We start from the raw sequence: 70,783 nt of genomic DNA on the forward strand, positions 1-70,783 counted from the left end.
TAAAAAAAGAAAATTAATGGAACTCACTATCAACAAATTAAAAAAATGGATATAAAAGAGGCCGACAATGTATCTGTCGATAGCGAGACGGCTATGGTGACTTTATCAATCTTAAGGTTTGTTGGCTTATTCTTCCAAATGTGCTCATATGGGTAAGGTGTGTGTACGTGTATTTATAGTGATGGGTATGTGCATTGTGAGCGTCTCCGCTTGTAAATATGTTTTAAATGTATCTTTATCTTCACTATTATAAAAATTGAAGATGTTTTTGCTGATATTTTGGTACGTCAACTGTATTTGAGTTGATTTTTTAAGTTTGTTCAATTTTGAAAATACATATCCGTGTTTTAAGATTGTTGGAGTTGGATTTTAAGATTGTTTCCTTTTGGAAGTATAAAAGGAGAAATCTTTTAAAAAAACTTGTATGCTAACTTGAGATGAAATATAGACTCCTAATCGTAGCTCATAATTTTCTTAAAAAAAATCCAAGCGAATTCCCACAGTGAATTTTACCCTAGCTAAACCGTGCAACAATAATAAAATTAAAAGAGCATTTACCCGTTGCAACGCACGGGCATTTTTTATAGTATAGTTAAAAAAAGAAAATTAATGGTAAACTCATTGTCAATAAATTAAATAAATGGATATTGAATATAACAAAATAAAAATTCGGGATGCCGAATGTTAAAACTAGAGCATCACCAACCGTGCTTTGCTTCTTTCATAGTCCTGATTTTTTTGGGATTTTAGCTGAAAAAACTGCTCCAACAATTCCTTTCTCTTTCTTACGAGAATTGACATTCCCTTCTCTATAAGTCACGAATCATTATCGCTCCCAATGTTCCGTCTAAAGAGCAGGACCACCGCCCGAGAAATGGGGCGAGCGGAAAGGTGATTCTGGATGAGCGATCACGGAGTAAGATGGTATGAAATAAGGTTTGGGTGAAGGGAGGTCCATCTTTTTATTTTAGTGAGTTAAATTTAGTCTATTTGTTGGAAGTATATTTTTAACCTTGAATACTTATTAGAAAATCTCGAAAAGAAAGATTTAGGGAAGAGATTATTAGGCACATGCTCTAAGGCATCACCAACATAACACAAGGAACATAAATCACTCTCCACAACCTCCTATGTGTGCTTCTTCCCACGTGTATTGTTCTCTCCACATTTTGCACGTGCTATTGGGAGCCGACACCCTCCCCAACTAGTGGAGAGCGACTAGGACTGAAAAGATATTTCATGGGAAGTTAATTAGGGAAACTGTAGAAGTCAATTTTTTTTCTTATGAAAAACATAAAATTTAGGCATTAGAAGCTATATTGGGCATAAGTTGGTGAAGCTCTATGGGATGTACACCGAATTTCTCCTTTTTTTCCTTAAAAAAATCAATCTAACCTATGAGCAACTAATCAATCTCACTTGTACTCTCTCAATCCAAAAGCCTAAGGGCATATTACTTTTTAAATGGGATTAATGAAAAATTAACTCATTTTGCATATAACAAACACTAAGGATTACTCCTATGTATGCATATAACCAATGTGATGTGACCATAGCTACTATAGATACAACCGTCGTTCATATCAAGATCAAGCCGTCCAAGTTCTGCAATCCAGTTCGGCCACCTGCTACAGTGTCGACTTCAAACGGCCGCCAATTATGCATGCGAGCTCCATTTTGGGTCCATAAGTACTTGATGGAAAGCTCTCGGAGTCATCTTTCCAATGGATCCAGCTTCATCGCCAAATTCCATCCCAATCGGTCGAAATCACAAAAAGAAGGTGCTGTGTCACCTATAATGGGCCTATGGGCTTGTAACTTCGTCTGGGACCCCGACCCAAGTGGGGCCCATGTGGGGTGCGCCCCAACTAGGTGGAGCACGATCCTAGGGTTCCCTTAGGTCGTCCTCCCACCTCCTTAAATAGTTAGGTACCCCTTTAGAGTTTATTGGGTTTTGATTAATTGTAAGTTTAGCCATTGCTACTTCGCTTGCAGCGCGCGTGTCGGCTAGACCGTCCGTCTGCTTGTTCGGAACCCCACTTTAACGTGTATCAATTCATCTTTGTGCGTCTTGTCTATCTAGCAATTCAGTTGCTTTCTATCTTGTTCTTGCTTGTTCTCGATTGCCTGCAGGAATAGGGTTGATCTGCATCGACAAGATCAACAATCCACGGAGAAGTGTATCGATCGCTAAGGCGCAACAGAATGTCTTGTACGGTTGTAGTCGGATCGTCAACGTTTCTTCTGTTTTGTACGGTTGTAGTCGGATCGTCAACGTTTCTCCCAAATCGTAGTTACCATCAACTCACCGAAAGATCGGGCCAACAACAGCCTTGAGTGTCGAGTGGAACTCAGGGTTCATCACAATGAGTATTAAGATAATTGCTTGGGTTCCAATAATTCAGCACTACAAAATAATAAGACAACATCTTTATTTAAGTCTAGGATACATGAAGGCTATAAATATGCACATCTCATTAGAAAAAAATATGCTTAAAACTTTTGGAACAAAATAATAAGACAACATCTTCATTTAAATCTAGGTTACATGGAGGCTATAGATATGCACATCTCGTTAGGAAAAATATGTTTAAGACTTTTGGACGGAAGGGTACAAATTGCATCTTGTTTCACTGTGAATGAAGACTCATGCTTTTATTTTTCCTCTTCTATTGCTGTTCAGGTAAGATTTTTCTACGCTATTAGATCTACAAAGATATAAAGGCACAAGACATTAGGCGTTAGAGGTGAGATTAACTAATTTTTTTAGGGAAAAATGGTAAAAACTAAAATCCCGTGTGGATAATAAATTATAATGTCCAAAAACAAAATGAACGGTCATCAAACATCGAACTATGTGTGATCCGGCGAACGAAATCATCATAGTACTAGTTTATTAGAAAATAGAAAGAGTAATTTTCTCTTCAGCAATGCTGCTCAAACAATAATATCAACCATCAAATTTAAGTAGATGGAAGTTATAGAATTTCTAGATATACTCACAGCATGATACATAGTGTTAGACTGTTAGTAAGATAAAATTACTTCATCCGTTTTACAATGTAAGGCTTTCTAGCATTACCCATATTCATTTAGATGTTAATGGATCTAGACATATGTGTTTAGATTCATTAACATTTATATATATGTAGCAATGCTAGAAAGTCTTATATTGTGAAATGGAGGGAGTAGCATGTATAGACTTTTCCTTTTCTCTTTTGCGGGGATAGCTAGAAAGGGTAATTTGATGCACGCCACAGCGGTAAAATGGGGGGAAACAACCGCAGCAAATTCGTTCGGCATGTAAAAGCCTCAAATTCTAGTATTCTACAAGCAAAACATCCACGAAAATAACTCCCCCACATTCCAAAACCAACCACCTGCTAGGGCCCACCTGTCAGCCACCCTACCACCCCGCCCACTGCTCCCGAAATCCGCGCGCCAAAAGACTCCACATACGAAGCGGCTTCCCGCTTCACTCCCCTTCCCAAAAACTCATCCAAAACTTCTAATCCCCCCCCCCCCCCCCCCCCCCCCCCCCCCCAAATCTCATCTCATCTCATCCCCCTCCCCTCCCTCTCCGTGCGCCGCCACCACCACCGCCACCGCCGCCGCCGCAGGAGCAACCCCGAGGAGACGGAGGAGGGAGGAGGCAGCCGACGCCGCCGCGATGTTCTACTCGCACACGATCCTTGCGCGGAAGAGCCCACTGGGCACGGTGTGGATCGCCGCCCACCTCGAGCGCAAGATCAAGAAGCCGCAGATCGACGGCATCGACATCCCCTCCTACGCCGGTAAGCCCTCCCCTCCCCTCTCTCCCAAAGACGCGCTCTTTCTTTTCCCCTTTGTTGTTGCTGCGCGGGTAGAAAGGCGGCGCCTTTCAGCGGCAGCGGGGGTAGAAAGGATAAGCTTTTTTTTCTTTGGTTCCTCCGTGCAACTGGGATTTGTTCCGGAGTTGTGAGTGAAAAATGTTTTGGGGTTAGCAATGGGGTCAAGTGATGGTACAGAGATTTGGATCCCAATCTGCATTCTGCAATTTGGGACAGGAAGGAAGAAGGTTTGGATAGTTTTTTTTAGAGCATTTTGCTAGGGGTTCGCAGTATTTATCTGGTTATCAGTTAGAATTTCGTGTAAATGATTGTTCTAGTGGCATGATTATTCATTAATGACAAAAGATACAACAAAATTTGGTCTTTTAGTTATGGGAGGTTGTGGTGGGGTGTGCACCGGAGACTTTTGGGTGGATTTTTGCGGGCCCTATTTGGATGCTAAACATTTCAAGAATGACAGCATTTGCATATCCAGAAGGAAGAAAAAAAAAGAACGACCAAACCCAATTTTTTACCTCCCAGTACAGTATAATCACTTGCGGTGGAACACTGCCTACTTGAGCCACTCTATTTGAAGAGTAATTCATATATGTTTGTTCTACTTATATGAATTACACAAATAAGTTTATATGTTATCCAGTCAAATCATAGAACATTGACAAATAAACTGGCTTGTTGTGCTTGCATTGTTCTTTTAGTACATTATGTAACAGTTTTTACTTTATTCTGTGATTAACTTTACATATTTAACCTTGCAAACTCAAGAACAAAGTAGATAAGCCTTATGTTTAGGAAGCTTACTGATGGAATTTTATTAGAACAAAACATGTTTTTTGACTGGAAGTAAAACAACTGGATTAATATTGCATATTTGGGCATAGATGTCTATACTCTATGGGAAGTTTTTTTTATTCTCTTTGGGAGGAAAGTGTGACAATTTTTTTTATTTCAACTTCGAACTGTGCTTTGCAAGTGCTTTGCAAGAACTTGTATTATAATGGCATGCTGAATAGGTCACATTTTTCTGCAGGTCGCTTACCCTTGGCAATTAGTTTGTGTTTGCTTAGTGAGGTCATGTGTCGCCCTTAGGTGTTGTGCATGTGAGCGTGTTCTTGGGTGTGTTTGTCAGTTTAACCTCCTCTTTTTCTATCTATTTTCTTCTTAAAGAAATGAAGTTCAGTCCTCCCGCATTTTTGAGAAAAATAGGTTACATATTTTCCTTAGTTAAGTATTGAACAATTTTCTCATATACATTGAATTTTCCCTATGCTTTACTATGCAACCTAATGCCATGTCTTCTAATGCATGAGTTTTGTTTTTTCAGAATTTATCATGTTCCCTGAAGTTCCAATTGCTCTGAGGTTGTCAGGGCATCTTCTTCTAGGTCTAGTTCGCATTTATTCATGGAAGGTAAACTACCTCTTCCATGACTGTAACCGGATGCTAAGCACAATCAGAACCGCCTTCGCTTCTGTACAAGTAGATCTGCCCCTTCACGCGGATCATGCGCCTTTTGACACCATCACATTGCCTGATACATTCCGTCTTGATGACATAAACCTAGATGATGCAATTCGTCTGATAGAGTGAGTACTTTTCTTCTCATATATTTTCTCCGTGTCATACAACCTCAACTAATATTATTGTGTTAACTTTCTGACAGTACGCCAGATAATCATCGGAAGAGTCTGGACCAGATCACCCTGGCTGGTATACGAAGTTCAATTAGTCAATATATGTATTATTATCATTCCAATGCGGATGCTTAATGATTTCATTTTGGTGCTGCAGAAGGAGACTATCTGATGATTGATCTTGATGAGGTATTCCTCACTGACTTGCGCTTTTTGCAGGCTTGTTTAGTTTGCATGTTTTTTAATATTTGTGCTTATAAATTGTGTAGGATGCTAGAGTAGAGCTATCAGCTCCTGGACAATCTTCACACATGGGACCTGAACCAACTGACGAAGAGTACGTGTCATGTTTTTTTTCCTTCTAATTTCTATTTTGGTGGACTCATGTCCGCTTTGCTTATCAGGAGATTGCCTCCATTTCACATCGATTTCGGGCCAAGTGACAATATGGATGAGGAAATTTCCGTAGATCCTTCCCAAGGCAACAACTCGGAGGCAGTGAACACCAGTAACATAAATCAGGCAGATAAAGCACCAGATTTACCTGAAATAATGCGTGAAGCACCATTTGAGGGCCCTGAACTTAACTTGCCAGATATTGATGAGGTAAACAATGATCCCATGGATGTGACTGAGGAATCTTCACCATTTGTGTCCAAGAATATCACCCCTCCGGCACTGGAACGAACTATATCCCCTGGTCAAGGTGGATTATCTGGGACATCCATCCCCAATGCACGAGGAAGTACAAGCACCACATATGACAATATAGAAGATGTTATACCAATGGATATTGGTTAGTATTTTGCTTGTTGACTCATCTTGTTCTTTCCAGTTTTGTTTTCTGCCTTCATTTTTTCATAAGACCTAATAGAAATAAGACTACATTGCAATTCCACCAGCATTACTTATGTGGGATGCTAGAATGTTGTGTAAAATGTACTTTCCCTTGATGTTAAACATGTCTTCTCATCCAAGTTCTTTTCCTTCTGTGATTTTAGGAATGCCTGATTTTAGGATTGAACCATCTCCACCTCGAGTACAAGATGAGATGAATGCACAACCAGTACAAGGTGAGATGAACGCACAACCAGTACAAGATGAGATGAACGCACAACCAGTACAAGATGAGATGAATGCACACCCAGCACAAGATAAGAGGAGAATTAGATATGACAATGAAATAGTGTTCTCCAATGCGTAAGTTCGACTTTACAAATTATCTTCTTAAGCAAAGTTCATTGGTGGAAATAACCTCAAATTAAATATTATATGTTTACCAGGACTTCAATGAATTTTTGAAATTCATATTGTACTATGTCTTGCCTGGGCGTTTTGTTTAAAATCTACCAAATGACATCTTCATTTCTACCATGTCCTGTCTCCTCTGATCCTATTACTCTGTCCCCTCACCTACACCACCCTTCGAATATTGTTTTTCTAAACAGCTTATCTATAAATAGAATAATTCTATGTGTGCTGTTATCAACCGGTAATTAACTCGTCTAATAATTTTGATATATTTGTATGGGATTTGTTCTGTTCAAAAATACAAGTCAGGCTATGAACTTTTTACCATCGTAGTGCTAGGTGTGATGGGGATTAATTGCAACAACAGTATGATATCTGGTGGTACTATACTGTATTAGTTACAAATGATAAGACCTCATACTCTTGCACAGTTATATGAAGAGACAAATTGATGGCGGTGAACTACATCGTCTGGTCAGCAAGAGGAGGAAACTGCCTCAAGCAGCGGTGGATGTGTGGAAATTCAACAGGATTCGCCAAAAGGATGGTTTCTTGCTTGATCCTTTGGTCCATGGTAAGCTACCATACTCTCTGATTCCACTAGTGATGGTCCTTTCACTTCTGAAACAATGTCAGCTCAAATTTGCTCTTCCTTTCAGGGATGTGCGCTACCCTACGTCAAACCTACGAGAGAACCTTCCCCCATGTGATTGACCCTGAAGCTGAGTCAGGATCTGTCGAGCATACTCCTGGGGTAGCTAATGACAGTATTCAGGATACACATGATCATCAACTCTCCCCGAAGTCTCCTGGAAACACAGATGCACAACCTGAACATCAGTTCAATCAACAAGCTCCAAGAAATTCAGATGGACAACCTGAACCTGAGCTTAACCCAAAGTCTCCTGTAAATGCAGAGGCACAACCTGAATCTCAGATTAATCCACAATCTCCAAGGAATGCGGATGGACAGCCTGAACCTGAGCTCAACCCAAAGTCTCCAGGCGAAGCAGGCACGTCACACTTTGATGATATGCCTGAGATCCCTCGATTCTCGCCACAAAATATTCCATCTCCAATAAGAGACGACAATTCTCCTTTCAAAACTCCTGGTGCTGGTGGAACTCCGAAATCAAGACTTGGAGAAACTCCTGCCTCTGGGACACCAGCAGATATGAGTTACATGTCACCTGGACAAGACTCTGATCCTCAAGTTTCTCCTTTTCCATTTAATGATGAACTTGATGGAGATTTGCCTGAGATTCCTAGCCTCATGAGTACTCCTGGAGTAATATCTACCGCAGGTACTGGCACCACAGGATTGGGAAGCATGTCTGCTAGGACAAGGTATGGGATAAGTTCCAATAGACGATTTCATTATATGTTACCATTTGAGTGTGAATTCTGACATGTTTCATACTGCATTGTAGGGCTGTGGCACAGTACTTCAAAGATCAAATGGCTTCGGCTACATCAGATGACCAACCTGGTAAATTTATCTTGAACAGAATCTTGGAAGGGAGACACAGGAAACAAGCTGCACGCATGTTTTTTGAAACACTGGTACCATTTAAACTGCAAGTTACATTTCCCTTTTGGACATAATTTGTATAGTCACTTTCCACACTATGTCTTGACATATCGTATGTTTGTTCTTTCTGTAGGTTCTAAAGAGTTATGATTATATTGATGTTGAACAAGAAGCAGCCTATGGTGATATAGCAGTTTCAGTTAAACCCTCACTCTCAGGAGCCAAATTTTGACCAATTCAGTTGCTTAGAACCACATATAATCTCATTTGATCCGCGGGAAGGAGCTTTGGTGGGATTTGCAGAAATGGCCTGAACAATGGATTCTTATATGCGACATGGCTGGCTAATCTACTGCAATTTGCTGGACTCCAATTACTAGAACAAGTAGGCACTCCATGCCATTTAGGTTTATGTTGCAGAATACTGTAGTTGTAAAGCTGTAGCATTAGTAGTTGTCGAAAGCCAATACATCTTGTCCAGTTAGGACTTCAGATGGTAGTCCTTGCCTATGCTTTCTTGGCAGAAAGCAAAGTGAACAAGGAATCAGATGAAGATAAGAATTTTTCTTACTTTTGCTGTTTAATTACATGGTAGTGATATGTTAAATACAAGTCGAAAAATGTTGGATGACTAGCATAAGACAATTTTATAAATGTCAGTGTACATAGTCTGATATCTTCAGTGTGCCAGAGCGCAGAGTCTGTTCAGAAAATTTTCATGCAATATGTGCTCTGCAATGCACCATTATTTGTTGTATTTGTCTGAAGTTTACCTTGCATGATTTTATTACTTCAATGAGATCCAAAATTAACTGTCCTTCAATGGCAAGGATCACCCTTGCCCATTATCAATCATACAATGGAACCAAACATACATTTTTCTTTCCATTTTCATCATTTGTTTTAATTTTTACTTGGTAATAAATTTTAAAATTAAAATGAAGGTTTTGAGAAGTTTACTCCTTTTGGGTTTACCCCAGTGCAAACTTAAGGTCAAGCCAAATGGCCCCTTAATAACCTTATATTATACGTGTCATTAATTTGCTTCAGAGGTTAAAGATAGATCTGATTATGAGACTACATGTTAATTAAACACTCTATCTTTAGCTTCAGTATTATTTTGATATGAATATAGAATAAACATATTTATTATTCTTAATTGAATATATTCATATGTTCTTCCTCCACATACATATGGCATTTCTAGCTCAACAAATTTTATATTTGTGATTTCTTAGTATCTATTCAATCTCCTTTTTAATGATATATATGATCTTCCAACAAATCCATGATTTACTGATCTATGTTCATTTTGTATCAAGATTTTATCAATTGAGCATGCACACACACATGGATGGTGGGACCTATTCCTTTGCACAACTCAAAGGAAGACATTAGTCCTAATAAATCGTTTGTCATCCTCCACTTAATGACTAACCAGTTGCCTATGAAAGATATGAATGTTTATTGAGTATTCATTAACACCACAAGTATCATATACTTGCATGCAAGCTTAAGTGCAAAGATCCAATATAAATAATAGGTGAACAACATGTATCTAGAACATGCACAATAAATGTATAAGATTTGCTCTCCCTAAATATATTCATACAAAGAAATATATAAGAGAGGCAAGTGTATGCACAAGTAGAGAAGAACCAATGGGGTTTATCCTATACACATGGAGAAGGTATGTAGCAATGATAAAGACAAACATAAACACATACATTTATGATCTCCATGTTCTTAATGTAAAGAACACTAAATAAGAAAATGCTCAAGTAAACATTAGTCTCGCACTTATATAACAATAACATGGAAATCATATATATATGAATCTATCAAAAAGTATGAGATAAGAAGTGATACATATCACTTTATCTCCATGCATTTCATCCTTGTCATGATTAAGATCTACCACCAAAGAATGCATATCTACCACATCTCATCATCGGGGAAAAACTTCTCATCATTTTCACTTTCATATACAAATAAGACTTATTGTTTTTATTTCCATATCACAATGAGACTAAAAAAAACTCATAGGAACATTAGTCTCTATCGGTGATATGGGCCCGGGGGTACCCAGACTATGAAGAAGGGCTTGCCCTTGGTGGCCACTCGCCTTCCCCCAAGGGGGTTCGGCCCGAGGCAAGGCGGCGGCCGTTCCTCACACACCCCGGGGTCGGGTCACCCCGACCCCCACTGCGCGGCGCCACGTGTGCCGCGCCAGACGGGCGCTCCTAGTGCCCACCTAACCGCACTTAAGGCGGTCTGAGCGAGCGCTCCGTGCGCAGCATTTATTGCGGCGTGGTGTGTCAGGTCGGTCTGTGACCGATGATTGACATGGCCGGGGTAGTGCGCCTGCGCGCTGGTTGCATGTCAGGCGTCCTGCCGCCTGACACCCCCCGTCACGTCGCAATTGTGAGAGGCAGATCAGCCTCTCACGTCTACCGGAGACGGTTTGCCTAACCCGTTTAGGGCAGGGTTCCCATCTCCCGGTACAAATGAGGACCCAAAAGTCCTCACTCTTTAAATGCCGAATGACGGCTGCGTCTCCTGTGTCAGGCGAGAGGATTTGATGGGCCCCGCACTGCAGCAAGGCATGCGAGTGGCTTTCAAGGCAAGCAACGAGACATGTGCTTAGTATGATTATCCTCCCCAGCTAGGCTCGGTGGTGGAGGAGTACACCCTCCGACAGTCTCATATAAATAGATTCGTCATTAATCACCAAAGTCCAAAACCAAACTAAAGCACTTGAACTTACATCTATGCTTTCCACGATAGTGAGCAGTTGCAGCAGCATGGCAATGGCGTACAAGCGAAGTGGGAGAGCTCCAATGCAGCAGCACCGACGTTGGAGGCGCTCGAGATAGAACGGACATGATGCGGCGAAACTAGACCTCCCTGCTATGATGCTTTTGATTTGTAGGCTGCTCAAGTTTGTTGTGGCTGCACTATGGTAGGAGAGGAGAGCAGAGAGCATCTCAGCATGCATGAGCAAAAGAAAAAGACAGCTGTGACGTTCGTATAAATAGAGGAGGAAAGGAGAGGTGAACACCTAGCCGGGAGTTGCACAGACAGTGAAAAATGGAGCTAAATGATGATAGTGATGTAGTTGTTTATATTGGATGGAGGAAACGAATCATGATGTGGATGGGGTGCAGGTGCTTACCTGCCATCGAAGAGAAGAGGAAGCAACAATGTTCTGGCAACGAGCAGGAAGGAAAAGAAGGCAGGAATGACTTGCGCTTCCGGAAACGACGACGGTGCTGGAAACAGGACGACCATGACATGGCGATGAAACTCAACCTCTTAGTAGCAGAGCAGCAGTGGGAAATAGCGTCTCGACCTGTGCAAACACCAAATGGTGAACAAGGAGGAGGAAATAATGAAGAACTAGAATGTGGTGCATGTGCTTACTGCGACAGAGGAGTGGTGGCACGATGGTCGCGCAATGGTGCTTTAATGTCCCAAGACGACGATGGGACTGGAAATGGAATGGTGACAATGTTGCGATGAAGCTCACCTAACAGCGGCGGCTTTGATTTGTATGGCGCTCAGGATTGCCAAGCGTAAGCATGTTGGTAGGAGATCGAAGTAGAGAGGCGACGACAATAGCACATGAAAGAGCAGTGGGGATTCACCACCGATGATGACGTTGAGGTGGTGGCTGTCTTGGAAACAAGACAACGATGATGTGGTTTGTGATCAAGACCGAGAAATGGCTGCATGATGCTCGTGCGATGATGGTACAAATTCATGAGACGGTGGTGCTGGCGGATGGCAGCTGCAGTCAGAGGAGATGGAAGTGGAGACGCCGACACAGGAGTTGTCGACACCAAGGAGCAGTGGCGGCTTGACGGAAGATGGCACTAGATCTAGGGAAGATGAAGCCGGCCTCAACCATGGTGCTCACAGGCAGTGGGTGAAGCTCCTATGGATGGCGAGATGGCTCGAGCTCTTGGACATAGTAGAGGTGGCACTCTCAACAAGGTTGCAGGAGAAAATGATGATCGGCCTGTGCCCTCTCAGGCTGCGACGGCGGTGCTGGCTCAATCTCCACTCTCCAGGGTAGCGCCTCGTGCTCTCCAAGCGATGATGAGCAGTGGCAGTAACGACATGGGCGATGGTGTGATCGTCGAACAAAAGGGAGATGAAGGAGGTGTGTAGCAGGTATTTATAGAGGAGAAGAGGAGAGATGAACAACCAGGAGATGGAGAGGTGGCGGCAGAAATTAGAGAAATGGTTTTGGCAAATTGAAGAGCATTCAATTTTTTGCATTGAAGAGGAGAAATTGATGGCGAAGCTAGTGATTTGTAGAGAATTGTAAGAGGAGGCTGCTTGAGCAGGAGCACAGTGTGCTTGACTTGTGTGTCAAGGTGTAGAGGTGGCTGGAAAATTGAAAAATGGATCCATCTCATCAATTTTATTCAATTTTTATCATTTAAAAGAGATATATTGATTAGAGAGAGGAAGGGATTAATTAATGGGAGGGAGGAATTGGAAGAGACGGCACTGCTTAATGGATGAGCATGACGTGGGTTTTTGAGGGAGGAGGAAGGTGAGTAGCCTGGAGATGAAAACTCACTTTTTTTTAAGATAATGGAAGCTTTATTAAGACTCAGTCAAATTTACCAAGATGATACATTCCAACTGAGTCCACCCCTGGCCTCTGCATAAAATGCACACAGCCAATAAAAGAACAAAATTAAACCCTCATCATGAAACATAGATATTAGTGACTATCAATCCATAGATTAGATCGCCACCCATGCTCCTGGGTAAAAACATCCCGTGCCACCTGGTCCAAATGTTGAGATACCACCGCAATAGTATCCCGCAATCCCGGTTTGTGGAGGATAGCCCAGGTACGTAGCCACCGGGTAACTAGAGTAATAACCTGTAAAGGAGAAGACACTAACTTGTTATAAAAAATAACCCCGTTTCTGCTTAGGCAAATGGACCAACAAAGAGCTGCTGCACCCATCAAAAACAGATTTCTCATTTCTTTAGGAACACATAAAAGCCAACGCCCAAACATATGAGTAACATTTCGAGGAGGTTGAAAGTTAGAGGCCATATGAATAACGGACCATACCAAACGAGATAGATGACATTGGAAGAACAAATGTTGAATGGTTTCATCCTTATGACAAAAGCAACATTTTTTACTACCTTTCCAATTTCGCTTAGCTAGATTATCCTTGGTTAGAATTACTCCCCGTCATAAGTACCAAAGGAAAACTTTTACTTTTAACGGTACTTTAATCTTCCAAATACGTCTATTAATATTCGGGACGCCCGTATGAACAAGAGCTATGTAATGTGAATTGACCGAGAAGACCCCATTGGGGGTGAGATTCCAGTGAAATTCATCTTGCTCTTGTGTCAACACCAAATCAGCTATGCGAGGCAATAAATTATGCCAAGCAGCTAGTTTTGCTCCAATTAAATCTCGTCTCCACGAAAAGCTTGGAGGGTTTGTTTGAAAGATTTGTGATATTGTCGATTGTTTATGCCTAACTATGTTATAGAGACACGGATATTGATCTCTCAACGAGGCATTACCCAACCACTTATCTTCCCAAAACCTTATTTGAGAGCCGTCCCTAATACGAAAAGACCCAAACCGAAAAAATCTTGTTTGGCCTTCATAAGACTAGCCCAAAAATGTGAGTCTCCTGCTTTCCAGTAAGACTGAGATAAAGGTTGTGATCCCAAATATTTATTACGTATCAACTGTTGCCACATTCCGTCTGTGGTAAGCAACTTGAATAGCCACTTAGCAGTTAGAAAAATTGATTCAGCTCATCAAGGTGATTTGATTTTTGGTATTGGTGGAGAAAGAATTGATGGGGGAGAGAAAGTGGTTAGTCAGGGGAATTGGAGGAGAAAACGTCTGGCTAGGCACTTAAGTAGAGTTTGAAGAAGCAGAAATGACGTAGCCATGCGGGGGTAGACGGTGGCACGGGGGAACATGTCGGCTTGGGTTGGACCCAAGTGCTGGACGAGGTGGAGAGGAGCAGTACACTAGGCTTCAGCCCATGCACGGATAGAGAACGAGGGAGAGAGACACACACAGAGAAAGAGAAGCAAGGATATTAGGAGGCAACGGGCGGAGCCGGAAAGAAAAGGAAAAAGAAAGGAAGATGTGATGAAGGAAGTAAGAAAGGATTTTTCTATTGAGAATTAGGATTTTTCTAACAAACTTAAAATTTGGAGAATTTTTTGGATTTACGATTCTTAGGATTTGGGTGAATTCATGAAATAGAGCTCCACTTCCAAAACTCGAATAAAAACCAAATAACTTCAATTAACAAACGATAAAATAAAAAGGTAATGTAATTAATTAATTTAGTCAAATTAATTAATTATGTGAATTTTCGTTAAGCTATTTTAGATGAATATAAAATAGTGAAAGAAGTAAAGTTTCTTGCAAAGTTACAGCGGCCACGTCATCCACAAATCACTGTCCGTCCGATTTCCATCCACACGATATAAGCCGTCAAATCCTTATATCGGTGAAATATCTTTTTGGTCTTTCGAGAAACCTATTTCACAATGAGGTCCTCCTATGTCCTTACGGTTTTAAAGAAAAAAAAAGCATGTGATCCCTTCTCTCGTCTTCTCGTCGTCACACCACTGCCACGGCTCCTCTCATCGACGTCCCAATTCACCACCCCCGGTCTGCCTCACCTCTTTTCCCGCACCGACGCATCCTCCTCCTCCCTCTTCCCCACCACCAGCGCCTCCCCTCCCTTTCCCCTACTATCGCCTCTTCTTGCTCACCCCGCCACCTCCTCCCATCTCCACCTCCTCCTCCTATAGTCCCCGCCACTAACGCCGCTACATCCTCTTCGCCCCTACTCTCCACCCCAATCCCTTGTCGCCACGGTTGCTTCATCTCAATCGCCCAACTGTCACCTCCCGCATGGTTCCATAATACGAAGGCTTCAGTTGTATTTGAGGAAGCAGCAGTAGCAGCAGACCTCCCTCACTGTGTTAGCTAAGTGCCCCCCCCCCCCCCCACACACACCCACACACAATGACCGGCATCATAGGTAGTCACTCACACACAGATCAACATCATCAAGCTAATTAACCCATTGTATATGTAGTTTTGTCCACCATCATCACATATTTGGATGCTTCATTCAGATCTTATTATTATGTTTTGCATCAGCAGGCACTACATGGTAATAAGATCATCAACAACGGTAACGGTGGCGGGGGTAGACGGAGTATCATGGAGAAATAGGTGCTCTATACTGATCAGCGAACAGTGCAAACCATGGTGAAGTAGTAAACTTTGCAGATTGCTTTCTGAGTTTGCCCATGAGTATAGATGTGAGTGTTAGACCACTGATTTATGAATGAAAAAGGCAATCCTAACTGATCTGTAGGAACTATATGGGAAGACTATTCCTTGCAAATTCAACAACTAAACGCAGGGCTAAGTCACACTCAATTATATATAATGGATGTGTGTGATCAAGTAGGCAGTTGAATTATTTCTTGTGATCATTTATGGTCAATTTTGCTTGGACATATGTACTAGAAACTGTTCAATTAGAATCAAAGTTACAAATTCATGCATTGCAAAGATTTGTGGTTTCTATGGTATGTGCTGAAAGAAGTCTTTGCTTTTCACGCATTGTGAAAATTTGAATTCATTAGTTCCTGAGGTTGACACAGTGGATTATGTTAATTAGTTTGAAAGTGTTTAACTGTCATAATAATTGGAGTTGTGAATCCTTTGTGACTGCTCTACTATCAAATGTTGAGACTAGACACTGCATTGTACTAAATTCTTCGTTTGTTATTCCATGATCAACAGATGGGAGGAAGCATCAAGTTGTACTGGAGATTTTTGAGCAGCTAGGAGTATTTACCTTCATAAATATGCATATTCAGAATTTCTAAACTCGTGCTCTAAAGAAGCATATTTTATTTGGCTATCAATTATTTGGTGTATTGTATTATATATAGTTAACAAAGTTTTTAGCCATAATGATCATGACAATCATCAAATTCTATTCTTTCAAAAACTGAAACTTCCTACAACAGTTGATCCACTGTTTTTGTTTACACCTCTTAATGCTCTTTTTGCTGCTATAATAGATAATAGAAGAGATTGTGGAGTAGCAGATACTAACCACTCCATGAGAAATCTCAAAATTAACTTCCAATCATATGAACTTTGAAAACCAAAAGCAAGGTGTTGAACATAGTATTTGAACCTTAGTTGGAAATATTGAGATTTATAGTTCTAATGAGTAATTGTTAGCCAAGTTTTGTGAGTTTGCAAAAAAAAAAGGGCAATATATATATATATGGACATTTTACATAGGCATCCAAAGTTGTGCAACGCATGACTAAATAGCTAGTAAACATGAATGTGAATTTTCAAAATTAGACAAATTTAAGAAAGTGGCACTTGGCCAATAATTATTACAAAGTTTTAGATATCTAAACCAATATAAAAGGAACTGGTTTTGAAATTGTGCAATAACTAAGGGTTGATATATCTAATCTTAAATATTGCTACCAATAATATGGGTAGGACTTGTATTTTGATATTTACCCCCAAATCTCTCCTAAGCATTTAACCTGTCCATTTATTATCTTTTCTTTAAATTATCATTTCAATATTTATTCTCTTTCATATGAATTAAGTCAGATTGTTCACTTCCATCTTCAAGACAAGCATACCACCTACTTAATACCCACAAGTATCACTCACCTACCATGTGACATGGAGGAGGTTCCGACATGGGTTACTAACGTGTGGGCCCATGATGGTGAGCCCCACCTATTATGGACCCACGTCCCTTTGATTTTACGTCAGAGGAGCTGCATCCATGTGACATTCAGCTGAACATCTTTTCAGTCATAATAAATAAAGTAGTAAAAGCCATTGATATGTGGGCCTCACTTTTCTTTGGACTCACATATCAATGACTTTAAATACTCCCTACCTAACATCGTGTTGTCTTTTCTTGATATACGTGTAACACATTTACGTATGTTGTTGGTTTACTTTTGTGTCTTTTCTTGATATACGTGTAACACATTTACGTATGTTGTTGGTTTACTTTTGTATTTTTACTATAAGTTCCATGAACAAAACGGCTTATTGAGAATTGGTAAAATAGTTCATTTGTATATTAGATATTAGTCGAGAAAGATATTCATACCATCGATCTCTGAAATCGATCCACGACTCAATGCCATGGTGAAATCGTTCACAGTCACAAATTCGTACTCAGCGTGCAAGTTCCTCGCCTACAAGGCTAACAATCGATCAGTTGGTCCCTTTGGCACTTTGTGCCTCAGCAAGAAAATTCCACGTCACCACTACATTCAATTCAAAACGTAACGCTTCCTTCCAAACAACTCACGCTCGAACGGGGGAGCAACTTTGCAAGGATGTACGTCCCAAATTTCAGTATTCCCTTCAACAGTTCTCTCTTCCTTCCCAGAATCACAAATAGCCCCCTAAACGGCGTGAAACTGAATACCTCTTTTATCAAAGGACGTAAACGCAAAAGGTGCAGTTCATTCGGTGCAGATACAATACAAGTAGGCGGTGGGGGTCACTCGCAGGACACTCGCACCCGCGTGACCGCATCACTAGAGATGGCCATGTCGATGTCATCCTCCTCGCCGCCGTCGCCGCCGCTGCCACCGCCGGCGGCGGCGTCGGACGTCGCCGGGACGGACATTCTGCTGTCCCTGCTGCCGGAGATCCTGGACGACATCCTGACGCGGCTGCTGCTGAAGGAGGTGGTCCGCACGTGCTGCCTGTCGCGCGGGTGGGCGCGGCGGTGGGAGTCGGCGTCGGGCCTCGACGTCCGGTTCCGCGGGTTCTACTCCGCCGGCGCCGTTGCCGGCGTGCTCGCCCGGTGCGCCGCGCCCGTGGCGAGCTTCGACATCGAGGTCCGCCCGCGGCTCCGCCCGCGCGCCGCCTACTGGCTCCGCGCGCTGGCGGAGAAGCGCGGCCGCTCGCTCCAGCTCGCCTTCGGCTCCTCCCGCACCGACGAGCCCGGCGTCTTCCCCGGCGTCGGCCGCGCCATCTACGCCCGCGCCGAGCTCTCCAACCTCTACCTCCGCTACTGCGAGCTCCCGCGCCCACCGCCGCCGCAGCCGGGCCAGGGGTCGTTGTTCGCCGGGTTCCCGCGCCTCACCAGGCTGGCGCTCAACAGCGTCAAGCTCCCGTTCGCCGGCGCCGGCGCGCCCGACCTCGCCGACCTGCTCCTGGTGGACGTGATCACCGGCGTCGTCGCCGGGGGCGAGAAGAAGGTGGAGGAGGAGGAGCCGGAGGCGTGGGCGATCCGGGCGCCCAAGCTCCACTCGCTGACGCTCTGGACGCCGGCCGTCGACAACGGCTGCCGCGTCGCCGGCGAGCTCCCGCTGCTGAACGCGGCGAACATCTCCGTCGACGCCTTCCTCGGGACTGAAGATTTTCTCGACACTCTGGCTGGTTTCGCGTGTGAAGGTGCTCAAGTTCTCTGTCAGAGACAGGGAGGTACGTACGCATGATCATCCTCTTCACCAATAATTTACACGAAATGTTTCATAAGTTATTTATTAGCTTTGCTTGAATTATTCCATGAATCTGTTTGATCGATTTTAATCGTGCAATTAGCGAGGTTTTAAATCTCCGGTTTGAGGAGTGTGTTAACCATAAAAAAACACATAGTTTGATTTGGGAGAATTTTTAGGTGCAACACTTAATTTTAAATTGGTGAATCAATTCGAATCATTTTACTCCGATTAATAAGTTTCTACTCCCTCCGATTTTATTTTAATTGACATTTTGGATAATGACACGGTCTACAAAATATACCTTTGACCTTATTTTCTATTATAATATATAAAATAAATAAATACATTTTAACTTTTATTATAGTGCTTTGAAAGACAAATCTACATATGTTGTTCTAGTTTCTTTAAACTAAATATTTTTAATATTATTGATGATCAAAGTTATAAAAGTTTGACCTCAACCTTATTCTAAAACGTTAATTATTATAGAACCGGAAGGAGTATGATTTAGTAGTAGTTTTTGGACTATGTATATTGGAGATGATGAGGAGGATCTTTGTAGAGATTTGTTAATGGAGAAGAGTTTATTAATCTAATTTATTAAATACAAAAAATTGAACAATAAATGAGGCCTTGTTCAGGCCGAAATAAATAAGTAAATAAATGAGGCCTATTTCAATTTGGATTCTTGCAAAAACAAATATGACGCATTAAACTGGTCCTCTCCACCATAATTTACACCAATTTTAACATTACTTGAATTAATCCATAGACCAGTTTATCTAATGTTAATCAAGTACTAATTAGCTAATTTTAGTTGGTTAATAGTTCAATTTTTGAATATTTTTAGGTACATGTTTTCAAACCTATGAATAAACCAGAAATCATTTATTGTGTATTGGGAGATAATAAAGAGAAAACCACTCGCTCTAAAAAAAACTACTCCTCAATCAGATAAACTTATAACTTCCTCTGTTTCATAATATAAGCCATTTGAACTTATTTTTGTCAAACTTTTTAAGTTTGACCAAATTTATAAAAAAAGGAAAGAAATATTTCCAACACAAAATAAACATATTATCAAAATATATTCAATGTTATAGTTAATAAAACTAATTTGGTGTTATAGATGTTGCTAAATGTTTATATAAACTTGATCAAACCTAAAGAAGTTTGATTAGAATAAAAGTCAAAGCAACATATGATACAAAAACATAGGTACTAATGAATAAGAGAGTTTATTAATTGATTAAATGCAATATTGATCAACAAACGAGGCCCTGTTCCGGCAATAAATAAATAAATAAATGAGGCCTTGCGCAGGAGAGTGAAATTATTTCAATTCGAATATTTGCAAATGGATCTCTAGGAAACATTTTTCTTTAACTGGACTGTAAACTCGCTGGCAAGACAAATCAAGATACATTAAACTGATCTCTTCACCATAGTTTACAGAAATTTTCCATCAGTTACTACTTTAAGTGTTGCTTGAATTCGATGCAAAAAAAAGTGTTGCTTCGCGTTTCCTCATTCCATGGGAAGACACATCAAAGAAATCATCCACTCCAACCTCATTTTCCCGTTTCCTTCGCATCCAAAGGAGACAATCAAACACTAATAACTGATGCCATCAGTGAAGAACAAAGAAACAAAGAAGCACATCTCATAGGAGAACGATGAGCATGGAGGAGAGACCAGGTCATTGGCGTGGAGGTTGCGAGCGGAGGTCAATGGCGAACGGAGGCCGACGCGATGGGGATCGAGGGTGGCGTCCGGCGTGGAGCAAATACCGCATGAGAAGGTCAGTGATGGCGCGGCAGCCAGCGAGCTCGGTGTCGGAGTCGAAGAGAAGGGGAAGAGCGCGAAGTGGTCCTGGAGGAGGCCAGGCTGGGGAAGAAGACGGGCCGCACGGCCAATGGCATGGAGTTGGGGGATGGAGGGCTGCCTGCACACGGAGGCGATGGCGACGGGATGGAGGGCTGCTGCTCCTCGGCTCGTGAAGAACCAACGGGAAACAATAGAGTGTGGGAAAAACGGAGTTGGATTAATTACTGTTCCTTTCCTATGAATCCCATCCTCTACTCCCAATGATCCCATCTTCTATATTCCTCTGTTTTCCAACCCTCTATTTTACATTTGGATTCCTTTATTATTCCTATATACTTTTCCTATCCTACGTTTTTTCTATCCTGTGATCCGAATGAGCCCTTAATGTGGAGGTGGTCACAGACAACGTGAATCAAGTTACCACGACAACCTTTACCATTTTGTTCTATATATAGTGTGACCACGTGATCCCTAGCAACATATATATTAGAGGGGACTTAAAAGGTACTGCATCCTGCAGAGTCCATATCTCCCCTTTCCTTCCTCATCCCGTAATGAGAGATCTCGAGGCCCTGGTTTAGTGTCGGCTTGAATTTGAGGTGGCAGTGACTTAATTAATTAGTAGTATGCCGTATACAAAGTATTAGTAGGATTAACAATTGTAATTTCATATTGAATGGATCCGTAGAAGGTACATGTTGTTGCATGAACTTGAAATGTGAATATATACTATGCTTTAGCGAATTTGTTGTTTGTGCACCTTAGGTTTTGTAACTATGGTATAACAAGGTGTATGACAATTACAAATGTGCATATGTGTATGGTGGTATATATGAAATGTTCATTTTAGTTAGTATGCATTTATGAATTTTATAAACAATCCTGCCCTCTTGGGTGTTGGTTGTGCTAGTCATTGCATCTAGATGGACCGATTTGTAATGTTGCAAAATCGAGGTAGCATGAAAAAACCGGTAGTGAAAGAAGATGTGTTGCTTTTTGGCAAAGCATGCCATCTTTATCTACTTTGGTTGACCTAGTGAAAGTGGCATGGGTGAATGGAAGAGCGGGATGCAGTTGTTTTCACATGGTTGATTGATGTAATTTTGTCAAGTATACCATGCATAAAATGGTTGGTCAGGGGTCAAATTGGATAGAAGAGTTACATGTAGATCATCGTCCATGACATTGAAGAGGACGGGGATGGTGGCAACCCACTCTAGCTTGACATGTCACAACTGACGTATATTCCAATAGTCACCCAACCATCACGAACTCATGTCACCGACAAGGCTTGTGGACACGGAATATCTTCCTCCTTGCACAACAATCATGATCAACCAAGTGATGTATCCTTGGTACAAATTCCTTGCGGAGGGGAAAGAGGTTAATGATGAAGAAATCATGTGTCAACTTTGTGTTGTACACGTCGAAATTTGTATTGACACTTGTGATGTGTTTTATATGCTCGGTATTAGTAATAATACTTGTGGTGTCATATGGTACATGGCTGATGTATTTGCTCGCACTATATGTCTCTATGCATGTACTTAATCAATAATGTCATGTTGTTCCAAGGCCCACGTGTTAGTGAGACATCGGGGCAAATAAATGATCACATGAAATTCCGAATGGCAAAGAAGGAATTGCCCCTTTGTAAGTCCATGATGCTTTCAAGGAATTACGAAAGCATGACTCCATTGCTAACAGTGTTGGATTCAACGGTGCTACGTGCAACACCATATCCTATATATGGTGCGGAGCCTATCATACTCAGCAGAAACAACAACACTAGGTTTCTACCCATGCAAGGAACCTTGTTTTCCTAGCAGATCCACGACACCATGTCTAGAAATGCTAGGGGCTATGTGGTAAGACACCATATGCTATGGTGCCTTGTTTGCCACCTAAGCCCGAAACCTTCCATTTCGGGCCGAACTGTGGACCCATGTCCATAGATGATGGTGCAATAGGTTGTCATCATGTTAGCCACTTCGCAAGGAACCTTCTATTGTAGACAAAACCACGGTGCTATTTGTATGAACAAATCACACTGATGCATGCTATGGTTGGTCCGAGACCTTCCGTAACACACGTAATACGGACAAATAAATTCCTATTTTGCCCGTCAGTTGAAATTAATTGCCATAAGTTGGGTCCCAAATAGTCCACATAAGAGTTCTTACTACATGCTAAATTTCACTATATGCTCTCAAGATTTCGCTCGATTCCTTCTATACCAATGAGTTTTGCCCTGATACCTACGTGCCTCATGACCCATATTTTTCAATTTTATTCCTCATATAATTGTTCAGTTATGTTGTTATTGAGTTGATCGTAATATTTTTATGAAATGACTATATTGCCATCACTCATAACAATAATCAATATGCCTCCGCACTAAAAATAAATCCCTCACAAGAAAATGTTTTAGCTATATCATTTTCAAGGAGGGAAAATAAACTAAATCATTAAATTTTTAAATTTTCACCAAATTTGTAAATTAGAATCACAAAATTTTAGTCATATTTGAAGGGAGTAAATTATTTGTATTTCACTTAAATTTAATAATTTTCCTAATTTTTTTAGTAATTTCACCACCCTCCTTCAAGATATATCCATTTTTTATGAATTTGACTAAAAAAATTAAAATTTATTCAAATTTGAGGTAAAAATATTAAAATTTATTAAAATTTGAGTGAAATTTATTCAAATTATTATTTCATGTAAATTATTTCATAAGTGATTCTATTTCATCATGAAGATTATGATTTAACTGTATAAGCTAGCACTGACATTTACAAATCAAGGGTAATCCAGTCCAAAAAGAAAAAAAACAAGTGAAGGGAATATGGTTATTTCTGAAACAAATGGTCAATACACGATCACATAATAGAATTATTGTGTAGAGGATAAAAATATAAGGACTACTAGGGAATGAGACAAAAACCGAAGGATATGAAAGAGATTGAGACCAAAGGATATATATGAAAGAGTTTGATCAAAATTTTTTGGGTGCACAAGGAAATTTCTCAATAATATAAAAGTTTGCAATCTCAAAGCTTCATCAAGTTCAACAAAACCAGGAAGTAATAACAACTAACCAATAAATACAGCATCATATGTGTTCAACCGAATACCACCATGCAACACAAACCCAAGATCTCCTATATTGTGTGTGTAGGGATATTTTCTGTTGTTAGCATTCTCCAATTTGTAGGAATATTTTCCCTTGTTTACCATTCCCCAACCCAACCTCCTTCACACAGTATAGCCACTAGCTCTTTATCTCCCTCCCTACCTCATGATATTCCACTTAGTGATGGAGCAGTGGGGCACAATGGCCTTGATTATTTCCTGGTATTTCAAGACAGCTCCTTTATTCGAAAGCTCATTCCCTCGGAACTTTTGGGCCTACATATCCACCTTTTAATTTTGTTTGAGAGTTGAGACAGAGCTCATTGAGAGACGGTAGAGAAACTGTGTGCACAAAATATTACAAGAATTAAAATATTTACAAATACATAGTAGAGATGCGCTTACTTGTTTGTGATAAAACGACCTGTAAGGTGATTGAGTGGTTTAGGTGTAGTTGGCACACATCCTCATGCTTTACACAAACTCATCTTTAGCCCTGTTCATTTTGCATGCGTCGCTACAGAAGAACATGGCTCAACCCCTTTGGTTGTCTGTATTTTTTGTTCCGAACTTTCTTTTCCTCTGGCTACTAAGATGTTTCAGTCAATTAAGTAGTCTCTGAGTTGGAACTAGAAATCATTGGGGAAAATATACCTATCTCTTGTTAATAGTTTTAAAAGTAATGTACTACAAACAAACTGCCTACGAAGGGTGGTTTATATATAGATTCAGGAGGAGAGGAGGGAGAGAAAGGCGGCAAGCCCTGTTCTTATGTGTGCGTATAAGTACCCCCTAATTAGCAGTACCACTCAAAGCCCCTGCTATAGAGCACATCGTTAAAGTTCATAGAGTCATGGACAACATGTGAATTCTAGGATGCATCCCACATGGCCTACATGGTATGAAAGTGTTGTGCTTTTTGTGAACCAACTGCAATTTATGTTGAGACTTGGAGTCTATTATTTATGTTCCCCACAAAGAAATGAGAGTCTCTTTCTAGAAAAAGTTCTGCTAGAGGTTCATTTGCGGAAACTATTTTTAGAAATCACTAAATTCAAAAAAAAACTTGCTCATCTGCACACAAGATCCTCCTTTATTGATCAATCTCTGGCATTTAACCCATTAATAAGTTCGTCTCCAATAATAAATTTGCTGAATTTGCAACCGGTTTTTAGAGCTAGCGGATTTATTTTTTTGCATAAGATTCTCGTTATGATCTCCAAATATACTTTTCTATCCATTCCAAAAACAAAACAAAAAGCATCAACATCAGATGCTTTCATCGTCATTTTATTTTTGTAATTGCTTTAAAATTATAATCTGTCATTCTGAATTTGGACAGCCCAATCACACTGGTATAATTTCCTTTCTTATTTGTGGTCCTTTTTTAATCCTCATTATTCATTTGGCATGAAGAGAGTGTGTGTGTGTGAGTGTGTGTGTGTGTGTGTGTGTGTGTGTGTGTGAGTGTGTGTGTGTGTGTGTGTGTGTGTGTGTGTGTGTTTGTGTCCTCTATCCTACCTGTAGGCAGATTCAATTTCAGCTCAGCTATAGGAGTATGATACTCCAATTACTCATACACTGTTTGCAAGCAAGTAGATCAAGTTGCATTGATGATCATATATCAGTCTAACTTAAATTTGTCATGATTTTCAGGTCGATGAAAATCCATTAGAGAGAATTACATGGAAGTTCCGGAACTTAAGGACTTCAAACTTGAGCGTTGATTTTGGCAAAATCTCAAGTATCATGTCAATCTTTTCTTTACTGCGTTGTGCTCCACAGATTGAACAACTGAATATTGAGGTAACACTGGATGCATCTCTTCAAGTCACTTTTAAAATACCTTCAGCATAGAACACTGCTTTTTTTCTTGTAGATTGGCCTATTGTAAAATTATAATTGGCATTTCATTTACTTGACCTATATATGTTTTGTAGGTTGATCTGAAAGAAGCACAGGGAGATGACGAGATTCATGAAGGGATTCTAGAAGCATATATGAGTGAAGATTTGGTTAAAACTCTCAAGCGTGTGACCCTGTCTTTTATCAAGTGCTTCCCAGGGGAGATGAGCTTTATCAAGCTTCTTCTATCCAAGGCAGCATCCCTTGAATCACTTAAAGTCATGATGTTCTGGCATCATATAATGCCCGTTTTCGGATGCGTGTCTTCTTTTCACGACATACAAAAAGGAGTCGTCTACCCAGGTGAAGTTTATAGTGGAGCATGGCATGGACACATTCGACATCGGCTCTTAATTTGGGAGTCCAAATATTTTCCGGAATAAACGGAAGAACACCTTCTCTGGACTTGCAAACTGTGTTGGCTGTAGAGATGGATGTTGTTGCACAAACCATTGTTTGCCTTTTGTTTTTCCTTGAGGGGTGTCTCTGATATTCATGTTTGTGACTTACTGTCAGATTGCTTTAGATGTAACACCTGAACCAAATTATGGTGTTTTAGATTTCTGAAATTTGTTAGTAGACATGCCTGAATGTGTGTGATTTAGTATACTTAGACTGCGGTAGATAAGGCAGATGTGGTTTATACCTTATGCCAACAAAAAAAAAATCATGTTCCAATATGAAATTCAGGAGCTGCTGAATTTCTGGAACAGATTTAGATCTTTGTAAAGCAGAAATTTCATAAGGATTTTTGAAGGAATCAATTAAATTCCCACACATATCAAGAAAATTACCACATTTCATATTAAAAATATGTGTCGAATATGTAAGTCCTAATTGGTTATAGGTAGACATGGAGTTACATTATGGTACATAGCAGAGTTGTGGTGACCGCTTGTTCCGCAACTGTGCAACTTTTTTCTAACATCCCAAAAATAAAAGAGTTTACGTTACAAAGCCTAACAGACTAGAGAAACAAACCATTTTCTCATCATCTCCATTTCAAAGTTTTTTTCTTCTTTTTTACTCAACATTTGATTTGCAGTTCAAATTCTAGTTAGGGAATAGTACTAATTATGCATAGCTACAATCCTCATCAGCAAAGCCTAGCCTTGAGCCCACAGTGTCATACACTACCCTCTTGTTCTTCTGCTGGTAGTTGCCAAGAATGGGCGTCTGGTCTTCGAATGAGAGGCTCGCCATGGCCAAGCACACCTGCGACCCATCCTTCCTCGCCATGAACAGCATCCCGGCAGCGTCGAGGGTCATGTCGGCGCCGCCCTCGAGGCGCAGCGTCAGCAATGGCACCTTCACCTCGTCGTGCCCGGTCAGGTTGTAGCACGCGTCGAGCAGCGAGAAGGGCGGCGCCGCCGGGTAGCGCTCCGCCCCGAACTGCCGCGCGAACTCGGCGCGCACGGCGCGGTACACCGACGGCGCGAGGCGCGTGATCACCGTGCCGGAGTCGAGGAGGACGTTGGCGGCACCGAGCCCCGCCGCGGCCACCGCGGCGCCGCCGACGGACGCGCCGGTCACGTTCATGAAGTAGAACGGCGGCTGCGCCGGGTCGGCGACCATGCGGGTGTAGGACACCGGCGTGGCGTTGCGGTAGGAGGAGGTGTCGCCGCCGAGGGAGAGGGAGCCCGCGGCGTCGCCGGAGGTGGCAGCGGGGAGGCAGTAGGAGAAGACGCCGCCGAACCGGGGCGCCGTCTGGGAGACCAGCGAGAGCTCCGTCCGGCCGAGGCCCATGAGCCCCGCCGTGCCGCCGAACAGGCCGCGGTTGCTGAGCCCGCAGCCGAACACGAAGCCGTCGACGCTGGCGCCGCCGAGCGCGACCGTGTCCGTGGCGAGCACGCCGCGGCTGAACGACCCGTCGCCGTAGGCCAGCGAGTAGTAGCACCTCTCGCTCTTCCCGCCGCCGCCGCCGCCGCCGACGGTGGCGCAGGATCCCGGCACGCCGGTGGCCGCCTTGAGGGAGGCTTCGCAGGCGGAGGCATTGCAGGGGACGGCGGCGTAGGAGGCGGAGCCGGACGGGTCGAACAGCGGGTCGCGCTGCGCGTAGCAGACGGAGCACGGCTTGCACTGCACCCAGGTGAGGTCGCTGCCGGTGTCGACGATGACGGTGAGGTTGCCGGCGCCGGCGCGGGAGGATCCGCCGCCGCCGAGCGCGATGGTGGTGACGTAGTTGAGCGTCTGGAAGCGGATGCCGGAGGTCAGGGGGACCTCGGCGCCAGCGGCGGCGGCGGCGGCCGCCGTCGCCTTCTTGCCGGACTGCGTGAACGCTGCCTTGTTGCGGAGCTGCAACGAGTTGGCACGCGCCTCGTCGGCGGCGAGGAGGCGGCGGAGGTAGGTTTCTTGGGCAGCGGGGTGGTCGGGGATGGCGGTGAGGGAGTGGTGCTTCAGCTCTAGGACGGTGGTGCTCCTAGTCCTCGTTCTTGCTGCTGCTGCTGCTTTCTTGTGTTCCCCTGATTTAAGAAAATGAAGCAGAGTTATTGAAAATATTTGAAATTGTAGAAAAAAATTGATGCCGTTAACTTTTTAAACAACGTTTAACCATTTGTCTTATTCAAAATTTTTGTGCAAATATAAAATATTTAAATCATGCTAAAAAAACATTCGATGATAAATCAAGTTACAATAAAATAAATAATAATTATATAAAATGTTTTAATAAGTTGAATGGTTAAACGTATTTTAAAAAGTCAACAATATCATACATTGAAAAAGGGATAGAGTATAAAGCAGAGTAATGTAATTTAATATTGGTTTATATTTTTGCAACTAATATTAGTGTCTAATATATATATATAAAAGAAGGGCTCTACACGATCTAGATTGATCATGGTGGATTGGTGATGGTCTTTATTTTGGGGTTATAAAATTAACCATAACCGAACGTACTGTACTGCATATGGATTTATAAAAAGATGAAATTGAAGCTACTTTTTAGAAAAACTCCGAACATGAAATATATTTTGTAGGGAACGCCAAATTCAGGTGGAATTTGTACAGCCCAAATAAATTTGGAGCGAAGATGTGGCACACTGAATCCGAATGGAACTTCTTGTGAAAACACATAAAATTCGAAAATAACTTACACTTTTATTTTCGAGAATACGCATAAGTCTTGCATATCCTTGTATTAGGGAGGGGGCAAAGTTACAACTTGCCAATTTACAGAAAAAAGTGTGTGTAGCTTTAACTTGTATGGGACAATTCGAATACATAATTGGAGAAGGTTTGGTAGGTAACAGGGCTACCAAGAAAGCAGAGTAAAATATAGCCCTCAAAACAAGATGGATTATATCGCCCGAGAAGATGCTCCTTTCCCTTATACAATTTTCTCTCAAATGCATCGGAAATATGGTTATGAAAATTTTTGAAAAGAATTGACAATACACACTACAGTGATATATCTATCGCTCTGAAAAAATTAGGACTGCGGTGAACACTGTAATATTGATGTTGATAACAGGGGAGACACAATTCTCCAGTGAATGAGAAAGATGGATCAGCTAACTCTCTCAACTCTCAGTACCTAGCATTACATGAGATGCCTGCAGGTTCATAAAATAATGAGAATATTATCACTGTAATTTTGGGCTTCTCTCTGAAGCTAACCTTAAAAGCCAAACCCCACAAATAATTCAACTGCTGCTCAGACATTATTTAGCAACTACTTATTCCGTTTGTAATATATTACAAGTCGTATAATTTTTTTCTTAATCAAACTTGTTTAAATTTAACTAAGTTAATATGTAGAAAAAATATACTAACATTTCCAGTATAAAACAAACAAATTATCAAAATATATTCAATATTAAATTTAATAAAATTAATTTGGTGTTGTAAATGTTACTAATTTTACTATAAACTTACTCAAATCAAAAGAATTTTGACTAAGAAAAAAAATCAAACGATTTATAATATGAAATGGAGGGAGTAGTAACTTGTAATTACCTGTCATCTTCTTCTCAAAGCGCTTTGATTGGGAATACCGGACCTGGCCGGACAAGCCCCATTGCAGCTCGCGCAGCTGAAGCACTGCGCTGTCCCTGCCGACGACGGCGCCTCCGCCGGCGGCGACCACCACCGCAAGAAGAAGAAGCGCGAGGACATGGAGGAGGAGAAGAAGGCGGCCATCCATTGCCAATGATCTGATCTCGATGCCGTAGCAGTAGTCAGTACAGATCTCTGGCTCTTACTCTTAGGCAGCAATGCAAGATGAGAGGTAAGAAGCTGATCTGAACTGAAAGGTACTCCTAGTTCGTAGCTAAGGTTAGCTAAGCTAGCTAGCTAGCGACCAAGCAGGATGCGGTGAGTACAAGAGACAAGAGAATGTGAAGCTACCTGCTGCTTGCTACATGACGACGAAGACGATTATATATATGCAGATGATGAATGGCTGGATCATGGATTGGGATATATAGTTTTAGTTGTGCAGAGAGAGAGAGAGAGATTATTCCTGAGGGGTGAGGGCACCTGCAAGGGTAGCTAGGGAACAAGCAGACGACTGAGATAGTCTCTGCACCTGCTTTGGATGCACGCCTGATACGAACGAGATAGGGCACACGAGATTACTGTAGCGTTGCGAATTATTTGCAATCACGAGCATGCATGCACGAGAGTGAGAGAGCAGTAGTAGTAGCAGCATTTCTCTCTTCGCTTTAACTTGTTTTCTAAATTAAACTTCATTAAGTTTAACCAAGTTTATAGAAAAATACAGTAAATCTTATAATATCAAACTGGTTTAATTAAACCTAGCTAACATTAAATATATTTTAATAATATGTTTGTTTTAGGGCTAAAAATGTTTCTATATACTCCCTCCGTTTTAAAATGTTTGACACCGTTCACTTTTTAGTACGTGTTTGACCATTCGTCTTATTCAAAAAATTTAAGTGATTATTTATTCTTTTCATGTTATTTGATTCATTGATAAATATACTTTCATGTACACATATAGTTTTACATATTTGACAATTTTTTTTAAATAAGACAAACGATCAATCATGTGCTAAAAAGTCAACGGTGTTAAATATTTTGAAACGAAGGGAGTATATGTTTTTTCTATAACTTACATTAAACTTAAAAAAATTGACTAAGAAAAACGTCTGGACAGACGTAGGGAGTAATCTATGCATGTGTTGTGTTGTTTGGTTGCGGAGAGGATGGTAGTAGGGCACGCATAATCGCATATGTGCACATACTATATAGGCATATGCGAGCACTCGCTCAACTGCTCCCATGAACTACTAATCCATGAACATGGGCGAAAGGGATGGATGGATGGATCGGAGGGATATATTTGCTAGAGGAATTGATGATGAATTACATTCGAATCGATGAAGGCGAGATGAACATCTTTCATATTCTTTATAGCTTATGAACTGTCGCACGATTAATTAATTATGTGACCTTCATCTTCATCTTCAGCTCCCTTTGATTCACAAATTTCGATGAAATCGCACGTCTCCAGTGGATTTTTTTTTCTTTTGTTAAACTGAAAATCAATACTCCCTCCGTCCCATAACATAGTAACCTAGAATCGGATAAGACATATCCTAGTTTTATGAATTTGGGGATACTTCTTATCCAGATTCGTAGTACTAGGATACGTCCCATATCATACTAGATGGCTATATTCTGAGACGGAAAAAATATAACATGGACTGACATATGATCTGCGATGGAGGTTTACATTGAGATGATGAACTATTGTGAGCAATCATGCATGGATTTTTTTGGGTGTGCTAATCCTTAGTACTACCTCCATTCAAAATTAGTGATCACTTTGACTTTTTGCATGCAACATTTAATCATTCGTCTTATTTAAAAAAATTAATGTAAATATAAAAAAATATAAGTCATACTTAAAATACTTTTGATAATAAATAAAATCACAAACAAAATAAGTAATAATTTCATAATTTTTTAATAAGACAAATAATTTAATATTATAAAACAAATTTAAATGACAAGTATTTTGGGACGGAGGTAGTACAAAAGTTCTAGTTGCTGCATCATGAAAAGCTAAGAGTGAGCATTAATTGCTATACTAATTGCTATACGTACAATAAAACTTCATACGATCAGAGTACAATACTTTGGTGGTGTTCTTTTCTCCTGAAGATGAAAATGAATATTAATTTTTTTACACAAAACGATGTGGTATTAACGTATGATTGATTGAGTTTTAATTATTATAAACTTGAAAAATAGATTAATATGATATTTTAGAGTAACTTTTAGATAGAAAGTTTTCGTGCGAAACACACCGTTTAGCAGTTTAAAAAGTATGCCACGAAAATCTTAATATTCTTCCAACTCTTTTGGAGAAAAGAACTGGACCTTCGTAGTCTCTGGTGTGTGCTGAAAATATGGGATCCAACCTGTTCCCACCCAATCAAAAATCATTCATGGTAGGATCGTACTAAAATCGTACAAATTTCATCGTAACGCAAAGCAATTTCCCTATTTTGTTCCGGTGTGCAGAGGCAGCCTCATCATACTGGATAAAACTAGAATAACGGTTTAATCCCGTCCAACAGTTAGAACGGATCTCTTTAATTCCTACTATCTCAAATCACTACCCAATTCTCGAGGCAGCGATGCAATGCTAAACATAATTTAAAGTTCATCTTAGGCTCTGTTTATTTGTAGGGGTGAAAAATTTTGGTGTATCACAGCAGATATATGGACATACATTTGGAGTATTAAATGTAGTCTAATAACAAAACAATACAGATTCCGCCTGTAAACTAAGAAACAAATTTATTAAGCCTAACAAATCCATCATTAGCAAATGTTTACTGTAGCACTATATTATCAAATCATGGAGTAATTAGGCTTAAAGATTCGTCTCGTAAATTAGTCACAACCTTTGCAATTATTTATTTTTTTAGCATACAGGTGTTCAAACGTTCGATGTGATAGGGTGAAAAATTTTATGGAGGGATCTAAACTGGGCCTTAGAATCCTTCTCGAATTTCAAAAGACATTAAAGCAGATAATGAAGCATGGTCTAAGCAAGTCAACACACTTTATCCATCGAAAAGCTAGAGCACAATGTGCAAGGATGCTCATAAGGTGAAGTCTGCATCTTAGGATTAATCAAATTGAAATCTACCCTTTGTTTTGCTAATGATTTGGTATTGTTTGGATTTTAGCCGTTCTCAACCATACAAAAGATTTTGGTAAAGTTGATTGTTTGGTTTGATGCCAAAATTTTGGCAAAGTTGGTTCAAAGTCTGAGTTCGTTTCTATGGGTTCCCAACTCATCCCTCTCGTATTCCACGAGCACGCTTTTCAAACTACTAAATGGTACATTTTTTGCAAAAAGTTTCTATGCGAACGTTATTTAAAAAAATTCATATTGATTCATTTTTGAAAAAAATAGCTAATACTTAATTAATGCTGCGCTAATGGACCGCTCCATTTTCCGTGCGCAGCAGCTGTGTTACCAACTCTTGGAAACAAACACAGTTCTACTTGCAAAAGATTGGCATATGCCAATTCTTTTAGCAACGAAACAAATGAACCTACTACTACCTCCATCTCAAAATAAGTACAGCCATGGATATCCGTGACTAACGTTTGACCGTCTGTCTTATTTGAAAAATTTATGAAAAATTTGAAAATATTTAGTCACACAAAATATTATTCATGTTTTATCATCTAATAGCAATAAAAATACTAATCATAAAAAAATTTTAAATAAGACGAACGGTCAAACGTTGAACGTGAACAGTGCAAAACTGCACTTATTTTGGGACGGAGGGAGTATTAGTTTTGGGGGGCATGGTTGAGACTATGGCATTGACCCAGACAGACAGACACACCCTTGAATCAAATTCTAGATTAATTTCTGTCCCGAACGAAAACATTGGACTTGAATAAAATTCTGTCCAATTTCATTTTTGTTAGTCTCTGAATTGGAATCCAATTCATGCGATTAAGGCCTGGTTTAATTCAGGGGTGAAAAGTTTTTGCGTGTCACATCGGATATACGGACACATATTTGAAGTATTAAACGTAGTCTAATAACAAAAATTACACCTGTAAACTGTGAGACGAATTTATTAAGCCTAATTAATCCATAATTAGCAAATGTTTACTGTAGCACCATATTATCAAATTATGGCGCAATTAGGCTTAAAAGATTTGTCTCGCAATTTTACACGCTATCTGTGTAGTTAGTTTTTTTTTGTCTATATTTAATACTGCATACATGTGGCCAAACATTCGATGTGACAAGGTAAAAAGTTTTTGTTAGTTTTTTTTGTCTATATTTAATACTATATACATGTGGCCAAACATTCGATGTGACAAGGTAAAAAAGGTAAAAAGTTTTTGTTTGGGAACTAAGCAGGGCCTAACTCCAACAGTTCAAATGCCTAGGATCCAAGCATGGCCCTACTTTGGGCTTAACGTATGATGTGATTTACATGGATTCCTAATGGGTGCGCGCGCTATCAGGCTAACTGGCGCAGCCGCGCATGCGCCCTCTCTCGGCCTCTCCGCTAATAACGCTAATTAGCGTTGATGACATTCATTAGCGTTAATGATAATGGTTAATATTAGTTTTTAGAAAAATAATACATAAATAGAATTTTTAACTCAGATTTGGAAAACTTTCAATTCAGATTTGAAACTTTCAACCCAGATTTAAAATCTTTCACTCCAGATTTAAAAACTTTCAACCCAGGTTTGAAAACTTTTTACTCAAATTTGAAAATTTTCAACTCGAGATTTGAAAATATTCAACTCGGATTCAAAAACTTTTAACCAAATATTTGAAAACTTTCAACTTAGATTTAAAAACTTTCATCTGAAAATTTAAAACATTTAACTCAAATTTGAAAACTTTCATCTCAAAATTCAACAATTCAACTCAAATCTTAAAAATTTCAACTCAAATTCAAAACTTTCAAATAAAATTGAAGATGAAAGATTCAACTTCTCAAATAAAAAAACGCAAAAAATATGGCAAAAAGAAACGGAAAAAATGTGTACGTAAAGAAATGGCGCGCGGTAGCTTGTGAAAAAAAAAGAAATGGAAAAAATGCGGACGTAAAGAAACGGCGCGCGGTAGCTTGTGAAAAAAAAAAGAGAAAAAGGCGCGTGTATTAGCTGTCAGGGTGATTTACACCTATAACGGTTTCAATAAAAAATTATTTGGACAAACATAAACAAAATGGAAAAATGTCAGTAGGAGTAAAGTACTGCATTTAACAGTTAAGGGGCTAAGGTACATAAATTTTAAAGGGGTTAAGTGCTCTAGAAAATAGTTTAAACATTTACAACTTAAATATTTAAGGGGGTAAAATTGACTTCATCAATTCATTTAAAATCAAAAGTTTAAACATGATAAGATATATATTGAACTTCCTCTTTGAGCTCAAGAAATAATTAGCAACTTAGTGATCAACGGAAAAAGCAGAAAATAATAGCCAGGCATGTTGACATCTTTGACTGCAGTAGCCTCAATGAGAATCATGATGCATTTTAAAAATAATGATAAATCAGACAGTACCCTAATCATAGCGTTCCATGGAGACAATATTGGTACCATCTTTTGTGGGATACTTCATCTCAGAACAACTTCGTAGTCATTCACTCTGCCTCGAGAAGGATTTCTAAGATGTTTGTACAACGACAGCCACATAGATCTAGACTCTGAACAGCTGCAAGTTTGAACATCATCCTTCCACATTACGGAGGCAGACATGAAAAGAATGACGGTCTTGGGGTTGGTTTGTCCCAAAGCCTTACCTCGAACCTAGCTTGGGGTGATGCGGATGCCCTTCTAAAGGCTCTTAGTACCCTGCATGCTTTCACATACTCTTTGTTTGATTTACTATATAGAAAAGTAACAGCAAAGGATTGAAGTGATTCTGTTTTGGAGAGTAAAAACTTCATAAAGCGCAGCTGATTTGACGAGTACGTGATACCACTCAGAGACACATATTTGAGGCTAGAAAACGAGTTCTCGTTTATCCCTGAACTTATAAAGTCATCTTCTTCAATTTCATAAGGATCATCTCTATGCGAAAATGAAATATCTTCAGCCTACAAAAAGACCAAAAGTACCAACTGAGAAAAGTGTTGAAATTGTGACATAAAAGTCCAAGGGGAGTATCCAATATTACCTCAATACTTAGGTCTTCAATGTACGGAGCACATCTCAGTAAGGAAAATAGTGACATAGTGCTCGGTTGTTGGCCAAAATTTGTGGTCACGTGTACCTCCCTCAGATTATCAAATTTACACGAAATCCCCTCCAGTGGATATTCGTTAAACTGAAAATCAGTTGAACATAGTTAGACTGACATATGATCTGCAATGCAAATTTATGTTGAGATGATAAACTAATGTAAACATCTGGGTTTGTCAATCCTGTAAGTAAAAAAGTTCTTGAGAACCTAATAGTGATTTTTTTAGTGTGCATTTGCACCTGAATGCATGATTTTTGGTAGAGAGCACATGCAATCCCTACTATGACTGAATGTTACCAAATGTTCCTAGTACTTATCCAGAACAGAAGGCAAAGCCCCAGGGCCCCAGTCCAAATCCATCAAAGAAACTGAATCGTTTGGTTCAATTAATTTAAGCATCAAGGTCACAACTATTTTGGTGAGCAAAGGGCAGTCTCATCGTACTGGATAAAACTAGAGTACATGTAACAGTTAAATCCAGTTAAACAGTTGAGTTCTTTCCTACAATCTCAAATCACTGCCCAATTCTCCAGGCAATGATGCAATGCTAAACATAACATGATAGTTCAAGTATGGATCCATCTTGAATCTTGCAAGATAAAATAGATAGTGCAGCATGGACTAAGCAAGTCAGCACGCCTTATCCATCGAAAAGCTACAGCACAATTTGTCAGGTGCTTGTAACGTGGAGTCAGAATCTTATCTCTTGTGTTACATACTTACATTTCAGCTTTACATACTTATATAGGCCAGAAGCCACCCAAGGAAGTCAAGAGTCAGAGCTCTCTCATTCGGAATGCAAGTTAGATACAGGATGGTCTAAAGCTGGGAAGGAAAACGCCAATGGCTCTTCTAATTAAGGCGAGATTGTCTGCTGACAACAATGATGTCACAACACTAATATTAGAGAACCTGACTAAGGAGAACTAGAGAAGGCACCTAATGGATGTATTTGTAATTTGTCAACCACTTCTGCAGAATACTGTATATTGAGAGCATTATTGTGGCTGACCTTATGGAGGTGACTGACAAATCACTTTAAAGCAAATGAAACATAACTTGGGGTGCTTAAAAAGTTAAAAGCTTATAATACCCGACTATGAAACGGCGTGATCACGAGTTTACATGCCGATGACTATGGTTTGGAAGGATTCTCCCTAAGAGACAATGATTGGCCATTTTTGGGTGCCATAAATTGCTATGATGCTAATCACTAATCAGCATCAGGTGAAAACAATACAACATAATAACAGTTGACAGCAAGCACTAAAAAAAAATCTGGTTAAGGGCAAAAGCGGATGATTACATATGGAGGAAAGAGACCGATCCATATAATCCTGATCAAGCCTACTTGTTAATCACTAATCAGCATCAGGTGAAAACAATACAACACAATAACAGTTCACAGCAAGCACTAAAAAACAATCAGGTTAAGGGCGATAGCTGATGATTACATATGGAGGAAAGAGACCGATCCATATAATCCTGATAAAGCCTACTTGTTAAACTTTGCACACGCTTTACTGCAAATTATTTGCATATATTAAGTAAGCAATTACAGTTCAATAATGTACTGTAATTTAAAATTCATGCGTTGTGACTGTAACAAGAACTCACTGCCAATCGTTGCAAGGAAATATAACGTGCTGCAATATTAAGTAATTACCTCGTGAATGTTGAACCAAAGCTTCCTGACAGTAATAATCCCTCGGAAAATTTCGTGGAAACTCATTAAGCTGTTACCAATGTCGATGTACGCCTCCTCCAGCAATGGGGGCTCCTCCGGGATCCGGCAGCCGATGTCCAAGCGCGTAGCCATCTTTAGGACCCGGAGGCGAGGCGCCCGAACGGCCCACATGTACAACGGAGGCGTGGGGTCCTCCAATTCCTCCACGTCCACGTCGTCCAGCCTGAGCTCGGCGAGGAGCGGCGCCGCGGCGACCAGGTGTTCGACCCGCGCGCCGCCGCCCTCGGCCGGGAGGGTGACGCCGCGGAGGGTGAGCGAGACGAGGCTGGGGAATCCCCGGAACCCCGGGGGCGCGAGCGGCATGTCGCAGTCCTCGAGGTGGAGGACGGCGAGCGCGGCGCAGGAGAAGAGGCCCTGGTCGATGACCCAGTACGGCGGGGTGTCGGGGTGGCCGCGGCGCACCCCGTCGCACTCGATGGCGAGCTCCCGGACGCCCTTGCTCGCCAGGGCGGGGAACCAGGTGGGCAGGTGGTGGAAGTGGCGGGCGTGGACGCAGGCGCGGAAGCCGACGACGGGCGCCGCGCACCGCCACAGGTCGCGGGCGGAGGGCGCGCCGCGGCAGCCCCAGCCGAGGCGGATGTCGAGGTAGCGCACGGACTCCCATCCGGCGCCGCCACGCGCGGGAGAGGCAGCAAGTGCGGACCAGCAGGTCGAAGGGGATCCGCGCGAGGATGATGTCGAGGACGTCCGTGGGGAGCGACATCAGCTCGTCCTCCCTCGCCGCCGCCGCCATATTCCGGCGGTTCGGATTCGCCGTTACTTCTTCGCCTCGTGTCATGAAAATAATAGAAAGACACCTAATAGGATAGACATGAAGTCCTACTAGGAAACTAATCCGAATATATTGTGGGCCCAAAATTCTGATCACATATTTAACAATCTCCACCTTGAGACGAATTTCCTCTTGTAGCATAAAAACATCAATCACCAAAAAATACCTCATGTAGGTAAAATCACCGCGCGCCAAATAGTCTCTAGGACTATACTGTCACACCCACCAAGCTTGAGTAAAGCTTAAACTTAGTAGCAGGAACTGGCTTTGTCATCATATCAGCTGGGTTATCATGAGTACTTATCTTGCATACCTTGACATCACCTTCAGCAATCACACCTCGAATAAAGTGATATCTCACATCAATGTGCTTTGTTCTCTCATGGAACATTTGATCCTTTGTAAGGCATATTGCACCTTGACTATCACAAAATATATTAATGCAAGACGTAACTCCACAAAGCTCAGTGTACAAACCTCTAAGCCAAATAGCTTCTTTACAAGCTTCAGAAATAGCCATATACTCTGCTTCAGTAGTAGACAAGGCAACAGTTACTTGCAAACTTGCCTTCCAACTAACAGCACATCCTCCAATAGTGAAAACATAACCTGTGAGCGATCTCCTATCCAAATCTCCAGCAAAATCTGAATCCACATAACCAACAAGTCCATCTCTAGATCTCCCAAACTGCAAACAAGCACTAGATGTACCACGTAGGTATCTGAAAATCCATTGAACAGCTTTCCAATGCTCTTTGCCAGGATTAGCCATGTATCTACTGACATCACTTAATGCATGTGATAAGTCAGGACGAGAACATACCATGGCATACATAAGTGAACCAACTGCACTTGAATAAGGAACTCTAGACATGTACTCAATATCATAATCTGACTGTGGACATAAATCTGAAGATAATCTAAAATGTGCAGCTAAAGGAGTACTCACTGGTTTTGCATCATGCATATTGAAACGATGAAGAACGTTTTCAATATAACCTTTCTGACTAAGATATAACTTGCCAGAATGTCTTTCTCTAGTAATTTCCATACCGAGAATTTTCTTCGCTGCACCCAAATCCTTCATCTCAAATTCACTACTCAATTATGCCTTCAACTTTGCTATCTCTGATTTATCTTTTGCAGCAATCAACATATCATCGACATAAAGAAGCAAATATATAGCTGAACCATCAACAACTTTGAGATAAACACAGCCATCATAATTGGATCTTCTAAACTTCTGAGAAAGCATGAAAGAGTCAAATCTCTTATACCACTGTCTAGGTGACTGCTTCAACCCATAAAGAGATTTCTTCAACCTACAGACTAAGTTCTCTTTTCCAGGAATAACAAAACCTTCAGGTTGCTCCATACAAATGTCCTCTTCTAACTCCCCATGTAAAAATGCAGTCTTAACATCCATTTGCTCTAGTTCATAATCATGCATTGCAACAATACTAAGTAAAGTGCGAATTGAACTATGCTTCACAACAGGGGAAAAGACATCATTGAAATCAATACCTGGAATCTGGCTATAACCTTTAGCAACTAGCCTTGCTTTGTATCTTGCCTCATCACTTGGAGACATACCTTCCTTTCTTTTGAAGATCCACTTGCAACGGATAGGTTTCTTCTCCTTTGGCAACTTCACCAATTCCCAAGTATGATTCTTTTCAAGTGATTCCATTTCATCATGCATAGCAGTTATCCATGTATTACAATCATCAGAAACAATAGCCTCAGAATATGTAGAAGGTTCGGCATTACCTTCAATTTCTTCTGCCACACTCAAAGCATAAGCAACTATGTTCGCTTCTTCAATATATCTTCGAGGAGGTTTAATATTTCTTTTGGGCTTATCTTTTGCAATAGAATGTTTTGGAGACTGCTGAACAATAGAAGAATCTGAATCTTCAATAACAGGTGCATCTTGGTTAATAGCAACATCTTCTTTTTCTGGTGCATGCCCTGAACTGATCAAGTGCTCCACCTGCACACTTGCTTTCTCCCGATTCTCAACAGGAACATTAGTAGAAGGTTTGTCATGTAACATAACTGATTCATGAAAGACAACATTTCTACTAATCACAACCTTTTTGGTTTCAGGACACCATAACTTATAGCCTTTCACACCAGACGGATAACCAAGAAAAATGCACTTAATAGCTCTAGGCTCCAATTTACAATTATCAACATGAGTATAAGCAGTACAACCAAATACTTTTAAGTCTGAATAATTTGTTGGGGAACCAGACCATACCTCAATTGGAGTCTTCTTATCAATGGCATAACTGGGTGATCGATTGATAACAAGCAGTGGAAACGGCTTCCGCCCAAAACTGTTTAGGCAAACCTGCATTAGACAACATACAACGGGCCTTTGATATAATTGTCCTGTTCATACGCTCAGCTACGCCGTTTTGTTGAGGTGTGTGAGGAACGGTGTAGTGACACACAATGCCTTCAGACTTGCAATATGATTTAAATATCTTAGAACAGAACTCCATCCCATTGTCAGTACGGAGGATTTTCACCTTCCTTTGAGTTTGTCTTTCAACCATAGTTTTCCATTCTTTAAACACATTAAAAGCTTGATATTTGTGCTTCAAGAAATAAGGCCAAACTTTTCGCGAATAATCATCAACGATAGTCATCATGTAACGAGCACCTCCAAAAGATGTCTTACGAGTAGGCCCCCATAAATCAGAATGCACATAATCAAGAATACCTTCAATAGTATGTGTAGATGTGTTGAACTTCACCCTCTTATGCTTGCCAAAGATGCAATGCTCACAAAATTTGAGCTTCCCGATGCTTTGTCCATCTAGCAATCCTCGCTTGCTCAATTCTGCCAAACCAATTTCACTCATATGCCCAAGACGCATATGCCAAAGATTAGTAGCATCGGAATTAGATAATGAATCAGAAACTGTAGCAACATTACCTAATATAGTTGTACCTCGCAGATGGTACAGGTTGGCAGATTTAATATCAGCTTTCATCACAACAAGAGAGCCTTTAGTTACCTTCAAAATTCCGTCTCCACCGGAATATTTGTACCCTTTGCAATCAAGAGTACATAAAGAGATGAGACTTCTCTTCAAATTTGGAATATGCCGCACATCTGACAATGTTCTGATACAGCCATCAAACATCTTGATCTGAACTGTTCCAATACCTGCAACCTCGCATGGTGTATCATCACCCATCAAAACAGTACCACCTTGAACAACTTCATAAGTGGCAAACCAATCCCTATTCGGGCACATGTGATAGGTGCATGCAGTATCAAGAATCCACTGGTCACTAGTTTATGCACAACCAGCATAAGCAACAAGTAATTCTGCATCAGACTTCTCATCAGTAACAACTGCGGCTTTACCTTTCTCTTCTTTCTTACCTTTTGGTACATATTTTCCGGTTCTCTTGTCTTTGTCCTGTAGCTTCCAACACTCAGAGATATCATGTCCATCTCTCTTGCCGTATTTGCATGACTTATACCTGCCTCTGGACTTTGATCTCCCACGGTAGCTACTTGAGCTTTTATCTCTTGATTGGTTCTTTGTGTTCTTCTCCTGTTGCATGCCCCGAACAACCAAACCTTCTACTTGTGAATTTGAACCTTCAGAGGGTACCATCTTCTTCATCTTTTCTTTGACATGCAAAGCATCATAAACTTCTTTCAAAGTTAGAGTATCACGGCTATAAAGAATAGTATCCCTGAAGTTTGCATATGAGCTAGGCAATGAACACAATAGAATAAGGCCTAAATCCTCTTCATCATACTTTACCTCATAGACTCAAGGTCAACAACAATTTCTTTGAAAGCGGAGAGATGGTCCATCACAGACCCATCATCTTGCAACTTGTGCAAAAATAATTTTTGCTTCAGGTGCATCTTACTGGTCAGATCCTTAGTCATGCATATTTGTTCCAGCTTCAACCACAGCCCAGCGGCTGTCTCCTCCTTAAGCACCTCCTGCAAAATATTGTTAGATAGATGAAGATGAATATATGACATAGCCTTACGATCCCTTTTCTTCTCATCGTTGGACCAATCCTGTGTCCTCTTGTCAAATCCAGAAAGTGCATCATCGAGGTCTTGTTGTGCAAGAACGGCTCGCATCTTCACTTGCCAAAGTGAGAATCTTGTGTCTCGATCCAGGAGCGGTAGATCATACTTCAAACTCGCCATGGGAATTAATCCTGAAATTTGCTAGAAAGAAATTAGGGTAAACCTAGCAAAAACGCGAAACCTGGGTGCACTTCCTGTGTGCACAAAGAGAAGTATGTAGATTTCCTGGTACACAAGCTTTGGTGCGCTTAGCAAAAAAAATCGCCAAGAAATTCCTTCTCAACAGGAACGATGTAGTCCCTGACTTCCTCGGGTCGCGTGCCCTACAGTTGCAGTAGGCCGGCCCTTTTTCCTCCTCACGGCTGTGCGGTTGCTGCAGCTTCTGCTTTTCTCGCGCGGGTGTGTGAGGACGGCGGCGACTCGGACTCAACGGGGTACTGCACCGAACAGATTGATTCGGCGACGACGAAAGCGAAACAGGCAGCGGCGGCGGCGTGGTGTAGATCGATCTCCAATGCTCTGATACCACTTGTTATGAAAATAGATGCACGACAGAGACACGAATTTTACGTGAAAAACCCTTGCGGGAAAAAACCACGGGCGCCGACCGGCAATGATCACTATATAGTAGATGATTACAAACATAGGGGAATAACAATGGGAACGTCACCCCTTCCCGTACGGCTTACAAGAGTATATATAGGGGATAATAGAAAGACACCTAATAGGATAGACATGAAGTCCTACTTGGAAACTAATCCGAATATATTGTTGGCCCAAAATTCGGATCACATATTTAACACCTCGCGTGGTGGCGATGGCTTCCTGAGGAGTGAGGACGCTACGCGACGGTGGCCACCTTCTTCTGGAAGCTTTGGACCGCGGGATAAATGGGCTGAATTTCGCTATGTGGGCCGCTACGTCACCGGTGGATTCAACATCTGACCCATTCATTTTTTGTATTGTGCAGCCAACACAAACAGTAAGTTGAGTCTGCAGTTGCAGCAGCAACGGCTGCGTACAGTGGCTGTACCAGCCAGCCGAACAGGTCCATTATCGATTGGAAATCAGGAGAGAATTCCCATAGCATATATACTACGAGGTGTCTAGGTGTATAACTAATTTTTTGCGCGGGTTTGAAAGTCAAATTCGTGAGAATCACGTAGAATCTCTATATTCCAAAGGATCCCTTCATGGGTGACGAAATGCCAATTTACTCCCTTCCCTTAATATTACAAGTCATTTTGTCTTTTCTTAAGTCAAAATTGTTGAAAATTTGATCAAGTTTACATAAACATATAACGACACTTATAACACTAAATTACTAAATCAGTTTATACCCCGCACATGATTAGTTTAGGCCACGCTGCCCAACCACCCAAAAAAAAAATGATTCAGCTTGAGCTAAAAAAAGAAGATTTGGAGAGAGAGATAATATATTTTAAAAAAAATGATATCGCGTTGGGGATTGAAGATGGGACCTCGGGCTTAAAATAACACACCCCTTACCACTTCAAATGCTAATACAGGCTCCGATCAAATATACATTGGTGCCAACCGTGCACAAATCATTTGAACGAAGCCTTTTGATTCATACATAAGAATCTGAACCTTGAGGTGCCCCGTAAGCTGATCTAAAATAGCACCCTGGCATCTGTTGCAACACGATTTTCAGAAAAACCTCAGAAAATTTTGAACCCTGATTGTCGACAACATTCAGTTATGCCACTTCAAATGCTGTTTTATACTCGTTCCGTTTCTAAATATTTGATGCCGTTGACTTTTTTAAATATGTTTGACCGTTCGTCTTATGCAAAAAAATTTAAGTAATTATTAATTTTTTTCCTATCATTTGATTCATTGTTAAATATACTTATATGTATACATATAGTTTTACATATTTTACAAAAGTTTTTGAATAAGATGAAAAGGTCAAACGTGCTAAAAAGTCAACGGTGTCAAATATTTAGAAACGGAGCGAGTATATATTTTGAACCAAATCGTCAAACGTGAAAAGTGCTCCTGCTAGTACCCAGTATTAATTGCAACATCCTTCAAAACTCTAGGATACATTGACAGCATTTGAAGATCAAGGAAAAAAAGAGACGCAAACATTTCTAGCAAGGCATATTCACAGCTCTTTTTCATCATGCTAAATCAGCCTGTCATTCAAAAATACCAAAATGCTAAATCAGTGTCAGCCTGTCACCAAATTATAGTGTTCAACTCAAAAAACCGTCCACTGATACAGTGAAATTCTATGCATCCTGCCAACAGAAGGAAAAGTAGCAGCTGTATGTACAACAGCCACATCTAGAATGTAACAGATCAAAGTTCAAAAGCTATGCTTCCATAACAGAAAGGTGGACATGGCAAGGACAAGAGGTACAACACTCTGTAATTCCTCAAGAAGGAAAACAAGCAGCTGGTTGCACAAGAACAGCCTCATCTAGAATCTAAACAGTAGCAAGTTCCGAAGTATTTCTTCCATAATGCGAAGGCAGCATCAAAAAGGACAGGATGTCTAACTTACGATCCGTCTTGTGTCACTTTTGCTGTCAACAAAAGTTGGGGTGAAGCCTTTTGGCACTCGATTAACTCTCTGCATTTATTTTCAAACCATTCGCTCTTTCCATCATCATCAAACATAAAAGTGACAGCAAATGTTTCAAGAGAGCCTGCTTTGGACAGTAAAAACTTCATAAAGCACATTTGATTTTCGCGGTGCTTGGCACCAGTCAGGGACACATGTTTGAGGCTTGCAAACAAGTCACTGCTTATCTCTGAATTTAGGGAGTCTTCATCAATCTTTTCTTTATCCAATTCTGTATCAAGAGTCTACAAAACAAGGCCAAGTTTCAATTAACTCAATTGACCAAGAGATGTCTTTAAATTGAACATAGCAGTTGAAGGTGTGAATCTAACATTACCTGAATTTCAAGGTGCTCAATATGCGGAGCAAACTTCAGTAAAGAATCTATTGATAGAACACTTGAGAGTTGGCCAAAATCTATGTTCAGGCTGGCTTCCCTCAGATTCTCAAACTTGCATGTAATTCCCTCCAGCATATTAATGCTGAACTGAAAGTCATAAGAACATTGTTAGGCCTGACATATGTCCATGACGCAAGTTTACATTGAGCCACTAACCAAAGAAATATGCAAATATTAGGACACCATGATCTTGTAGTTACGAAGGTTCTTCTTGGACCTTCATTTTCAGAACCTAAGAAGCCATATTGTCATAAATGTTGGCATTTGCATCAGAGTACATGTCTTTAAATCACATCTGCCAAAACACGACATACCATCTCTACAAGCTAACTAGTTTCACATTCATCAATTCAGTCAAATTGTAATTAAGTTGCTCGCAATGACCAATTTAGTCAAATAGTGTGAAGCTTGCAAGGGCAGTAAAAATTACTTCGAATCGAAACACAAGTTAGGTCATTCCAACAGCCTTAATCTGAGCATAGAAATACCAGTTGTTCTTCCAATTAAGGGAACTTAGCAGTAAAAGAATAGTCCTCTGACAACTATCGCAACCAAATTTTAGGAGAGAGATCGATCACTCCTCAGAACATGATGACGTATGTATCTTTATACAAGTTCTGAAAATAATCAGTTCAGGGAAATGACTCATGAACTTAGTATAGCAGTTGCAGTGTTAGTGATTGAAACTCAGAGGAAATGCAGAAAATAAGACATAAATTGATGAGCAGTAAATAATGTAACTAAAAAAATTCATAACTGTGGATGAGCATGTACATGTGATTCAAGACAATGTAATGGTGATTGGAATTCAACGAGGTATTCAAATGATCTGATTCTGACGTTCCTCATCGACCATGAAACAGAGCTTATTGACAGTAGAAATATTTTGGAAAGCGTCAAGGAATTCTTGGGTTCCGAAGACGCAATCGAATGAGATGTACGCATCCTCGAGCTTGGGGAGCGCCTCTGTGATTCGGCAGCCGAAGTCGACACCCATCGGCATGGTGACACTGAGCTCCCGGAGGTTGGGCGCTCTGATGGCCCACGGGTCCACCACGACCGCGCCATCCATGGTACCCAGGTTTGACAACTCGAGCACGGCGAGGTTCTCTGACGCGAGGATGAGGTATTCGAGCTGCGTGCCGGCACGGGCGTACGGGAGGGTGACACCCACGAGGTAGAGGCGCTCAAGGTTGGGGAAGCCCGGAAAGCCCGGCGGCGCCGCCGGCATGTCGCATTTCTCGAGGCGGAGGCTGACGAGTTCGGCGCAGGAGAAGAGGGCGGGTCCGGGAAGGCGCGGCAGATCGTCAAACGAGAACTTCAGGCTGAGATCCTGGACGCCCTTCCGCGCCATGGCGCGGAGCCAGCGGGCGGCGCGGTAGACGTTGCGCGTGGCGACGCGGGCGCGGAAGCCGCGGATGGGCGCCGCGCACCGCCACAGGGCGCGGGAGGAGGAGACCGAGGCGGGGAACTCGATGCGGAGGTTGGCGACGGACTCCCACCGGCGGCGCCACGCGCGGGAGAGGCAGGAGGTGCGGACCAGCTTGTCGAAGGGGAGCAGCACGAGGATGCGGTCGTTGAGGATGTCCGACGGGAGCGCCATCAGCATGTCCGTGCGCGTCCCCGTCGTCGCCGGCGGCGGCGGCGGAGGCGGCGCCTCGGCCGCTACTCGCTGGCGCTTGGGTGGCGACGAGTAGGCGAAGCCCGAGGTCGCCATTGTTTTGGCGTGGAGGTGGAGGTGGCGGTGCGGGCGGTGGCTTGCTGACGACGATATGACCCAACGGCCTTCTTCTAGAACCTATTCCAAGATATTGATTTGGTTGTTGAGCACAGGAGAAAGTTTATTTTTGAATCCTGAACAATTGGGTTCGCATTTATAATCCGTCAATGTTTCATGTTCGATAGTTACATGTTTTAACGTGTGTCTTTACTGTGTTTACCTATCTTTTCTTCACTATATATAGCGTAATATTTCACCGGTGGACAACTGAAACATTTAACCACCCAATTATTTTGGAGGAGATCGGGCGTGGATTTGTAGTTTCTATTTTATTTCAGCCTCGTTTGTGTTTTAGTCATTCAATTAGTTCTATTTATGCTTTGGTAGAAAATTATATATCCAGCAACCTTAGAAAATACACCGAATCTCTATCATGGCTGCATCGAGCACTACCGCAAGCGTCTGGCCTCTCCCCTCTTCCCCGCCTAAGTGGCAAGCACCGCCACCACTAGCTTCTCACAACTTCCTCGCTACGGCGAGACGACGAGTGCCACCACCGCCGTTGGCTGAGAGCCGCAAGGCAGAGAAAGCCGAGCTCGGTGTTGGGCGGAGCAGCCCTGACGCGGTGTCATCGAGCTTGTCTCGGAGTAGAGCAATGATCGGACGGGGCAACGCAGAGTGGCGACGGTGACGACATCCTCTCACCTCTCCTTCTCCCCTCCCGCGGCCACAAGAATCGAGGCATGAACTCGGCGCCACCATCAACGCCTCTTTCCTCTAGGGTGTCTAGGACAAGCAAACGGATACTAAGCTCGAGCTCGAGGATGCCACCGGATCTGGCAAGCGTATTTATACTTTTGGAGCAAATGAAGTATCGAACTGAAAACTATAGATTGCAAGGATTTAAATCTCCGGCTATAGCTGTCTCTATAGCTGGAGATAGATGCTAGAAAACGCAGCAGCTAACAAATGCCACTTTTGCCGCTACATAATATATGACGCTAATAACCGGGCTTAGCGGGAGATAGCCAGTAATTTAGCCTTCAGTTAGCTGCAGCTAAGCCTTGGTTTTGGGCTGAAATTAGCTATGGGCCAAGGCCTATCTACTTCTCATGTTAAGCTGTAACCCTAACCCTACATCGTCTCTCTCTTCCTCGATCTCAGTTCCTCACTCCCTCTCCTTCTCCTCTACAGGCGACGGCGGCTGCTGCGACCTGTAGCGTCAACGGAGATGGTTGCGGCTGCGCTCGGAGACGGAGGCGGCGGCTACAGCTTCGCCCGGCGGTGGCGGCTGCGGCTACGGCCTCGCCCGGAGGCGGCGGCTGCGACCAAAGGCGACGGTTGCGCCCAGAGGCTACGATAGTAGAATCAATACCACAAGCACAATCTTGAGGAAAAAGAAAGAGGCGTATGCACCCTAGGAAGAAGAAAATTAGGAGCATGCAGTCTTTCATGCGTGATATTTCAGCACAGCCTGGACCTTCATCATCAGATACAGAAGACGGCGATGATGATGCTACAATGTGATCCTCCGATTCTGTCTCATACTGCCTCTAACTGATCAATAGGATGCACTATTCTGAATTACTGATAAGTCTACTGAACTTGATGTTTTGTAGTTTTGTTAAGTAATGGACTGTTAGTCATGTTTCTATGATGAACTGATGATCGATGAACTATTAAGTGTTTACGTGGACTTGTCAAGAACTTCCTATGATGAACTGATGATTGATGAACTTTTTATGTCAAAAACTCATGTGTCATGCACTCATGTTCATCTATGAACTATGAAGTATATGTATTTATAATGTCCCTGTGATGAAATGTGATGTCAATAAAATTCAGTATAATTATCATGTGATGAACTATTTGCTATGATGACCTATTTATCCTGTGAGGTCGTGACTCATGTCAAATTTTCGCAAAACAGCTAAATGGCTTAGCTGCAGCTATAGCCTGCTATAGCTTATCTTAGTTGTTGAAAGCCCAAGCAGCTAAAGGCCTTAGCTGGTTATTTATATTATTGATAAATCAGCTATAAATGGGAACACCTTCAAATAATTTTGGAATTTTATTGAAAAAGATTACTACTCCTCCTTTTCAGGCTATAAGACGTTTTAACTTTGGTCAAAGTCAAACTACTTTAAGTTTGACCAAGTTTGTAGGAAAAAGTAGTAACATTTTCAACCCAAGACAATTTTATTATGATAATATATTCAATTATTGATTTGATGAAACTAATTTAGTATTATAAATATTACTATATTTATATATAAACTTAGTAAAACTTAAAACAGTTTGACTTTAACTAAAGTCAAAACGTCTTCTAACCTGAAACAGACGGAGTAATGAATTAACCACCACCTTTAATTCTAATTAAATTAACTGAACAAATAAAACTACATACATACTTATAATAATATAGTAAAGTACTCAAGTATACCCGCGTCGTTGCACGTGTTAGCCGTGACTTGTGGTCTGGTGCACCAACACAACAATATAAAAGTTGCTCAAGATTCCACTTTCCTTTTCTTAGAAACACGGTATAAAACACATACATACCCACTCCTATTAATATGCACCCAACATCAATAAGCAAACATTCAATTTTCAGCGAGATATTTTCTCAAAATTACACTTTTGCTTGGGAGAAGAATGTTTCCCAAGGACATTTGATTTACATAAACTGGACAAAAGTTTTATTTATATTATACTACCTCTGTACCAAAACATATAAACTTTTGTCTATATTCATAGCTAAAAATGCTTATATTTTAAGACGGAAGGAATAGTTGGTTTTCTAGCCAAGCAAAGTTAAATGATATAGGGAGTCAAGTGACCCAAATAATCCAATAAAATTATTTTCAAATATTTATCATTCATTGAAAGATAAAAAAAATCCTAACGGCAAACCAAATTTTGCAAAAGGGTTTTTCTATTTTTCAAAAATAATCCGAAAATCTAATATTTTAAAATTCAATTCCAGTAACTCTTATTCTAGCACATAACTGAGTCCAGTGATGCTACAATCTCCAATTCAAAGTCCAATAGTGCACACAACAGTGCCAAACATGCTTAAATCTTACTCTCTTTGCTTTCTAATATTTGATATGTTGACCTTTTTTAGATGTTCGACCATTCACCTTATTTTTAAAATTACATAAATATCATTTATTTTATAGTGATTTGTTTAATCATTAAATATGCGTTAAGCATGTCTTACACTTTTGCACTAAATTTTAAATAAGACAAATGATATGTTGAAAAATCAACGGCCTAACATTAGAAACAGGAGGGAGCTCAATTTTATTGAGCCTTTTGATTTCTATATATCAACCCATAGACGTCCTCTGTTGCCGGTTGCCACACGATTTCAAAAAAGCTCACCATATTTGTAAACTCCGGTTAGCGACATGAAAAGTGCTCCTGTTAGCATCTAGCATCAGAATACATTGACAACAGATATATCCATTGATAAGACTCTTAAGAGCTAGGTTAACATGTGATAAGGTAAAAGGGGAGAAATTTCTAGCCTGCATATCCACAGCTCCCTTGATTGAGTATCATACTAAATCAGTCTGTCATTCAATAATACCGCCACATGCTATATCAGTGTATACATCTCGAGTAATCATAGTGTTTCACAAACAAGCCTGATACTCCATCGACTAGCTTCTTTATGTACAACTCTCTGCCTTCTCAAGAAGGAAAACAAGCAGCTGGTTGCCCAAGAACAGCCTCATCTAGAATCTGAACAGTAGCAAGTTCCGAAGTATTTCTCCCATAATACGAAGGCAACATCAACAAGGACAGGATGTCTGTCTTACATGCCGTGTGTTGTCACTTTTGCTGTCAACACAACTTGGGGTGAAGCCTTTTGGCACTCCGTTAATTCTCTGCATGCATTTCCATAGCGTCCATTGCTTTCATAACTGTAGACGAAAGTGACGTCAAATGTTTGAAGAGATCTCGCTTTGGACAGTAAAAGCTTCATAAAGCACATTTGATTTGAGTTGTACTTCATATTAATCAGGGTCACATATTTGAGGCTTGCAAGCAAGTCGCTGCTTATCTCAGAATTCAGGGAGTCTTCATCAATCTCATCTTGAGAATTCAGGGAGTCTTCATCAAACTCATCTTCAGAATTCAGGGAGTCTTCATCCATCTCATCTTCAGAACTCACGGGGTCCAATATGGAATGATCAGTCTACAAAACAAGGCCGAAATTTCAATTAACACAATTGACCAAGAGATGCCTTTAAACTGTAACATATCACTTGAAGGTGTGAATCTAATATTACCCTAATATAAAGGTGTTCAATGTGCGGGGCAAACTTCAGTAAAGAAACTAACGATAGAACACTTGAGCGCTGGCCAAAATCTATGATCAGGCCGCCCTCCCTCAGGTTCTCAAACTTGCATGTAATTCCCTCCAGCATATTAATGTTGAACTGAAAATCATAAGAACATAGTTAGGCCTGACATATGTCCATGATTCAAGTTTACATAGACCTACTAACCTAAGCAAATATTCAAATATTAGGACACCATGATCTTGTAGTTAGAAAGGTTCTTGAAGCTTCCTTTTGAGAAAAGATAAGAGCCATATTGTTAGGAAAGTTAGCGTTTGTATGAGAGTACATCTCTTTGAGGCCGAAACATGACAGGTTCGCATCATCTGCCTTTGAGGCCAAAGGCAGAGTTTGCCATTGCTTTAATCCACACCCTTCGTCCTTCGATCAACCATTACATGGTTTAGGCCCATTCCGTGAGTAAACTACTATATAGCTATTTAATTGACTAAACATGACATACCATCGGTACAAGCTCCTAGTCTCTGTTAGGAATAGTCCCACATTGCTAATCTAGGGGGAGTTGAACCAACTTAAAAGTGGGGGAGCCTCTCACCTCTTGAGCTAGCTTTTAGGGTGTAGCAAGGCTTTTCCCTAGTTGGGCCAACGTCTCTCGATTTTGGGCCAACAAGTGGTATCAAAGCCAAACCCACAATCTCTAGTGCTTGTGCACACTCAGGGTGGTGTAAGCCCAAAGCCCAGTGGCCTACCGCGGGTGTGAGGCCCGTATGTGCCCGTGTGTGGGGCCGGTCAGAGCTAAGGGGCACCAATGTTGTGACGGGGGAGTTGAGCTAACTTTTGGGGTGTAGCAAGGCTTTTCCCTAGTTGGGCCAACGTCTCCCGATTTTGGGCCAGGGTGGTGTAAGCCCTGTTAGCCCAAACACTCACTTGCACACACACAGCTCTCTCTCTCTCTCTCTCTTTGCCTCGATGAAACACACACACAGACGTGTGTGGGGCCGGTCAGAGCTAAGGGGCACCAATGTTGTGACGGGGGAGTTGAGCTAACTTTTGGGGTGTAGCAAGGCTTTTCCCTAGTTGGGCCAACATCTCCCGATTTTGGGTCAGGGTGGTGTAAGCCCTGTTAGCCCAAACACTCACTTGCACACACACAGCTCTCTCTCTCTCTCTCTCTCTCTGCCTCGATGAAACACACACACAGGAGGCAATGACTCACCTCTTGAGCTAGCTTTTGGGGTGTAGTAAGGCTTTTTCCTAGTTGGGCCAACGTCTCCCGGTTTTGGGCCAGGGTGGTGTAAGCCCTGTTAGCCCAAAAGGCAATGACTCACCTCTTGAGCTAGCTTTTGGGGTGTAGCAAGGCTTTTTTCTAGTTGGGCCAACGTCTCCCGGTTTTGGGCCAGGGTGGTGTAAGCCCTGTTAGCCCAAAACACTCACTTGCACACACACAGCTCTCTCACAGCTCTCTCTCTCTGCCTCGATGAAACACACACACAGGAGGCAATGACAGAGGAAGAAGATGAACAACACGCAATGAAACAAAGAGACTCAAGGAAATTTCTTGTCACTGCACACCAGTGAACCACCACACACTTCACTTTCTATTCTCCACACATTAATCACACACTGATTACATGCTTAAACAGCACACACGCGCAGCAGCACACTAGCCACGTTTTTGCCGCACTAACCGGCCACCACTCACATGACTTAGCCACTAATTAACCACTAATCACGTCTCTATGCATGCAGGCCATATCTCTTTGCATGCAAATGCACTAACACACATGCAACACAGCTAACTGATCCACAATCCATGCCACTACTCCAGCTACTTGACTCGGCCACTACTCCCAGCCGATATCCACATATAACTTCCTACATGCAAGCACTTACATGCAGATCATGGATTTTCTTGATCAAGCTAACTCATGCACGCACTAATCACAACTCACACAATAAACAACAAGATTAAGTCTAACAGTCTCACATTGAACAATTCAGTCAAATTGTAATTAAGTTTCTCACAAGGACCAATTCAGTCAAAAAAAACTACTATCGATCGAAACACAAGTTTGATCATTCCAACAGCTTTAATCTGAGGAATCAAGGGAAACTAGAAGCAGTAAAAGAATTATCCTCCAACAACTATCACAACCAAATTTTAGGAGAGAGATCACCCTGAGTCAGATCATGATGAATATCTCTCTTAGCAAGTTCTGGAAATAATCAGTTCAGGTTAATGACTCTTGAGTTACAATAGCAGTAGCAGTCTTAGTGATTGAAACTCAGCAAAAATGCAGAAGATGACACATATATAGCAGACATAAATGGATCAGCAGTACTCCCAATCAAATCTGCAAATTATTTGTTCAAATGAGCTAACTAAAATTCATAAATGTGGATGAACATGCTACATGGGATTCACAAGCAGACAATGAGGCAAGCAAGATAGGCATGTAATGAAAATTGGGATCCAACGAGGTATTCAAATGGTTTGACGTCGTACCTTATCACTCTTGAAAAAGAGCTTATTGACAGTAGAAATATTCTGGAAAGCATCGAGGAAGTCTTGGGTTCCGAAGAGGCAATCGAATGACATGGTCACCTCCTCCAGCATGGGGAGCGGCATTGGTATTCGGCAGCCGTTGTCGTCACCCATCTCCATGGTGATGTAGAGCTTCCGGAGTTTGGGCGCTCTGATGGCCCACGTGTCCACGCCGCCGCCGTTGATGGTGATCACGGGTGACAAATTTAGCACGGCGAGTTTCTCCGCCGCGACGATGAGGTGTTCGAGCTGCGTGCCGGCACCGGCGAACGGGAGGGTGACATACACGAGGTCGAGGCGCTCAAGGTTGGGGAAGCCCAGAAAGCCCGGCGGCGCCGCCGGCATGTCGCATTGCTCGAGGTCGAGTTGGACGAGTGCGGCGCAGGAGAAGAGGGCGGGTCCGGGAAGGGGGCGCTGCTTACCGGCTAACGAGAACTCCAGACTGAGATCCTGGACGCCCTTCCGCGCCAAGGCGCGGAGCCAGCGGGCGGCGCGGAAGACGTCGCGGCGGGCGACGCGGGCGCTGAAGAAGCGGACGGGCCGCGCGCACCGCCACAGGGCGCGGCCGCCGCCGGAGTAGGCACGGGGCAGCTCGATCTCGAGGTTTCTGACCGACTCCCAGCGGCGGCGCCACGCGCGGGAGAGACAGGAGGTGCGGACCAGCTTGTCGAAGGGGAGCAGCGCGAGGATGCGGTCGTCGAGGATGTCCGGCGGGAGCGCCATCAGCATGTCCGTGCGCCGCGGCGGCGGCGGCGCCACTCGCTGGCGCTTGGGGGAGGACGGGGAGGAGGGGGAGGAGGAGGAACCCGAGGTCGCCATTGTTTTGGAGGTGGAGGTGGAGGTGGCTTGCTGACGACGCTATGATCCAACGGCCTTCTTCTGGAACCTTCTGCAAGATATTTATAGGGTTGTTTGGAAAGCGAAGGAGCCATACCACGCCGCCTCGCCCTCGTGGGGTGCGGGTGAGCGGCGGCTGCGACGCCGTCAGTATTTCTCCACCGCGACCGGCGTCAGCTAACGAGTTGGGGGGTGAAAGCTGTGCCTGTGCTGTGTTTTGTTATGTTTCTTGGTTCCTAATTTCTGAGGATGGATAGACATAGCGACTTTGGAAGGGAAAGACACTTTTATTTTTTATTTCAGCTGTTTTTCAACACCCAAATTTTATATGGTTTTTTTAATCGAAATTGCGATATGGCATTCGACAGAAATTTGGGATGAAATCTTACAAATTTATTATCACATCGGATATACGGACACACATAAATAACAAAATAAATTACAGAATTCGCTGGGAACTGTGAAACGAATTTATTAAGCTTAATTAATCCGTCATTAGCAAATGTTTACTGTAGCACCACATTGTTAAATCATGGCGCAATCAGGCTTAAAATATTCGTCTCGCAATTTACACGCAATCTATGTAATTTGTTTTTTTTCTATATTTAATACTCCATGCATATGTCCAAACATTTGATATGATAACGTGAAAATTTTTGTGTTGGGAACTAAACAGGGCCTAAGTGTTGGCCGTGTGCCTGTCAGCCGAAGCCACGAAAAAAAGCTCTGCAGCTTGCAGCTAGCTGTGTTTAACTGTTGGTTTCAGTACCAGTATTCTGAGTTGACTGCTAATGCAAATGTTTAACATTACTCCTGCTGCCGGTTTCTAGCTCATCTGGAAACTAAGAAATGGGATAGCATGCAGGAGTTTTGCCATTTTGGATTATACTGTTTCAGAATCAAGCCACATCGAGCATAAATTATCGAGGCTTGACTGCTGATGCAAATGATTTTACAGTGTTCGTGCAGAGGTTTGGGCTTCTCTGAAAACCGGGGAATGACAAATATGCAGGCGTTTTGGAGGTCGATGGTTCAGAATCAAAGACTGAACAATATGGATGCTTATGTTGGTCTGCTGATGCAAAATTTGAAGAGCCTGCTTGGCACTGACAGACTGAAGATACAACAAAGCTTCCAGTCTTCCAGGAATCAAGGTTGTATCAATTGAACTAAGGCAGAAAGGTTGATAAATTTTATGCAATGTGAAATCCTGCTGCTGTGATTAACATCATGATACAAGGTAAATCCACTATGTCTGATGCAATTTACATCCAAGACCAACAGAAACTCTGTTACTCCTGTTCATATCAGAGCAATATCGAACAAAGAACAGAGCAAAGTTCATACCAAGATTCACAACGTTCTCAGATTTCTATTGAATTTAATATAGACATATAGTTACAGCCATGATAATACAAGATGATGTAAATATAGTAGATAGAGGCACATGATTAGTTGTGCCAGACATTAGTTACATCAAGAATCGGAGTTGTCCTGTTACAAGGTGGTGCCTACAACTAAAAGAGCCTAGTATCCGTGCAGGATGGCGCAGCGAGGGTGGTGATGGTGGCCGCCGGCGACCTGGACCGCGCGCGGCGAGCAGGCGATGCTGGAGCCGCGCCTCTGGTAGGGATGGTGGCGGCGGCGCCACAGCGGAGACGTGCCAGACTCTGCGTCGGACGGCACGGGGGACGGAGGCGGCGTGCTGGGGCTGTACTCCGGCGACGCGGCCCGTGGCGGTGGGGACAACGACGTGTAGTCCGGCGACGCGGCCCGGGGCGGAGGCGTCGAGGGCGTGTAGTCCAGCGACGCCGCGCGGCGCGGAGGAGTCGGAGTCGAGGGCGTGTAGTCTGGCGACGCGGCGCGGCGCTGAGGAGTCGATGGCGTGTAGTTCGGTGACGCGGCGCGGCGTGGAGGCGTCGGAGTCGATGGCGTGTAGTCCGGTGACGCAGCTCGGGGCGGAGGCGTCGAGGGCGTGTAGTCCGGTGACGCGGCGCGGCGCGGAGGAGTCGGGGTCGAGGGCGTGTAGTCCGGTGACGCGGCGCGGCGCGGAGGAGTCGGGGTCGAGGGCGTGTAGTCCGGTGACGCGGCGCGGCGCGGAGTAGTCGGAGTCGAGGGCGTGTAGTCCGGAGACGCGGCGCGCCGCGGAGGCGTCGATGGCGTGTAGTCCGGCGAGGCGGCGCGCCGCGGACTCCCCATCACCATCGGGCTCGACGGCGTGTACCCCGGAGACGAAGCACAGCAGAAGCACCCCTCGCCGCCGCTACCGACACCTAGCTCCTGCAAGAAGAACAAGAAAGGGGCATCACCACGTACCTGAATCCGCGAGGAGCCGCAGCAGCAGCAGGAGGACGCCGATGAGGAGAAAGAATCCGCGGCGGCGGAGCAGGACGCGCAGGAGGACGCCGCCATCGCCATCGCCATCAGAGCACGAGATCGCGGGGAAGAAGAAGAAGAAGAAGCGGATCGGAGGCGGTAGATCGAGCGAGGCGCGGCGGGGTGGGAAATGGGAGAGGGGATCGAGAGGGGCGCGGCCTTTTATGTAGGGCGAGGCGGTGCGATGCGACCAGATCGAAACCAAAAATCGGGAGTCGGAGTGCAATGACGGTAACTTGGCGCGCCGGGAAGATCTCGCGTGGGGAGTGGGGACAACGCGAAGATTTGGGACATTAGTAGGAGGAAAAAGTACACCAAAGGTCCCTCAATTTATCAAAATCGTATCTGGGCATCTCTTAACTAATCAAAACCGGTCATAATAGATTTTTCGGTGGTTTTGACATGGGTTTTGTCCGACGTGGCAGCTGAATTAGCATGGGATCCATATAGGCCCAACATGTCAGGATGCCACGTCATCTCTCTTCCTTCCTCTCTCTTTCAGTCTTCTCTGCCGTAGGCCGATCAACGGCGCGAGGCGGAAGAGGAGGAGGGTGGCGTCGCGACAGCAGGCAGCAGCGGCTGTAGCGGGGAAGCACGGCGGCAGCCCCGCGGCGGCCAAAGATGGGCAACGCCGTGGCGAGGCTGGAAACGCAAATATTTCCGCGGATTTTTGCCACGGCGGTGCGCGGCCGCAACCACGACCCATATAAGCTAAGCCGCCCATGCCGTTGTCTCTGCCGTGTCTGGTTCTCCGCTACCTCCCAATAAACTAAGCTTTGGCGCATTGCTAGCTCCCGCCTCGCGCGATGTCTCTGAGGAAGAGGAGCTCGAGCTCGCTGGCCGGCCATTTCTTTATCCGCGGACGCTTCTGCATTCGTGCGAGTGGGCGGGATGGGGCTCGTCGGTGGCCTCCTGAAGTTCATAAATCACCTAAAAAAATATCGGTGTAAAAGCATGAGAGAAATCCTAATAAATTAATGCCAATAATAATCGGAATTGGCATATGGAATTTTTCGTGAGTTCTACATGTCGAAATATGCTAACAAGATTTTTAGTGCAATTTTCAGAGTTCTAGAAATATTTTTAACCAATTAAAATTGAGCACAAGCAATATTTAATCCCTGAAAATTCATTTCCCTTTTCTTTTTCCTTTTTCCCTCCTTTTTCCTAATGGGCCGCCAGCCCATTTTCCTCCCCTCCCCGCTGGGCCAGCCGAAGGCCACGGCCCAGCCGGCCGCCCGAGCCCCCCCTCCTCTCTCCCGAGGTCACCGACAGGTGGGGCCCACCTGTCGGGTCCTCCCCCAACCTCCAGCCGTCGCCGCGCGTCCCGCAACCGCCGCCGCCCCCTCGCTCCCGTGCCTCCCGGGCCACGTTGCCCACGTCGTCGCCTACGTCGCCGCCCGCGCCCGCCTTCCCCGCGCCCGCGCCGAAACGGCCGGGATTCAATTTTGAATCCCGCCGGCCATGCGCTCTCAACCCCTCCCCACTACTCCGGTGAAATCGGGTCGCTCCCGGCCACGTCCGAGCCCCCTCTCCCCTATTTAAGCATCCCCGCTCTTCCCTCTCTCTTTTTCTCCATTTCGCCGAGCTCTCTCGTGCTTTCTATCGCCCTAGCGCCGTCGCCCTCCTCTCCGCCGCCGCCGCCGCTGCCGCTCCGGTAGCCGCTAGCCACCGCGCCGAGCCGCGCCGTCGCCGCCATTGGGTTCGCAAGCCCGAGGGCCACGCCGTCCGCCTTTCCACCGCCGCTTTTAGCCGCGGGAACCCCGTTCGCACCGCGCGCCGGTGAGCTCCGCCATGGCCGCCGCCTTCGGCCGGCGTCCTCGCCCTCTTCCATCTTCCTCTCTCTCTCTCTCTAACCCCATTCTTCGTGTTCGCTAGGTGATTCCGGAGCTCGTCCCGCTGCCGTCGTCGCGCTCCGTCGCTCGCCGTCGTCAATCGCCGTCGGTGAGCCACCTCCTCCCCTTCCTCCCTCTCTCCCGCGCCGCTTAGCCACCGCTGTCGCCGCCCGCGACACCGCTGCCCTCCGCCGCCAGCCGGTCGCCGCCGGTCGCTGCCTTGCGCCGCCGTTGCGTTGAGCCACGCCGCCGTGCGTCCTGGCTGCCGGGCCGGCTTGAGCCGTCCGTGCGCGCCGGCCACGCGCTCCTACCGCCCAACCCTCGGGTAGATCGAGGCCGTCCAACCCCGTCGCCCGCGTGGCTGCCACGTGGCCGCCACGTGTGCACCACGTGGTGCGCCGCTCCTTCCCCAGTCCGTAGACCCGGTCCATCGCAGACCCCCTCCCCCCCCCCCGAGTCACTGCCATGTGGGGCCCGCATGTCGGCGCCGCCCTATCTCTCCCCGGGATTTTAATTATTGCGCAATAAATCAATTAAGGATTTTTCTGTTTATAGTAAAAACACAATGAATCTTCTAAAATTCATATCTAATTCATCCGAGCTCCGTTTGAGCCCATTCAAGTCTCAGTAAATCAAGAAAAATGCATAGAATCCATTAAAAATGGTTTTGTTATCTGTTTCAGTAGTCTTATAGCCTGTTTGTATTGTTTTCTTTATATGTCACTTAGATTTCGGCTCTCCCGACGCTCCGGTGTACTTTGAAATAGTCGCCGAGGTTCCTCCAGTAGCAGAGCAAGGCAAGTCATGCTTGTCACTTGAACATGTTGATCCTATATTACAAATGCTCTACCGTTTTCCCTTAAATACTGCATTGCTTTATAATGATACTATGGGATGTTTACCTACTGTTACAGCCATGCTACTTTTGTACCATGCTCCTTTGTTAGCCTAGGATATAACATGACTAGAGATTGGACTAGGGATTGCTTGGCCATGCTTAGTTCAACTAGCACACCGTGGGGGAAATCACATTAATGCATAGACTTCAGGTTCTAGTGTTGGTGTTGGATTAAAGCCACCGTTCTAGTGTTAGTCAATTAAAATATACCATATGGTGGGATATGGGTGCATGGTTGTGATGGTCGCGCCCATGGCACTTAAGGACCGGTTCGCGGGAAACCCTGGAAGAATTCCTCGTACTTACCACAAGCCAGTGTGGGTAACGGCTGGGCTTGTAGTGTAGTTTTCCTCTAGTTGACGCATCCAGGCAAGGGTAGGCGTGATGAAGTGGGGCGGGCCCTTCGACGGCCTTTGTCGCTTCCGGATTCACCTAGGCACGAGAGGGGACTGCCCGTTGCTCGCTGGGGACGTGGGTGAAACCTGAGGTGTGGTGTGCTTGGCTAGAGGTGGTTATGCGAAGGGTCCTGTCACGGCCTCTTTCCGGTATGTCGTGGTGGCATGTCGGCGCACGGAAACGTGTCGTGGGGCTGTGTCTTGTGGGTACAGTTGTACACCTCTGATCAGAGTAAAACTATTCGAATAGCCGTACCCGCGGTTATGGGCGGTCAACCAGATTCACTGTGATTAGTCTCACCCTAGTCTAGTCTAATGGAATTGATTAGTTCAGGTGGATGGTTGGGCCTGTTGCAACGTGGTGTAGCGCTGGACAGTGGATGGTTAATATTGAGTAATTATTACAACTGTTTTACTGCTTTCAACTATCATCTTTAAATGCTCATTTTATGCAAATGAACCGCTCTAGCTATTCTTTGATTATACCCTACATCATACCCTCTATTCCGGTATGACTTGCTGAGTACGGTGGTTGTACTCAGTCTTGTTCTATTTTCCCCAAAACCCCCAGAGTTTGAGTACGTGTCAGATGGTGGGTTCTCCGAGGAGTAGGCTTCGTCCGTGCCGTCAAGGATACCTGTGGAGTGGTGTTCCCGCTGCAGTCCAAGTCAAGGCTTAGTTCCAGTTATCTTTTAATTTTCCGCTGCATTTATGTAAGACTTTTATGATGTTTGTAAGACGTGGATCTGTATGTCAACTTTGTCGTTTGTGTACCCCGGCCGGTCCTGGACGGGGTTTTAATGCACATTCTGCTTGGAATTCTATTCGGGAATTTCTGGGCGTGAAACCTCCTCGGCTTCGGCGTCGGCCTTCCCCTCGATATCATCGTCGCCTACCTCGTCTACCTCCGCTTCTTCGCCCCTCGCCGTCGTCTCCAGATCAGTCCATCGATCGCCTCCTTTATCCTCGATCCTTCCCGTGCTGTACTTAATCCTAACCAACTAATCAAATCCTCCATTTTTTTTAACGAATCAACGAGGCCTCCAATTTCATTGGATAGAGGAGACGAAAACTGTAAGAAAGGATAATGTACGAAAAAAAACAAAAACCAACTATAGGCAGTTACGTTATCAACCAGGTGGTGAGATTTTCTGTGCCCACCAACCCCATGTTTTTGCTTCCTCCTTTATCTTGGCTAGAAGAGTTGGCGCCGGCAACTCTTTATGCTGGAAAGTCCTCCAGTTCCTTTCGTTCCATATCTCCCAGTTAACAAGCAAGGTTAACGTGCGTAGTGCCTTCTTAGGTGTTTCCCGTATGCTTACGGTGGCCTCCCACCACTCATGTACCATCAAAGATATTTGCCAGCTAGAAGGTCTTGGATGGTCATTGCCTGTCCACTGCACGATTTCATTCTGGATTCTTCTTGTGTATCTACATTCTGCAAGCAGGTGAAGAGCTGTCTCTTGAGTCTGGCGACATAAAGGGCATGTGGATCCGTTGGGCCAGCCTCTGGTTGCTAGTCTGTCTAATGTCCACACTTTGTTTTGGAGTTTCAGCCAGGCAAAGGTCTTGCACTTGCGCGGTGCCCAAGGCCTCCATATCAATGTGTCAAAATTCGATGATGTTGTTGTACCTAGGAGCTGCGCCTTATAGGCTGAGGTGGCCGTGTATTTGCCGTGGTTGTTGAGCTTCCAGGTGATCTGGTCTTCATGTTCCGTGAAGTGTACATTCCGAACGGCACTCCAAACGGTGATGAGCTGGTCAATCAGATCCATTGTCCATCCTTCGTTTGTTGGTAGAGCAAGGTCGTGCAGCCATTGATCTGCTAAAGCGGCATGTTTGAGGGTCCTGCTCTTTTTCCTAGAGGTCGCATGGACTAGTGGTGCGACATCCTTCAATCTTCTCCCTTGAAGCCAAGCCAACTCCTAGAACTTCACTTTCGCTCCATCTCCAATTTGTATTGTTGTTGCCGCTGCAAACAGTAGCTTGTCAGTTTCATTACAAGGTGTTTCTGACCCCACCAAAGCCTTTTCCGACGACTTCTATTCGTGCAAGAGCCATCGCAATCAAAGAGCCCTTGCGAACTTTTCAAGATTCAGGATACCAAGACCTCCTGAGGCAGTAGGGAGGCAAGTCCGAAATGGTGATTTGTGTGCAACCGTGCGCGGTCTCTTTGTGCTCTACGACAGCGCCCACATCACCGTCTCTCTCCGCCGCCACAGCGTCGATGTCGGCAAGCAAGCACCACGCCGTGCGCTCGATCTGCCCGTAATCATCACAGACACCTCGTAAAGAATATTAGCCATAAATGTGAGCTAGCACCCGTGTCATATCGTCTACCACCAAAAGAATATTAGCCATAATGTGAGCACCCGTGTAAAGTATAGGACTTGAACTTGGGTGGGTTGATTCCACCACAAGTATTCTAATCAGTTGAGCTACGCTCACATCGTAAATAGCTACACTTACATAATCAAAGGAAAAGAAGAGAACCATTTCAGCGGGGTACATTCACATTTCGTAGCTTCCTTTCGTGGGAAGTAAAACGCAATAGTAAAACACAACATAGGGCCTGTTTAGTTGGTGAAATGAAAATTTCTTGTGTCACATCGGACGTTTGACCGGATGTCGAAAGGGGTTTTCGAACACGAATGAAAAAAATAATTTCATAACTCGCTTGGAAACTGCGAGACGAATCTTTTGAGCCTAATTAAGCTGTCATTAGCACATGTAGGTTACTGTAGCACTTATAGCTAATTATGGACTAATTAGACTCAAAAGATTTGTAGACTGTGCAATTAGTTTCTCGTTTTATCTATATTTAATACTTTATATATGTGTTTAAAGATTCGATGTGATATTTTTGTGAAAAGTTTTTGGTAACTAAACATGGCCATAGCTCGATTTTATCCTCCAACTCGTTGGCTGACCCTATAAAATATCTTGGGGAAGGTTCAAGAAGAAGGCCGTTGGATCATAGCGTCGTCAGCAAGCCACCTCCACCTCCACCTCCACCTCCAAAACAATGGCGACCTCGGGCTCCTCCTCCTCCCCGTCCTCCCCCAAGCGCCAGCGACTGCCGGCCCAGGCGCCACCGCCGCCGCCGCCGCCCAGGACGGACATGCTGATGGCGCTCCCGTCGGACATCCTCGACGACCGCATCCTCGTGCTGCTCCCCTTCCACAAGCTGGTCCGCACCTCCTGCCTCTCCCGCGCGTGGCGCCGCCGCTGGGAGTCGATCAAGAACCTCGAGATCGAGCTGCCCCGTGCCTACTCCGGCGGCGGCCGCGCCCTGTGGCGGTGCGCGCGGCCCGTCCGCGGCTTCCGCGCCCGCGTCGCCCGCCGCGACGTCTTCCGTGCCGCCCGCTGGCTCCGCGCCATGGCGCGGAAGGGCGTCCAGGATCTCAGCCTGGAGTTCTCGTTAGGCCGTAAGCCGTGCCGCCTTCCCGGACCCGCCCTCTTCTCCTGCGCCGCACTCGTCCGCCTCGACATCGAGCAATGCGACATGCCGGCGGCGCCGCCGGGCTTTCCGGGCTTCCCCAACCTCGAGCGCCTCGACCTCGTGTATGTCACCCTCCCGTTCGCCGGTGCCGGCACGCAGCTCGAACACCTCATCGTCGCGGCGGAGAAACTCGCCGTGCTCAAGTTGTCACTCGTGATCACCACCACCGGCGGCGGCGTGGACACGTGGGCCATCAGAGCGCCCAAACTCCGGGAACTCTTCATCACCATGGCGATGGGTGACGACAACGGCTGCCGAATACCAATGCCGCTCCCCATGCTGGAGGAGGCGACCATCTCATTCGATCGCCTCTTCGGAACCCAAGACTTCCTCGATGCTTTCCAGAATATTTCTACTGTCAATAAGCTCTGTTTCATCAGTGATAAGGTACGACGTCAAACCATTTGAATACCTCGTTGGATCCCAATTTTCATTACACGCCTATCTTTGCTTGCCTCATTGTCTGCTTGTGAATCCCATGTACATGTTCATCCACATTTATGAATTTTAGTTACCTCATTTACACAGGTAATTTGCAGACTTGATTGGGGGCACTGCTGATCTCATTTATGTCTTGTATATATGTAGTATGTTCTGCATTTCCACTGAGTTTCACTCACTAACACAGTAACACTGCAACTGCTATCAGGGGCGGATCCAACGTGGGTGCAGGGGGGACTCGTGTGCCCCCTACACCCACAAGACTCATGGATACCCCCTGGAGCACCCCCTTCAATTTTTTCACCATGAATGATAAAATAAAGGTCTCTAGATTGCTGTAGGTTGAAGAAATTGTGTAATTGAGCCCCCCTAATTTTTCGTTCCTGGATCCGCCCCTGACTGCTATAGTAGCTCACGAGTCATTTCCCTGAACTGACTATTTTCAGACTGGCGTGAAGTACCTTGCGTCATGGCCTTGATGATGATGAATACTCCTTCTCAGAACAAAAGGTGTATTCATCATCATTTTCTGAGAAGGACTGATCTCTCTCCTAAATTTTGGTTGTGATAGTTGTCGGAGGACAATTCTTTTACTGCTTCTAGTTCACCTTGATTGCTCAGAGTAAGGCTGTTGGGATGATCTAACTTGTTTTTGGATAGAAAGTAGTATTTTGACAACTTAATTACAGTTTGACTGAATTGGTCAATGTGAAACTCGGAGATTGTAGAGATGGTATGTCGTGTTTTGGCAAATGTGAATTGAAGACATGTACTCCTATACAAATCCCAACATTGCTGACAATATGGCTCTTAGGTTCTGAAAATGAAGCTTCAAGAACCTTTCTAACTACAGGATCATGGTGTAATATTTGAATGTTTGCTTAGATTAGTAGGTCGATGCAAACTTGCACCATGGACATATGTCAGGCCTAACTATGTTCTTATGATTTTCAGTTCAACATTAATATGCTGGAGGGAATTACTTGCAAGTTTGAGAACCTAAGGGAAGCCTGCCTGACCATAGATTTTGGCCAACGCTCAAATGTTCTATCGTTAGCTTCTTTACTGAAGTTTGCTCCGCACATTGAACACCTTTGCATTTCGGTAATATTAGATTCACACCTTCAACTGATATGTTACAATTTAAAGACATCTCTTGGTCAAGTGAGTTAATTAAAATTTTACCCTTGTTTTGTAGATTGCTTATTCAGAATGGGATGAAGATGAGATTGATGAAGACCCTCTGAATTCCGAAGATGAGATTGACGAAGACCCCCTGAATTCAGAAGATGAGATTGATGAAGACTCCCTGAGTTCTGAAGATGAGATTTATGAATACTTCCTGAATTCTGAGATAAGCAGCTACTTGTTTGCAAGCCTCAAATATGTTTCCCTGACTGAAGTCAAGGTGAAGGACAACTCAAATCAAATGTGCTTTATGAAGCATTTACTATCCAAAGCGAGATCTCTTCAAACATTTGATGTCACTTTCGTCTGTGACGATGAAAGCAACGAATGGTATGGAAATGCATGGGGAGAATTAATGGAGTGCCAAAAGGCTTCACTCCCAAGTTGTGTTGACATCAAAACTGATAATAGACGGCTGATAAGTCAGACACATCCTGCTGTTGATGCTGCCTTCGTATTATGGAAGAAATACTTCGGAACTTGCTATACTGTCTAGATTCTAGATGAGGCTGTTCTTGTGCAACCAGCTGCTTGTTTTCCTTCTCGAGAAGGCAGAGAGTTGTACATAAAGAAGCTAGTCGATGGAGTATCAGACTTTGTTTGTGGGACACTACGATTTTCTAGATGTTTACACTGATATAGCATGTGGTGGTATTTTTGAATGGCAGGCTGATTTGGTACGATACTCGATCAAGGGAGTTGTGGATATGCAGGCTACAAATTTCTCTTTTTACCTTGTCATGTTAACCTAGCTATAGAGTCTTATTAATGGATATATCTGTTGTCAATGTTCTAGAGTATAAAAGGATGCTGCGATGCTAGATGCTAACAGGAGCACTACTGGAAAAAGTGTTTTTCCAGGCGGGTCAATCACCATTTCGCAGGCGGGCAAGCGGCCTGCAACTTAACGACTGTAAAAATATTTGATTTTCGCAGACGTGTAACTGATCCGCCTGCAAAAATAGCTTCCAACGCTAAAAAAATATGGGCAGCTATTGCCGTTTCTGGTGGTAGCTTCCCGTTCCTAATACAGTTCCCACCCATTCCCCATCCAATCCAGTGAATCCAAATCCAACAGAGAAGCAACAGAGAAGTCACCAGTTCATCCAAAATTCAGTTTCACACGCACCAGCCATATTTCAGTTTCACAAGAATCAATTCAAGCAAAGAAAGAAAACAAAATCACATGTAAAATCATTCCTAAAATCACTTTATACATATAGCTCATCCATCTTCATCAGCAAAAACTCTCACATCAACGGGAGGGAGGGAGGGGCCGGGAGCCATCGTCCGCCGCCGTCGCCTCACGGCCGCGCCCCGCCGTCGTCCGCCCCATCGCTGCCAGGAGGGAGAGAGGGGCTGGGGCCGTCGCCCGCTGCCGCGCCCTGCCGTCATCCGCCGCTGCCGCCGCCGCACCTCAACCCTCCTCGCCGCCGCCACCGCCATGTCTGACGAGAGAGGGAGGGGAGCTCCGCCGGCTACCGCCCTTCCCCGCCCCCCTCCGGCCAGATTTGGGAGGGAGGGGCCGGCCCGCCGGCCACCGCTCTCCCCCCGCCCCCCTCCGGCCAGATCTGGGAGGGAGGGGCCGGGAGCCGCGCCGCCTCAACCCTCCTTTGCCGCTGCCGCCCTCCACCGCCACCGCCCGCAGCCGCTGCCACTGGGAGCACACGCCGCCACCGCCGGTAGCCGCCGCCGCCTCCGGCCGGCGGCCAGGGAGAGCAGGAGAGATGAGGGGAGGGGAGAGGCCGGTGAGAGGAGAGGTGTGGAGGGGAGGCCGGGAGGAGAAGTGTTGAGGGAGATAGAGAAATGAGTGATGGGGAGAGGGTGGGAGGAGGAGATAAGGAGTTAAGATTTTTTTTTTTGCTAGGTACGATTTTTGTAGCCTGACCACATAAGGTTCATCTCGCAGGCGGACAGCGAACTTCACCCCGATTTATATTTTTGTAGACGGTCATTTGGTTCCAAGGGTCATGTCCACCTGCGAAAAAAGACCCCTACGCCGGGAAAAGTACTTTTTCTAGTAGTATATACTAACAGGAGCATTTTTCATGTTGTCGCCGTCCGTGGTTTACAAATATGGTGAGCTTTTTTGAGATCGTGTGGCAACAGGAAACGTCTATGGGTTGAGATATATATATGCTCAAGGTTCATACTTCTATGTAGATATCAAAAGCCACAATAAAATATGCTCCCTCCTGATTCTAACGTTTGACGCCGTTGATTTTTCTTATTCAAAATTTAAAGCAAAAATATAAGTCATGCTCATAATATATTTAATGATTAAACAAGTCACTATAAAATAAAAGGTAACTGTGTAATTTTTAAATAAGGTGAATGGTCAAACACCTGAAAAAAAATTCAACATATCAAATATTAAAAAAAAATATGTCTCGTTGAAAGTTGAATATTTGCTTATTGATGTAGGGTGTATGTTAATAGGACTGACTGTGTACGCATTTTGTAAAGAGAGAGCAGACTCTTGAGCTATTTTTGCATTATTGCGTTGGTGCGCCGCACCACAGGCCGCGGCTAACATGCGTAACGACGCAAGTATACTTTATGACGAGGAATTAGGTCCCAATATTACAATAGGTATTGGATTGGTCGATTTTGGAGACTGATGTTGATAATCCAAAGGCTCCAACCAGATTGATCAAACCTCTCCCAATCACTACACCACTTATCCGTTATCAACCAAGCCAAAACGCGATTGACCTCCCCAATAAAGCTATCTGTTGCAAACAAATTAAGTACACAAGCAAACGAGTAGAAGATGCAATCTAAATATATTGCGAATACAAGATGAATATCTCTAACACCTTGAACATTTTTGATTTAAAATATGGAAACAAAAATTTGGAATAATAAAAAAATTTGAAAGTCCATAGTGCTGGTATTCTTTGGATTTTTTTTTCATGTTATGCCAATGCCAAATTAAATCAAATAAGAAATTAAATTTCAAATTCTAAATCTATTTATGGAATTCAAATAATATTTTTTTAAAGAGCCAGATTATAAATTAATATCATTTAAGAAAGTATTTTGCAAATAAAAGCAAATATTAATTACTTTACTAAGAGCCATTTCTATGAATTAATATCATTTAAGGAATTATTTTACAAATAAATGAACATATTAATTAAAACCTTTGTAAACTAAAATTATTTGAGAAAATCAATTTCACGTTTTTAAAGCTAAAGTCTAACTTTGCTCCCTAGTGGGCCTAGCCTAGCAGTTTTCTTAAGGCAAATTTAGTTACAGGACATTACGACTTCGTGGTTTTAGCTGTAGCATACCACGTGAGGTGACTTTTGGGGGAAGACACTCTCAAATGTTTGATATTTGCTGGTGGACACCGCACTCATTAAAATTATAATTTTTGGTTGAAAAGGAGAGAGAAATCGCGTGAAATATCAAAAATACCCATGGGCCTACTCTCATATCTCTCTTCTTTTCTCTCTCTATCTTCCTCCGTCCAGTGTCGCACTGCGAGGCGAGGCGGGGCACGATGGCTCGCGGCGACGCTGTGCGGAGTGTGTCCGGCTACGACTCTCGTCGCACCTTCGGCGCGGGCGACGCAAAGCATGTGGAAGCCCGCGAGGGAGAAGCGGTGGATGTCGTGGAGGCGTGCGAGTCGTGGAGGCGTGCGCGACGCTGGAAGGAGGAATATAGAGAGAAAAGAAGAGAGATAGGAGAGCTGACATTGGGCCCAAGGATATTTTTGACATTTCACGTGATTTCTCTCTCCTATTCAACCAGAAATTATTATTTTTAATGAGCGCGGTGTCCACCAGCAAATATCCAATATTTGAGAGTGTCTTCCCCAAAAGTCACTTCACACGGTGTCCTACAGCTAAAACCACGAAGTTGCAATGTCCTGTAGCAAAATGTGCCTTTTCTTAAAAGTTTGGTCCCTTAACACTTCCTTTTCCTCGTCTCTTTATTTCTTCCCTACCTTGCCCAGCCCAGGCCGGCGCAGCCTACCAGCACTGCCCCTCTTACCTAGCTAGCGACCAAGCCGAGCCGACACCGGGGCTCGTTCCTCTCTCCCTCCGAAGCCCTGACGCTATCGCTCGCTACCGTCGCCGTACCAGATGGAGCCCATTGCCATCATATCGCCAGCGAGCTCGCCGCTAGAGTCCGCCCCATCCACCGCACCTCGACACCGTCAGAAAATGCCGAGCCGCGCCCTAAATGTAGCCGTATCGCCGAGCCGTCACTACCCCTAGCTCCGCGCGCCGTGCCCCTCCCTTGTTCTCCCCGCATGTCGTGCCATATGACATAGGCCTGCGCACAACAGTGCCGTGACGCGATGGACGTACGAGGCTCGGTTGCCAACACATCACGCACCGCCTCCCATGTGTTGCACGCTAGACGACAAAGAGCCGACGCAGTGGTCAATCTCGTTCAACACACCGCACCCGCCCTCATCTCCGAGTCGTTCTCGCACGGGATTCGTGCGACCAGTGGACACCGACCATCACGTCACCTATCCCAACCTCCCGTACCCACGCTCATAGTGGGAAAACCCGGACCGGTAGATGACCCGGTCACCCCTCCTAGTTCACCGATCTGACGCTCCGAATGTGAACCGGCCAGTTGAACCGCGGTTCATTAAGTACATGTAACATAAGTATTTCCATATTGACCCATACATTCGGCTGGTAGAATGGCTATGGGAGTTGCCTTCCAACCAATCGACCAGGGGTAAAATCAAGCCTGAGCTTGCAGATGTTGGTATTTCTTACGATCACAGATAAATTCCGCAAGCGCACGGATATACCGATGTAGCACTTCCAAGGGTATCGAATCCAAGGGAACGTGTGTGGTCAGATCTTCCTCCGGTTCATCGAAGGACACCAAGCAAATAATAGGCCAGGATAGAGATAATTTTCTAGTGAGAAACAGTGTCTAGGGAAATCTTAACTGTAATCCTAATGCAATACTTCAGGCACTAGCAACCCCCTGTTCCCAGATGTCGCTCTACTACGTACCGGACAGGGAGGACTTAAGTGATCTTGAGGGCTGTCACCACCTCTACACCTACCTCAAACGTACTGTGGGATACGCAACAATTACTGGATAACAATTACCTAAACACCACGTCTAAGCAATTAATATCTACTTTAGTGTTTATAACTCACCAAAGCAATCACTATATTTTAGTTAATTATAGTGAACAATAATCCCGTATGCTACTTAGGAACTAACCAAGAGATAATTCTCACAAGATAAATCTAAATTACTCAGGTAGAATGTTATATT

At 43.5% G+C, this 70,783-nt stretch overlaps 5 protein-coding genes and 2 pseudogenes across 6 annotated transcripts; 3 read left to right on the forward strand and 4 right to left on the reverse strand.

Moving 5' to 3' along the window:
- Nucleotides 1-3,551: 3,551 nt before the first annotated feature.
- On the forward strand, nucleotides 3,552-9,060 carry LOC127781241 (sister chromatid cohesion 1 protein 3). Its single transcript, XM_052308172.1, has 11 exons — nucleotides 3,552-3,794; nucleotides 5,155-5,416; nucleotides 5,494-5,540; nucleotides 5,622-5,653; nucleotides 5,734-5,801; nucleotides 5,869-6,260; nucleotides 6,466-6,664; nucleotides 7,147-7,289; nucleotides 7,375-8,062; nucleotides 8,146-8,278; nucleotides 8,380-9,060. Exons 1-11 carry the CDS (start codon nucleotides 3,671-3,673, stop codon nucleotides 8,476-8,478), a joined length of 2,187 nt encoding a protein of 728 aa, XP_052164132.1. The 5' UTR covers nucleotides 3,552-3,670; the 3' UTR covers nucleotides 8,479-9,060.
- An 8,834-nt stretch (nucleotides 9,061-17,894) lies between these two features.
- On the forward strand, nucleotides 17,895-26,018 carry LOC127781310 (uncharacterized; annotated as a pseudogene).
- A 642-nt stretch (nucleotides 26,019-26,660) lies between these two features.
- LOC127781434 (aspartyl protease family protein At5g10770-like) lies at nucleotides 26,661-30,146 on the reverse strand. 2 transcript variants are annotated; one of them, XM_052308388.1, is made up of 3 exons: nucleotides 30,012-30,146; nucleotides 29,622-29,867; nucleotides 26,661-28,126 (listed from the first exon to the last, which is right to left on the reverse strand). In XM_052308388.1, the coding sequence occupies exons 2-3, from the start codon at nucleotides 29,806-29,808 to the stop codon at nucleotides 26,739-26,741; spliced, it is 1,575 nt and encodes a 524-aa protein (XP_052164348.1). In that variant the 5' UTR covers nucleotides 29,809-29,867; nucleotides 30,012-30,146; the 3' UTR covers nucleotides 26,661-26,738. The 2 variants fall into 2 exon arrangements, with proteins under 2 accessions (XP_052164348.1, XP_052164349.1); XM_052308389.1 differs by having other exon boundaries at nucleotides 29,622-29,818; nucleotides 30,012-30,120.
- Nucleotides 30,147-35,141: 4,995 nt separating this feature from the next.
- Nucleotides 35,142-38,394, reverse strand: LOC127781604 (putative FBD-associated F-box protein At5g38570; annotated as a pseudogene).
- Nucleotides 38,395-44,689: 6,295 nt separating this feature from the next.
- On the reverse strand, nucleotides 44,690-47,207 carry LOC127782987 (uncharacterized). Its single transcript, XM_052310283.1, has 3 exons — nucleotides 46,322-47,207; nucleotides 45,406-45,555; nucleotides 44,690-45,313 (listed from the first exon to the last, which is right to left on the reverse strand). The coding sequence occupies exons 1-3, from the start codon at nucleotides 47,183-47,185 to the stop codon at nucleotides 45,005-45,007; spliced, it is 1,323 nt and encodes a 440-aa protein (XP_052166243.1). The 5' UTR covers nucleotides 47,186-47,207; the 3' UTR covers nucleotides 44,690-45,004.
- Nucleotides 47,208-50,921: 3,714 nt separating this feature from the next.
- Nucleotides 50,922-55,076, reverse strand: LOC127782858 (uncharacterized). The gene is made up of 3 exons (XM_052310132.1): nucleotides 54,008-55,076; nucleotides 51,490-51,639; nucleotides 50,922-51,395 (listed from the first exon to the last, which is right to left on the reverse strand). Exons 1-3 carry the CDS (start codon nucleotides 54,863-54,865, stop codon nucleotides 51,012-51,014), a joined length of 1,392 nt encoding a protein of 463 aa, XP_052166092.1. The 5' UTR covers nucleotides 54,866-55,076; the 3' UTR covers nucleotides 50,922-51,011.
- Nucleotides 55,077-63,374: 8,298 nt separating this feature from the next.
- LOC127781588 (uncharacterized) lies at nucleotides 63,375-66,585 on the forward strand. Its single transcript, XM_052308568.1, has 3 exons — nucleotides 63,375-64,276; nucleotides 65,285-65,434; nucleotides 65,529-66,585. The coding sequence occupies exons 1-3, from the start codon at nucleotides 63,413-63,415 to the stop codon at nucleotides 66,012-66,014; spliced, it is 1,500 nt and encodes a 499-aa protein (XP_052164528.1). The 5' UTR covers nucleotides 63,375-63,412; the 3' UTR covers nucleotides 66,015-66,585.
- The last annotated feature ends 4,198 nt before the right edge of the window (nucleotides 66,586-70,783 follow it).

The sequence above is a fragment of the Oryza glaberrima genome, chromosome 8 (genome assembly GCF_000147395.1).
Source record: "Oryza glaberrima chromosome 8, OglaRS2, whole genome shotgun sequence".
NCBI classification, from domain to species: Eukaryota; Viridiplantae; Streptophyta; class Magnoliopsida; order Poales; family Poaceae; genus Oryza; species Oryza glaberrima.

Bases quoted from the DNA above. Each gene is read 5' to 3' on its own strand.
- LOC127781434 (XM_052308388.1), bottom strand. From the start codon at position 29,808: ATGGATGGCCGCCTTCTTCTCCTCCTCCATGTCCTCGCGCTTCTTCTT. The intron at 28,127-29,621 runs GTAATTACAAGT...TTCTTAAATCAG, and splicing joins CTTTGAGAAGAAGATGACAG to GGGAACACAAGAAAGCAGCA.
- LOC127781588 (XM_052308568.1), top strand. From the start codon at position 63,413: ATGGCGACCTCGGGCTCCTCCTCCTCCCCGTCCTCCCCCAAGCGCCAG. The intron at 64,277-65,284 runs GTACGACGTCAA...TATGATTTTCAG, and splicing joins TCTGTTTCATCAGTGATAAG to TTCAACATTAATATGCTGGA. The intron at 65,435-65,528 runs GTAATATTAGAT...CTTGTTTTGTAG, and splicing joins TTGAACACCTTTGCATTTCG to ATTGCTTATTCAGAATGGGA.
- LOC127781241 (XM_052308172.1), top strand. From the start codon at position 3,671: ATGTTCTACTCGCACACGATCCTTGCGCGGAAGAGCCCACTGGGCACG. The intron at 3,795-5,154 runs GTAAGCCCTCCC...TTGTTTTTTCAG, and splicing joins CGACATCCCCTCCTACGCCG to AATTTATCATGTTCCCTGAA. The intron at 5,654-5,733 runs GTATTCCTCACT...TAAATTGTGTAG, and splicing joins TGATGATTGATCTTGATGAG to GATGCTAGAGTAGAGCTATC.
- LOC127782987 (XM_052310283.1), bottom strand. From the start codon at position 47,185: ATGGCGACCTCGGGCTTCGCCTACTCGTCGCCACCCAAGCGCCAGCGA. The intron at 45,556-46,321 runs GTCGATGAGGAA...TATGACTTTCAG, and splicing joins TCAATAAGCTCTGTTTCATG to TTCAGCATTAATATGCTGGA. The intron at 45,314-45,405 runs GTAATGTTAGAT...CTTGTTTTGTAG, and splicing joins TTGAGCACCTTGAAATTCAG to ACTCTTGATACAGAATTGGA.
- LOC127782858 (XM_052310132.1), bottom strand. From the start codon at position 54,865: ATGGCGACCTCGGGTTCCTCCTCCTCCCCCTCCTCCCCGTCCTCCCCC. The intron at 51,640-54,007 runs GTACGACGTCAA...TATGATTTTCAG, and splicing joins TCTTTTTCAAGAGTGATAAG to TTCAACATTAATATGCTGGA. The intron at 51,396-51,489 runs GTAATATTAGAT...CTTGTTTTGTAG, and splicing joins TTGAACACCTTTATATTAGG to ACTGATCATTCCATATTGGA.